The sequence below is a fragment of the Aristolochia californica genome, unplaced genomic scaffold (genome assembly GCF_029961685.1).
Source record: "Aristolochia californica isolate CCGP_79_NKW_82.1479 unplaced genomic scaffold, dmAriCali1.0.hap1 SCAF_11, whole genome shotgun sequence".
Classification (NCBI taxonomy): Eukaryota; Viridiplantae; Streptophyta; class Magnoliopsida; order Piperales; family Aristolochiaceae; genus Aristolochia; species Aristolochia californica.
In genome coordinates, this window is record NW_027181782.1 from 26,700,930 (window position 1) to 26,773,018 (window position 72,089).

Consider the following 72,089-nt stretch of genomic DNA (forward strand, 5'->3'; position numbering starts at 1 on the left):
ACCTCTTTGCAACTCCTGACCTCTTCTAGTATTTTTCAATCCAATGGTGTTGAGGGACCTTTGTTGATCAAATAGGAAGCTAATAGCATCACACCAAAACATCTTTGGTAGTCCCACATGTAATCTCATGCTTCTAGCACACTGGTTCAAGGTCATGTTCATCCTCTTAGCTACACCATTTTGTTGAGGTCCAGGAATGGTTTTCTACATCTTGATTCCATTATCATCACAATACCGGTTGAAATGATCATCTATGTATTCTCCCCCATTATTTGAATACAAACACTTCACCTTCAAAATTTTCTCATTCTTAATCATTTCTCTCCATCTCTTGAAGGTGTCAAAGACATCATATGTCTTTTTCAAGAAATAAACCCATAACTTTCTAATTGCATCATCAATAAATGTCACATAGTAATTTGAACCACCAAGGGAGGTAACAGTAGAAGGCCCCCACACATCAGTGTGAACCAATTCCAATTTTACTATCTTTTGCTCCTTTCCAGCCTTAGAAAATTTAACCCTTTTCTACTGGCCAAAAATACAGCCTTCACACAAATTGTTGTTTACATTTTTCAACCCCGGTAGCTTCCCTTTCGACTAAAGCACTTTCATTCCCTTCTCACTCATGTGACCGAGCCTATAATGCCACAAATTAGAATCATTAACAACATCAGCAACTGCAATGATGTCTCTTCAATTGGAAGTGATGTACAAAGTTCCAATTTTAACTCCATGTGCAAAAACCATGACCCCCTTTGTGACTTTCCAGGAAGCACCATTAAAAGTCACATTATGACTTTCATCATCAAGCTGCCTTACTGAGAACAGATTACGCATTGGTTTTGGTACATGTCTCACTTTGTAAAATTTTCACATTGACCTGTTTAACATCCTCAAATTGACATTACCAATAACAACAATATCCAAAGGTTCTTCATTAGCAAGATCCACCTTCCCATGATCTCCAACAACATAATTGTCCATGATCTCACAATGTGCAGTGGTGTGAAAAGAAGCTCCTAAATCTAACACCCAAGAGTCAATTGGGCTATCAATCGACAAGAGTAAAACATCTTGTACCTCGCATTTACAACATCACTTTTCTTTTCATCCTTCTTCGATGCTTTGCAGTTCTTCTTTATATGACCAGACTTGCCGCAATTCCAACATTCCACATTCCTTCCTAATTTGCACTTGGTTCTACCTTTCCTTGACTTCTCTGTACCATTGCCCTTGTTTGAATTCTTCTTGAAGTTCCTGCCCCTAGTATCAACACTTAGGGCAGAATTAGATGTGGATGATTCTCCAGAGTCCTTCATATGAACTTCCTCCACAAGAATGGTAACCCAAACATCATTAAAAATCAACTTCCCATTGCCTACAGAATTGCTGACCGCAACCGTCATAGGCTTACAAAATTCCACAGATTCACCAAAAGAATTAAAGCACAAACCTCATCATCAAATTTTTTGAAGAGAAGATAAGAAAGCCCCTTACATGACTTTCACAGTAAGCAGTCTCACTTAGCTAGAATTAATATGGTGAAGTCCAATAAGAGTCTCACAATAGGTGGTCACACAGAAGAGTCTCAATTTAAAGATGTTTTAGTTAAACTAGTCTTCTATTTATATTGAGTTATTTAACTATGCTATGACTTATCTTTAAGTGTTAGATTTTGGGTATAATTGGGACAAGGGTAGTTTAATTGTAATTGGACTCTACTACTTTCCTCGATTATAAATAGGGGTTCATGTACTCTGATTACATCAAGTCAATGAAGTTTTTCACTTTTTCATAAATTCAGCTTAGTATCAGAGCAAATTTTTTTAGTTGACTAGGTCAACTCACAATGATAATGTGATCCATTTTTGATCTATTATCTCTAGCAATTTAGCTTTGTATCTATCTTTTTTTTTCTCTTTTTAGTCCCTATACTTGTTGTTTGCGTTACGTTTTCACCTCTATACTGAGCTTTTAATATTGCATATTATATATTGAAGGAGTTTTAATCTGAGAATCATCTTCTTCCCTATATTATTCTTTATTCCTATATTGTACATGTTGTTGTTTTTCGAGAATAACAATTCGGCGATGGCGCAAGAGGAGAAATGTGCTTCTCCTCTTTTGAGAAAATTGTTGTAGCTATTCTATTTCCATGAAGACTCCCGTTGTTGTTGCCGAAGAAGATGACTCTGCTATTTAATCTTGGTAATCTTTGGTATGTTTTCTCCTTCGTTGCTTGACTGCTAGAAATATTACGGCTATTAATTATAGAAATTTCCAATTTTAGTATGGAAAGGCCTCGAGTTTATTTCTAGAACCAACATCCCCGAGCTGGCCCATTAATCTCGAATCTTCATCGAACTAGAAAATTTCCATTATCATTGTATCATGACAAAAGGAGGCTACGAGTAGAACAAATGATCCTTCGTTGACATTTTTTCCTTATCTGGCATGTATCTTTGCTGGATATGGATCAAATGGATTTTCATGGTGATTCTGTTATACACGCAATAACACTGCTAAGTTATTTAGAATCTAATTCATTGTTTTTCTTTACCTTACTTTATTTTATTTCAGTTAAAGAATTAATAGGCCATAGGGGAATTTTTGTAATATTTTATCTTGAACCTTGTGAGGGTGAACCCTATTTAAGAGGTGAAAGAAATGAGAAAGGCAAGTATGATTTAGAGTAAACAAGGGTTTTGAGTTCTCCTCAACGAGCTCAGGGGTGAGCGTTCTCCTTAACGAACCTAGGTTTTCAAGCTTCCCTTCGGCTTAATTCTTTTCTACTCTTCTTCTTCTCTACGAATCACCGTGTGTGATCCAGGACCATAACAACTGGTATCAGAGCGAACACCACGTTACAAGTTTGAATCCCGGAGGGGGCGACCTAGAAGCCTGACATGGTTAGAGCGACAAAGTGGGCCGGAGTTGCTAGAGTGGGCCACCGTGGACGTCGGCTCATAACGGTGGGAGTATTGTTGTGGTCCTGGGTTAAGTTTTTGGCTTTCTGCTACCTAACAAATTGGTTTTTTGGGTAGTATTGGCTAGGCACTTAACATTTGGTATCAGAGCTATGTAACTTGGGGGATTCCAACAATGGTGAGTTAAGAGAGTTGATGATTAGAGGGCTGAACAGGCAGAAAACGAGAGAAGGTTTGCTCAAATTATGTAGCAGTTGGAAAAAATCCCAATTCTTAACCAGAAACTGGATAGACGAAAGGGAAATACGAACAACAATGATGCATGATGGAATTTTTAAGGAAGGGGACAAGCATGGAAATCCGAAATTGGGGACCATGAAAATCTCTAAGCAGGGATGTCCAGAGCAAAAATCCCGAGCAAGGAAATCCAACATCGGGGACCCATGAAATCCGAAATAAAAAAACCCCTGCACATGGCAATGTTGAGTTTAGGACCCCATGAATAATAAATCAAGCAAGGGGAGAGAGAAGAGAAAAAAAGAAGGAAAAAGAGCTCTTGCGTAGAGAGATGAGAATAAGAAAAAACAAAAGAGAAGAGAAGAGAGGAGCTTTACGTGAATGAGAAAAGAGGAGAGAACTCCTTGCTTTTTTATTGATTTTTCTTGAATACAAGCTCATCTATTTAAAGTGGAGGAGTGATATAATTTATGTACACTTTCCAACTGTAATTCAACTCAATTTAGAACTTACTCAATTTCTAACTTACCCAAATTCTAACTTACCCAAAAACTAACTTTCCCAATTCCTTCTTCATGAGCTGGCTAGGCTGAGGATACCAACTCATGCTTTATTCTTGTGGGTCCCATTAGATCTTCCAGCTCATGGGACAAAGATGTCAGTTCGTGGTATCTTTGTGGGTCCCACTAAATCTTCAATTCTGCCAACTTATTCCAGCTCATCATCCAACTCATGCCAGGTTGTGTGTTGACTCATCTTGGTTTCTCATCCTCATGATGGGTCCCACCAGCTCATGCAACCATGGTGGGTCCCACATTGTAACTCTCCCCCTCAAGCTGGGGGTGAGAAAACATCGTAAATGCCTAGTTTGCAGCAAATGGTGGACAAAATTTTCTGAGTGATAGGTTTGGTGAGAATGTCTGCTATAGAGACATACTTGAGAGATAATATACCAGATTGGAAATTTTCTCGTATGAAGTGGCAATCTACTTCAATATGCTTTGTCCTCTCATGGAAGACTGGATTGGATGTGTTAGGTATGGCTGCCTAATTATAGCAATATAGATCCATAGGAGCTTCGTTGTAGAATCCCAATTCAGTAAGAAGAGATCTGATCCATAGAAGTTCACTGACCGTGTATGCCATGACTCTTTATTTTGCTTCTGCACTAGACCGTGCAACTACATTCTATTTCTTGCTTCTTCATGTAACCAAGTTGCCTACAACCATTGTGCAATATCCTGAAGTAGATTTTTTGTCATCCAGGGATCTAGGGATCCGGCCCAATCCGCATCTGAGAATCCTTCGATGTTGAAGTGACCATGATTTTTATAGAGGAGCCCTCTTCCTGGTGCTCCTTTTAGATATCGCAATATCCTTTCTAGTGTTTGAAAATAACTCAATTGTGGGGTGTGCATATATTTACTTACCACGCTGACTGCATATAAAATATCTGGCCTCGTTACGTAGAGGTAAATAAGTTTTCCCACCAAACTTTGATATTTTCCGACATCTACCTCTTCTCCAGTACTAGCACATAATTTTGTATTTGAGTCCCTAGGAGTTTTTGTTGGTCTACATCCCATCATTCCGGTCTCCTCCAGTAGATCAAGGACATACTTCCATTGAGATAATATAATTCCATGCCTGGATTGTAGTAGTTCAACGCCCATAAAATATTTGAGCAGTTTGAGATCCTTTGTCTTGAATTCAGTACATATCCTTTCTTTTGTTCTCTGGATGCCCTCGGGATCACTATCGGTTATAATGATATCATCAACATACACTGCCAAAATCACCTTGCCTTTCGGTTTGTCTTTAATAAATACGGAGTGATCTCCAGAGCATCAGTGAAATTCGACACGTATGAGTACTTGGCTAAAATTTTCAAACCACGCATGAGGAGACTGTTTCAGACCATAAAGAGATTTTTTGAGTCGACATACGAAATGCCCCTCAACCACATACCCAGGTGGTTGCTGCATATAAATTTCCTCTTTGATATCCCCATTCAGAAAGGCATTCTTGACATCAAGTTGATGTACCTGCTAGGAAGAGTTAGCTGCTAAAGATAATAACACACGTACATAGTTCATTTTTTACACTGGAGAAAAGGTTTCTTCATAATTATTGTCATAACATTGTGTATAGCCTTTAGCAATGAGGCGAGCCTTCAGCCGATCCACGGACCCATCCAGATTGTGTTTCATAGTAAATACCCATATGCAACCGACGAGTTTCTTCTCTAATGGAAGTGGAACTAGAGCCCATCTCTGATTTTCATAAAGTGTCTACATTTCTTCATCCATTGCCACCTTCTGCCCTAGATGTTTGAGAGCCTCCTGATAGAACTGTGGTATAGACATGGACTAAATAGCCGAGAGAAATTGATAGCATACAACATACAGGGGATAGGCGGTGATGAGACACAAAATTTGTAATAGGAGGAGAAGTAGAGGGTATGGTGCATGATCGGGGTTATTTTCGGAGGGCAATAGGACGAGAATCATATTGTGGGCCAAAAAAAACTGGAGAAGATGGACTTACCTTGGGGGGATCTACAAACTTAGCAGGTGAGATGTCAGCCAGTGTTTCTGGGGGCTGAGTCCTTTTTGTAGCACAGGGCACAACCAGTCGAGAGAAACCTGGTACTGAAGATAGACCTGAAGGAGCATTTTCAGAATAATACGGAGAGTCTTTAAAAAATGTAACATCCTGGGACACAAGTAAATATTGAGAGTGTGATTGTAGCAAACATAACCCTTTTGGGTGCGAGAGTATCTGAGAAAGATACACTTGATAGCTTTTGGATCAAGTTTACTGTGCATTGGGGAGGAAACATGAACAAAACATTGACACCCAAATACTTTCAATGGCAGTGAAAAAGGATCATCATGAGGTAATAATAGAGAGTAAGGGGATTTGTTACCAAGAGAAGAAGATGGTAATCGGTTTATAAGAAAGCATGCAGTAAGAATTACATGCGGCCAATAAAAGTATGGAACTTTCATGGCATATAGTAAATTGCGAGCTACCTCAAGAATATGACGATTCTTCCGTTCGGCTACACCATTTTGTTGAGGGATGTAGTCACATGAGGTTTGATGAATAGTGCCATTTTCTTGACAAAAAGATTCAAAGTCTTTGGAGATGTATTTTTGGCATTATCCGACCTAAGTATTTGAGTTTTTTTACCAAACTGAGTGAGTACTATAGCATGAAATGATTTAAAAATCAATGGTATTTTTGAACACTCTTTAAATAGAAATAACCTAGTGGTACGAGTGAAATCATCAGGAAACGTTATAAAATACTTGACTTGAGAAATGTTTGAGAAGCTAAAGGGTCCCCATGCATCAGTATGAATTAAGGCAAATGGAGTGACACTTTTAACATCTGAGCAAGGTGAGTATGTAGACCTCTGATGTTTACTCATTTGACAAACTTCGCATTGAAACTCTAACCTCGCTTTAAAAGTAGGAAAGATATGACGAAGAGATTGTGCAGACAGATGTCCCTACTGGTTGTGCCATAACTTGGTGTTAGATTCACTTGTGGAAATGGTATATATTTTTGGCACATCTAGGTAGTAGAGCCCCCCTTGTTCACTGCATTTACCAATCACTTGCTTCGTTATGAGATCCTGAAAAACACATGAGTGGGTGAGAAGGTGATAGAGCAATTAAAATGTTTAGTGAGCTGGCTAACTGATAAAAGATTTAAAGGGAACGTAGGAACAAAAAGAATATCAGTGATCGGAAGTGATTGTGTAACAAAATTGGAACCTTTCCCTAAAACTATAGTTTGCAAACCTTCAGCTATGGTAACAAATTTTTGTGACAGACAAGGAGACAATGAGTGTAGTAAATTTTTGTTACCTGTGAGATGCTCGGAGGCCCCTGAGTCAATTATCCAGGATGAAGAGGAGGCAGATAGCATACCTGAAGCGGTTGTAGTAGCAGCAGTGGACGATAAGCTTGGAACAGAACCCAGTAGTGTTTTCATTTTCTTAAATAGCTCATACTCATCATTATTAAGGGTTTTCTATTTTGTTGATGTGATAGTTTGTTCCTCCTTTGTAGCACTTAAAAAGGCATGATTAGCCTTTTTATGACATATCTCTGCAATGTGGCCATATCTTCCACAGAAGCTGCATTTCTTGTTTGAGAAGCACCTATCAATAGTGTGGCCAGGTTTCCCACACTTAGTGCATTCTTTCCAATCTGTTCTTCCATACCTATTCCTTTCATCTCTTCCTCCTCCAAAATAGCTGCCACGACCTCGGCCACGGTCAGATGATGGTCCCCTATGCTCAGAGTACATACCGGATGGTATTGTAGGAGTAGATGAAGAAGTGTCTAGAAGACGAAGTAATGTGTCACATACATCATCAAATGTGGGGATTACGGAAAAGCGAAGAAGTTGACTCTTAGCAACTTCAAGATACGGTTTGATGTTGGCAAGACATATGGCCGTGCCTAAGGCTTCTTTTTGTTTGTTTTGGATAGAGATATCCATGGAAGTGGGCGGGCCATTTTCCATTCTTGAAGAAGCCCTCTAAACCAAGACAAATATTCATGGATATTATCACCTTGCTTAGTGGTAAGCATTCTTTAGAGAATATTTTATGGCATGTGTAAGTTATCGGAGCTAGAATACAACTTAGTACATCTCTCCCAAATTTGTTTAGCCATATCAAGATGAATAAAATTATTGGAGACATGTTATTCCATGATATTTATAAGCCAACTAATCACCAAAGTTTCATTCTTCAACCACTTGTTGTAAAAAATATCATCTTCATCAATAGGTGGTCCACGGGTGGTGAGATGACCATGGAGGTTTTTTGTTATAAGAAATCGGCAAACCGATGTGGACCAGCTCATAAAATTTGATACCCCTCATAAGGGTAAATTAGTAATCTTGAGTGTATCACTCTTGTGACCCATGTATTCTTCAGCCATAATAGGCAAAAAAAAAAAAAAAAATTCAATCAACTACTAGTTAAAAACCAAGTATACGTCTTTAACCAAAACAACTAATAGAGGAGCTTTAGCATAAAGGCTATATAATCATATTTCTGAAAATTTCCAAAATAATCACTCATAAAAGGTTCAATATCATTCTTTTTTATCTAGGAATCTCATTCCCACATAGTTATAAAAAAATTCAACCTAAACTGGTCTCAGTCAACAAAATTTTCAAGCTGACAAAAAACTGTCTTGATGACTTCTTCTAATCTGAGATGAAAAATAATTCCACCACTTCATGAGATGAAGAAATGAATAAAAATATCTCTAAACCATCCTTTTAATATCCAAAAACCAGTAGCTTAAATAAAAAATACCATAAACAAAAAAAACTTATCTCATGAGCTTCAATTTTGCTTCATGAAGAGCCTTCTATGATCATATCTTCTTAGAGCATTCCTTTGACATGGGGATCATAAATTGGTTACTCTGATACCAGTTTGAGTTTAGGACCCCATGAATAATAATTCAAGCAAGGGGAGAGAAAAGAGAAAAAGAGAAGAGGGAAAAATAACTCTTGGGTAGAGAGAGGAGAAGAAGAAAAAACTAAAGAGAAGAGAGGAGCTTCACATGAATGAGAAAAGAAGAGAGAAATCCTTGCTTTTTATTGATTTTTCTTGAATAAAAGCCCCTCTATTTATAGTGGAGGAGCGATATAATTTATGTACACTTTCCAATTATAATTCAACTCAATTTCTAACTTACCCAAAAACTAACTTTCCCAATTCCTTCTTCACGAGCTGGCTAGGCTGAGGATGCCAGCTCATGCTATATTCTTGATGGTCCATTAGATCTTCCAGCTCATGGGACAAAGATGCCAGCTCGTGGTATCTTTGTGGGTCCCTCTAAATCTTCAATTCTGCCAACTTATTCCAGTTCATCATTGAACTCATGCCAGCTTGTGTGTTGAGTCATCTTGGCTTCTCACATCCTTACAATGGGTCCCACTAGCTCATGCAACCATGGTGGGTCCCACATTGTAACAGGCCAGCAAAACCTCTTCCCGAGCAGGAGACGAAAAAACTTTCCAGTGACTCTTTTGAGTAGGAAAAGTTTCTGATGTACCTCTGTATCAAAAACATTTTGACCTAACTTCTCCCAGCTTCACCGAGTAGAGAAGCCCCGTATTGGTGTTGCTCGTCGTCAGGAACAGGTCAGTCTCTCGCTCTCACTCTCGACCTCTGAATGGGAATCCAACTTGGGCACAAGCTCTCTTATTCTGACAAACTGCAGTGACTTGGGAACGAGCTCTTTGATTCTAGCAGTCTACAAAGAGGATCAAATATTGAAGATTGTCGTTGAATTATCAGGAGGATAGGCTCCTATTGGCCTCAATGTTCATTCAGGCACTTATGATTACTTTTAGGATCATGCCAAGGATAGCAACCCTTATGGATTCAAGGGAGGTACCGCCGAAGTGAAGAACTGCAAATCCAGAGAGTTATCATCTGAATTGACCTACCCTTACAGAAATCAGGGTGTGTTTGGAAGGGACGAGATTGACACTCCAGCTCAGTTTATCAATTCCACAGAGAAGGTGTTTGAGAGAATGATGGGTAGAAGTATTCTCTAAGGGAACTCTCACTTCTCTATTTTTATGATGAAATGGTATGCAAAATTACATGAGTTCAAATCCACAGACCTGTTTCTACCAGGAGCAAGCACTTCAAGTCTTGGTTTTGAATCTGCAGCTTTTGTGTCCAACGCATTGATTCATGGGTATGCAAACTTGGGTTGGACAAGAAAGACAATTAAAGATCTTGTGGGGACTAAGCTTTTAGAATCTGAATTTAGGCAACTGATGGAAGCAATTTCAGTCCCCTCAGCTTCTGGCTAGTGGAAGGTGTACATATAAGTTAATTATTTCCAAGAGGCTTTATTACTGTTTCCAACACTACTAGCCTTGGGTTTAAAGCTTGATCAAATTACTGTAGTGGCTGGACTCTTGACCAGGAAGACATGGCCAGCACTTGACCTTCCAAGGGTAAGAAATTACAAATTTACTGAGACTCTTCCAATTACTATTGGTTGTTTAGGCTCTTGCAATTATTGCAAGACAAAGCATGCTCTTTCCTTGATATATTATCAGTCACTTTGAAGGAATTCAAATTTTGTTCCCTACATAGACCCTTTCTTGGAATTTTAGGAGGAATTATGAACACGGACTGTTTGTAACTTTAAAAGCCATTCCCTCCACCATTTCCTTTCTTCTTTTCTTTTTCTCTTCACCTTTTTTTTGTACTAACAATGGAACTCATTAATTTAGGATGAAAACATGTTCCATTTCACCAGTCATAACCATACCAAAAATCCAGACACCCCCACACTTATTTCTTGCACACGAACCATAATGATGAACAATGCTCCACTAGCTCTACGGCTTGGGTAAATTTTTTTTTTTAGGTTTAAAGCTTGTAACGTGGGTTAAAAAAAAAACAATAAAGCTCAAAGGGGTTCAATAAAAGGAAAAAAATAATTACAAGGTAGGCTATTTGGCTTATGTAGCTTAAAACAAAGGGGGCCTTAATTATGTTCATGCATGCATGTGTCAATGTGACCTCAAAGAGAATCCAGGCAAGTTCTAGAGAAACAAATCCATGGACGATTATCTCTCATGAAAGAAAATAGTGAGACTGATATGGATGTGTCAGTCTTATGGCTTAAAATCTCACCGGCATTTGTCGACCAAATTTAGTCACTGCTTTCCTCAAAGAAAATAACTAGACTAATTCATTCTCAGTTGGAAGATTACTTATTCAATCATGTTATGAATCTTTCAAGAGGCTAATTTAATCTTGCTCATGACATACACAACCAAAAATCATTAAAACCCATAAAAAATAATTTTTTTTTTCATAATTGTTTTTTAAAACAGAATTGAAACACAACCTAAATCCCCTCCCCCAGACTTGAAACTTACATTGTCCCCAATGTAAGGTGAAATGTAAAGAGAAGGCACAAAAAACCAAAATATAAATGTGAAAATAAAGAGAAAAAGGAACGAACTCCCCTTGGGTTGCCTCCCAAGCAGCACTTTGTTTATTGTCATTGGCAACTCAATGCTTCCATAATTATGGGTCATCCCACACATAGTATTTGGCCTTATCTCTTTCTTTGAACCCTAGATAAACCAGAAGGTAACATATTAGTAACCAAATAATTTACAATATTTGCAAACCAAGGTAATGCCATACTCGCGGTGAGCAATTGCTCATCAGGGAACATTTCCTACAAATGAAGTTCATCCTGCACATTCTTTTCTTTTTGTCGTGCACTAAGTTTATTGAAGATGATCACCGGTAACATTCCTTCATTTCTAAGGAACATGTAAATGAGGTGATTGGGGAGAGGCTTCAAATCTAGAGTGGGAGCCTACAAAATAGAGGGTAAAGGCCTCTCATTAGAAACTGGCAATGCAATATAAAGAACGTTACCTGATTGCTGTAAGTGTGGAATATCATTCAATGCTGCAATAGTTTCCTGCAAATCAGAACTCAAGGCTAACTCTTCATTCTCTTTCTAAAGATGCTTACTAATGGCAACTTCCAATTCATCTTTTCCATCAAGTTCAAAAACTTCTTGTGCAAAAGAATCAATCACATCAATAAAATAAATAGGATTATCATCACTAGAATATTTTACAACATCATAAATGTTAAAATTAAGATTTTTTACCATCGAATTCCATGGTAAGTGTGCCACTATGAACATCTATCTTAGTCTTGGATGCCTTTAACAATGGTCTTCCTAGAAAAATAGGAGTAGTTTGGTCACCATTTTCCATATCAAGCACATAGAAATCAGGAGGGAAAATCAAATCATTAACTTGCACAAGAACATCCTCAACTACACGCTTAGGACAGGCATTAGATCTATCAGCTAATTGAATCACAACACCAGTTTTATTCAAAGGTCCAACTTTCAAAGAAGCATATACAGAATATGGCATGGCATTAATCGAAGCTCCTAAATCTATCACGACCTTCTAAAATCTGGTGTTACGTAATGTACAAGGGATAATAAACATACATGGATCTTTGCACTTCACAGGGAGTTTTCTTTGAATAATTGTATAAATATTCTCCCCTACTCTCACCTTCTCACATCCTTTAAGTTTTTGTTTTCTTTTAATTGTGCACAGTTCTTTCAGGAATTTAGCATAACGAGGCACTTGTTTAATAGCATCTAAAAATGGAATATTTAAGTCACATCTACGAAAAGTCTCATATAAATCTTTATTTTGCTCATATTTTCTAGAATCTGCCAAAGCCTAAGGAAAAGGAGGAATTGGTTTATAATTAGAAAGAGGTGGAAACATATGCTTAGGTACATCATCATCATTGGGAACGTTTCTGTTTGCAATGACATTTTTCTCCTTTTCTTGCTTCGACTATGCAGGGGTTGCATTTACCGGAATCTCAACCTCTTTACCACTTCTCAAAAAGATTGCACTTGCATTTTCTCTTGGATTTACTAGCGTTTGGGAGGGTAATTTCCCTGAACTTTGTGCCTCTAGCTGACTAATTGTGGTTGCCATCTGACCCATCTGATTGTCCAAACTTTGAATACTAGCCCTTGTCTCCTGTTGAAATTTCAAATTACCAGTGGCAAGAGATTAAACAATATTTTCTAAAGACATACCAGAATTGGAAGTTAGGCCCAATTGTTGTCTAGGGAATATGGCTGTCTATATTGCTGGTAACTTGGGTGATTTTGAGTCGCATGCTGATTAACTTGTGGATTCTCATAGGTAAGGTTGGGATGATCCCTCCATCCCATGTTATACAGCCATGTTATACGTGTATGAATAGGGCTCATACTTCCTTTAAGATTGTCTAAGAAAACCACCCACCGCATTCACTTGCTTAGTGGGCTCCTCTTGAAGAGTTGGTTACATATTGGTCGGATGCCCTACTATTGAAAAAATCTCACAAGTCTTCGCTCTTTGCGTATTAACTACAAGCATTTGATGAACAAGAGAATTTAGACTCGCAATTTGTTGTTCAAGGGAGGAAATATTTACCTCATTAACTGTTATGGACTCCATAGCATCATGAGTTATCCATAGGCATAGGAATTAAATTATGTCAATTTACTTTTCATGTAATTTCAATTCAGTTTGGTTTAATTTATTTTGTTTGGTTTACTTTGGGTTGGTTCAGTGTAATGTGGTGTGAACCACTTGACCTATGGGTCGTCTTTGTATTTTCCTCCTCAACCCTATTTAGGGGGACGTGAAGGAGAAGAGAGGCAAGTTTTGAGAAAATTATATTCTACAGGTCAGATTCTCCCTCAGAGGTCTAGGTCGGATTTCTCCCTTTGAGGTCCAAGGTTGAGCTTCCTCCAAAGCTCCTTCATTCTAATTGAGTTCCACCATTACTCGTTCAAGAAACAAGAATTCTCTTCCAACGTCAAGATCATCCATGGAGAGAAGAGAAGAAAGAAGGGTGACTCGATCCATGGCAAGGGAACAACCTAACATTAACATTCTTAGATGGAAGGTCAAGCCTAGTGCAAAATTTTTGAGAATTGGCAGCCATATTTGCAATCAAGTTTCTCACAGCCTAGGGAGTTTTATCCACCAAAGCTCCTCCACTAGCAGCATCAATCAAAGGGTGACTGGATCCATGGCAAGGGAAGAACCTAACATTTTGGTAATAGACAGGTCCACCTTGGGAATTCCTCTTCCCCTGACGATTTGAGACTGTTAGTGGAAGATACTAGGCAGAGGACAGATAATCAGGCTCAAGCCCTGGAAGAGGTGTGTCAAACAACCTCTGATTTGTGTGAGGCAATAAAATCAATGGATGCTGCCATCCAAGCTCTCCTCCGGCGACAAGAGGACCATGATACATGAGCCCAACCACCAGCTGCCTACTCTCCACTGGCCGACCATCATCAATTCGACCCACCACCTCCCCCACAACCACCAATGCGTCAACACCATCCCCATCTGGGGCCTGCTGTTCAAGGACCAAACACTGTGCCCAGTTATTTAAAACTTGACTTTCCTACGTATGATGAGTCCAAGGACCCTTTGATTTGGTTAGCCAAGTGTGATCAATTCTTTTATCATCAAAAAACACCTGCGGATGAGAAAGTGTTTTTGGCCTCCTACCACATGCTCGATGAAGCGCTTCTATGGTACCACCAATTCTGAAATGACCAAGTGGTTCAGGATTGGACAACTTTTAGACAATCTTGCATGATGGGATTTGGTCCTCCAGCTAGTAGAAATCCATTAGGAGAATTAATCAATTACAAACAAACTGGAACACTAGAGGTGTACCAAAGAACCTTCCAGGAAATGTTAGCCCGAGCAAACCAGTTTGTTAGCCACACACAGTATGTTCATATTTTTACTGCTGGTTTGACAGAAGCTCTACGATTAAAAGTTGAATTACATGCTCCTACAGATTTAGACCACACTATGAATTTAGCCAGGGCAATTGAGTACAAGCAGCGTGTTCTAAAGGAGTCACTGGTCAGAAAACCAACTTGGCCAGGGAGGCACTCAGCGCCAAACCCTTCCTATGGACCTCCAAGATTTAGAGACAGTGCAGCCCCACACCCAAACATCTCTAATTCGGCTCCACCTACTCCTTACTTCAAAAAACTTACTAGACAGGAAATGAACCAGAGAAAGGCCAAGGGCCTTTGTTTTAACTGTGATGAACAGTATGTCATTGGACATCACTGCAAATGATTATTCAGTATATGTCTGTGGGAGGATGGAGAAGAAATTCCACCAGAGGAGAAAATTGTGGAAACTGACCAAGAAGGTCCAGAGATTTCCCTTCATGCTATGACCGGTTTACGCAGTGCAAGCACAATGTAGGTTAAAGCCCAATTACATCATTTACAGTTACTGGCTTTAGTTGACTCGGGTAGTACACATAATTTCATCTGTCAACAGGTGGCAGAACAACTTGGGTTAGTAGTACAACAATAGACTGGTCTCTCTGTATCAGTAGCCAATGGGGCTAAAATTACTAGTGTAGGCATATCACCATCCACACACTTTGATATTGAGGGATATGCATTTATTGCAGATTTTTTGGTGATTCCACTATCAGGATTCGATTTGGTGCTAGGAATTAAATGGCTACAATTGTTGGGACCAATACTATGGGATTTCCAAGCTCTGACCATGTCTTTTATAGAGGACTAACATCAGATTATATTGCATGGCACAAAAGTACCACTCACCTGCGCACTACAGGTTGCCCAGGTCCAGTCCACAAACACATGTAAGTTATCTCACTTACATATAGAATTTGAAGATATCTTTCAAGACCCTACTACCTTACTGCCACTTAGGCACTGAGATCACCGTATCCGTTTGAAAATGGGTACCGAGCCGGTAGTGGTGCGTCCCTATCATTACCCTCACTTACAGAAGGATGAGATTGAAAGGCAGTGCTAGCAGATGTTAGCACAGGGTATTATTCAGCCCGACAGGTCTCCTTTTTCTTCACCGGTATTACTAGTCCGCAAGCATGATAAGTCAAAGATAAAATTCCTATTCCAGTGGTGGATGAGCTGTTAGACGAGCAACATGGAGCTACTATTTTTACTAAAATCGATTTGAAATCTGCTATCATCAAATTCGAGTTCATCCATCAGATGTGGAGAAAACAACGTTCTGTATGCATCACGGCCATTTTGAATTCCTTGTAATGCCATTTGGTCTGTCAAATGCGCCTTCCACCTTCTAGACCCTCATGAATGAGGTATTTTCCTCTCTCTTGAGAAATTATGTATTGGTATTTTTCGATGATATTTTGGTCTATAGAAACAGCTGAGAAGAACATCTTCAGCACCTTCACCTGGTATTTTCTCTTATACGTTCACATCATTTGGTTTTAAATCGGTCAAAATGTTCTATGGGCACATCAGAAGTGGCATATTGCGGCCACGTTATTTCAGTAGCAGGGGTGAAGGTAGACCAGAGTAAGATATAGGCGGTCACAGATCGGCCTATTCCTACATCTATTATAGCCTTAAGAGGATTTTTGGGCCTAGCTGGATATTACAAAAAATTTATTCGTAGCTATGGCCAGCTTGCAGCTCCGCTCAACAATCTCCTCAAGAAAAATGCTTTTACCTGGTCAGAGATAGCAGCTCATTCCTTTCAGCAATTGAAAGATGCCTTATCATCAGCCCCAGTTTTGTAGCTCCCCAACTTTGAGGAGTTGTTTGTAGTGGAATGTGATGCTTCAGGGGGTGGTATTGGCGCAGTGTTGCACCAACAGGGCCACCTGATTACTTATTTTAGCCGTCAACTGGGCCAACACCATCACAAGTTGGCAGCTTATGAGAGGGAATTGATCAGATTAGTGAAAGCTATACAACATTGGCGCCCTTATCTATGGGGACGTTCTTTTTTTATTCGGACTGATTATTGCAGCCTCAAGTATCTTCTTGAGTAGCGTCTCACTACTTCACCACAATAGCATTGGTTAAGTAAGCTTATGGGGTTTGACTTTTCTATCGAGTATAAACCGGGAAGTTTGAATGTAGGGGCTGATGCCTTATCTTGCCGGGACGTTCCAGAGCCGCAATTAAATGCCATCAGTTAGCCTAGAGCTCTCCTGTTGGATTCTATACGGGAAGAGGCACAACAGTACCCGGATATTATCTCCTTATGCCAGGACATCTAGTAGGGGACAGCGGCACCACATTGGAGGGTTCAGGACAATCTTGTCCTCTAAGAAAACAAAATTTTTCTACACCACACATCCCCTCTGATTAACAGCATTTTAGCCTCCTTCCATGACAGTACACATGAGGGCCGACAAAAAATATACTTCCGGATCAGTAGGGAATTTTATTGGAGGGGCATGAAACGCAGTATAGTTGATTATGTAGCAGCTTGTCAGACTTGTCAACGGAATAAAGCTAAAACATTAAATCTAGCTGGGTTGCTCCAACCACTTCAGCTTCCGTCACAGGTCTGGTCTGATATTTCTATGGACTTCCCTCTTCGTCGAGTAAATCTGTTATCCTTGTAGTGGTGGATCGTTTCTCTAAGTATGGGCATTTCATTCCTCTGGCGCATCCTTACACTGCAACTCAGGTCGCTCAACTTTTTATGGATAACATTGTCTGCTTACATGGGATGCCTAATTCAATTACCAGTGGTAGGGATACAATCTATACAAGTACCTTCTAGAAAAAAACTCTTCAAGTTACAGGGCACAACGTTAGCCTTTTCTTCAGCCTACCATCCGCAGACTGATGGTCAGACAGAGGTCGTCAACAGAACCATTGAAATTTATCTTCGCTATTTCGTGGGGGACTCACCTAAGAGGTGGGTTAAGTGGCTCACCTAGGCTGAGTTCTGTTACAACACCTCCTTCCACAACGCACTTGGCACAACCCCATTCAAGGTGGTATATGGTAGAGAACCTCTCCGTCTTTTAGCCCATGAACTAGGGGCCTCTAAAGTCGCCACTTTGGACCAAGCATTAGCTTAAAGAGACACATTCATCACTGAGGTGTGCACTCATCTACAGGAGGCACAACATTCTATGAAAAATATTATGACAAGAAGCACCGGGAAGTCTTCTTTTCTCTTAGAGATTATGTTTGGTTGCGTCTCCAACACTACAGGCAGTTGTCGTTGACAGCCTCCAAACGTCACAAGCACTCTCCTAAATATTATGGTCCCTTTCAGGTGATGGACCGCATTGGGATAGTGGCCTACAGATTGCAGCTTCCGCCAGAGGCCAAAATTTACAACGTCTTTCATGTCTCACAATTAAAGGCCTTCCAAGGTGATTCGCCTTTGTTGTACACCCCGCTGCCCCGAGGGACGTGTACTTTCTACCCTGGCACAGGTTTTACAAACTCGTCGTATTCAGGGTGATTGGAAGATCTTAGTGTAATGGGCAGATGCTGACCCAGTGACACGACATTGGAGCCATTAGCGGCGTTTCGCACCCTCTACCCATACTTTGAGCTTGAGGACAAGCTCTTTCTCCGGGGGGGGGGGGGGGGGGGGGGGGGGGAGGGGGGGGGGGGGGGTGATGTTATGGACTCCATAGCATCATGAGTTATCCATAGGCATAGGAATTAAATTATGTCAATTTACTTTCATGTAATTTCAATTCGGTTTGGTTTACTTTGGGTTGTTCAGTGTAATGTGGCATGAACCATTTGACCTATGGGTCATCTTTGTATTTTCCACCTCAACCCTATTTAGGGGGACGTGAAGGAGAAGAGAGGCAAGTATTGAGAAAATTATATTTTACAGGTCAGATTCTTCCTCAGAGGTCTAGGTCGGATTTCTCCCTTTGAGGTCCAAGGTTGAGCTTCCTCCAAAGCTCCTTCATTCTAATTGAGTTCCACCATTACTCGTTCAAGAAACAAGAATTCTCTTCCAACGTCAAGATCATCCATGGAGGGAAGAGAGGAAAGAAGGGTGACTCGATCCATGGCAAGGGAACAACCTAACATTAACATTCTTAGATGGAAGGTCAAGCCTAGTGCAAAATTTTTGAGAATTGGCAGCCATATTTGCAATCAAGTTTCTCACGGCCTAGGGAGTTTTATCCACCAAAGCTCCACCACTAGCAGCATCAATCATGTTCTTATCTGTGGGTAGAAGGTCAGCATAGAAATTCTGGATAGGAAGTTGCTCGCTAATCTGATGACGAGGGCAACTTGCACATAATTTCTTGAAACGTTCCCAATATTCGTGTAGGGACTCTCCATTATGCTGCCTTGCACCACAGATTTCTTTCTGAATGTTGGCCGCCCTTTAACCTGGGAAATATTTCTCCAAAAAAAATCTCTTCAACTCGTCCCATGTGGTAATACTCCCGGAAGGTTGATAATAGAGCCAATCCTTAGCCGAATCCTTAGAAGAAAATGGAAAGACTCATAATTTAATTTGCTCTTTAGTCACCCCCATGGGTTTCATACTATTGCATACCACACGAAACTCCTTTAGATGCTTTTGAGGATCTTTGTTAGGTTCTTCCCTTGCCATGGATCGAGTCACCCTTCTTTCCTCTCTTCCCTCCATGGTTGATCTTGACGTTGGAAGAGAAACCTTGTTTCTTGAACGAGTAATGGCGCAACTCAATTTAGAATGAAGGAGCTTTGGAGGAAGCTCAACCTTGGACCTCAAAGGGAGAATCCGACCTTGACCTCTGAGGGAGAATCAGACCTGTAAAATATAATTTTCTCAATACTTGCCTCTCTTTTCCTTCACGTCCCCCTAAATAGGGTTGAGGACGAAAATACAAAGATGACCCATTAGGTCAAGTGGTTCACTCCACATTACACTGAACCAACCCAAATTAAATCAAACCAAATTGAAATTACATGAAAAGTAAATTAACATAATTTAATTCCTATGCCTATGGATAACTCGTGATGCTATGGAGTCCATAACATCACCCCCCCCACCCCCCCCGGAGAAAGAGCTTGTCCTCAAGCTCAAAGTATGGGTAGAGGGTGCGAAACGCCGCTAATGGCTCCCAAGTCGTGTCACTGGGATCAACATCAGCCCATTTCACTAAGATCTCCCAATCACCCTGAATACGACGAGTTTGTAATACCTGTGCCGGGGAAGAAAGTACATGTCCCTCATGGAGTGGTGGCAGCGGGGTGTGCAGCAAGGGCGGATCACTGTGGAAGGCCTTTAATTGTGAGACAAGAAAGACGTTGTGAATTCTGGCCTCTGGCGGAAGCTGCAATCTGTAGGCCACTGTCCCAATGTGGTCCATCACCTGAAAGGGACTATAATATTTTGGAGAGAGCTTGTGTCGTTTGGAGGCTGCCAACGACAGCTGCCTGTAGTGTTGGAGACACAACCAAACATAATCTCCAGGAGAAAAGAAGACTTCCCGGTGCTTCTTGTCATAATATTGTTTCAAAGAATTTTGTGCCTTCTGTAGATGAGTGTGCACCTCTGTGATGAATGTGTCTCTTTCAGCCAATGCTTGGCCCAAAGTTGCGACTTTAGAGGCCCCTGGTTCATAAGCTAAAAGACGGGGAGGTTCTCTACCATATACCACCTTGAATGGGGTTGTGTCGAGAGCACTGTGGTAGGAGGTGTTGTTACAGAACTCAGCCCAAGCGAGCCACTTAACCCACCTCTTAGGTGAGTCCCCCACGAAACGGCGGAGATACATTTCAATGGTTTTGTTGATGACCTCTGTCTGACCATCAGTCTGTGGATGGTATGCTGAAGAAAAGGCTAACGTTGTGCCTTGCAACTTGAAGAGTTCTTTCCAGAAAGTACTTGTAAAGATTGCATCCCTATCACTGGTAATTGAATTAGGAATCCCATGTAATCGTACAATGTTATCCATAAAAAATTGAGCAACCTGCATTGCAGTGTAAGGATGTGCCAGAGGAATGAAATGCCCATATTTAGATAAACGATCCACCACTACCAGGATAACAGATTTACCTGACGAAGAGGGAAGTCCATCTATGAAGTCCATAGAAATATCAGACCAGACCTGTGACGGAAGCTGAAGTGGTTGGAGCAACCCTGCTGGACTTAATGTTTCAGCTTTATTCCATTGACAAATCTTGACAAGCCGCCACATAATCAGCTATACTGCGCTTCATGCCCCTCCAATAAAATTCCCTACTGATTCGAAAATATGTTTTCTGTTGGCCCTCATGTGTACTGTCATGGAAGGAGGCCAAAATGTTGTTAATTAGAGGGGATGTGTGGTGTAGAAAAAATCTGTTTTTGTAGAGGACGAGATTGTCCTGAACCGTCCAATGTGGTGCCATTGTGCCCTGCTGGATATCCTTGCATAAGGAGATAATATCTGGGTACTGTTGTGCCTCTTCCTGTATAGAATCCAACAAGAGAGCTCTAGGCTGACTGATGGCGTTTAATTGCGGCTCTGGAACGTCCCTGCGTGATAAGGCATCAACCCCTACATTCAAACTTCTCGGTTTATACTCGACAAAAAAGTCAAACCTCATAAGCTTACTTAACCAATGCTGTTGTGGTGAAGTAGTGAGACACTACTCAAGAAGATACTTGAGGCTGCAATGATCAGTGCTAATAAAAAAAGAACGTCCCCAAAGATAAGGGCGCCAATGCTGTATAGCTTTCGCCAATCCAATCAATTCCCTCTTATAAGCTGCCAACTTGTGGTGGTGTTGGCCCAGTTGACGACTAAAATAAGCAATCGGGTGGCTCTGTTGGTGCAACACTGCGCCAATACCGCCCCCTGAAGCATCACATTCCACTACAAAGGACTCCTCAAAGTCGGGGAGCTGCAAAACTGGGGCTGATGATACGGCGTCTTTCAATTGCTGAAAGGAATGAGCTCCTATCTCTGACCAGGTAAAAACATTTTTCTTGAGGAGATTGTTGAGCGGAGCTGCAAGCTAGCCATAGCTACGAATAAATTTTCTATAATATCCAGCTGGACCCAAAAATCCTCTTAAGGCTGTAATAGATGTAGGAATAGGCCAATCTGTGACCGCTTGTATCTTACTTTGGTCTACCTACACCCCTGATGCTGAAATAACGTGGCCCAAATATGCCACTTCCGATGTACCCATAGAACATTTTGAGCGATTTAAAACCAAATGATGTGAGCGTATAAGAGAAAATACCTGGTGAAGGTGCTGAAGATGTTCTTCCCAGCTGTTGCTATAGACCAAAATATCGTCGAAAAAGACCAATACATATTTTCGCAAGAGGGGAAAATACCTCATTCATGAGGGCCTGGAAGGTGGAAGGCGCATTTGACAGACCAAATTGAGTTACGAGGAATTCAAAATGGCCGTGATATGTGCGGAATGCTGTTTTCTCCACATCTGATGGATGAACTCGGATTTGATGATAGCCAGATTTCAAATCGAGTTTAGTAAATATAGTAGCGCCATGTAGCTCATCTAACAGCTCGTCCACCACTGGAATAGGAAATTTATCTTTATTTGTATGGGCATTGAGTTGTCGGTAATCCACACAGAACCTCCATGACTTATCATGCTTGCGGACTAGTAATACCGGTGAAGAAAAAGGAGACCTGCTGGGCTGAATAATACCCTGTGCTAACATCTGCTGGCACTGCCTTTCAATCTCATCCTTCTGTAAGTGAGGGTAATGATACAGACGTACCACTACTGGTTCGGTCCCCATTTTCAAATGGATACGGTGATCAGAGTGCCTAAGTGGCGGTAAGGCAGTAGGGTCTTGAAAGATATCCTCAAATTCTGTAAGTAAGTAAGATAACTGGCATGTATTTGTGGACTGGACCTGGGCAACCTGTAGTGCGCAGGTGAGTGGTGTTTGTGTGCCATTCAATATAATCTGATGTTGGTCCTCTATAAAAGACATGGTCAGAGCTTGGAAATCCCATAGTATTGGTCCCAACAATTGTAGCCATTTAATTCCTAGCACCAAATCGAATCCTGATAGTGGAATCACCAGAAAATCTGCAACAAATTTATATCCCTCAATATCAAAGGGTGCGGCTGGTGGTATGCCTACACTAGTAATTTTAGCCGCATTGGCTACTGATACAGAAAGACCAGTCTGTTGCTGTACTACTAACCCAAGTATTTCTGCCGCCTGCTGACTGATGAAATTATGTGTACTACCCAAGTCAACTAAAGCCAGTAACTGTAAATGATGTAATTGGGCTTTAACCTGTATTGTGCTTGCACTGCGTAGACCAGTCATAGCATGAAGGGAAATCTCTGTATCTTCTTGGTCAGTTTCCAGAATTTCTTCCTCTTGTGGTATTTCGTCTCCATCCTCCCATAGACATGTACTGAATAATAGTTTGCAGTGGTGACCAAAAACATACTGTTCATCACAGTTAAAACAAAGGCCCTTGGCCTTTCTCTGCTCCATTTCCTGTCTAGTAAGTTTTTTGAAGTAAGGAGCAGGTGGAGCTGAATTAGGGATGTCTGGGCGTGGGGTTGCACTGTCTCTAAATGTTGAAGGTCCCTAGGAATGGTTTGGCGCAGAGGCATTGCGCCTTCCTGGCCAAGCTGGTTTTCTGTCCAGTGACTCCTTTAGAACACGCTGCTTGTGCTCAATTGCTCTGGCTAAATTCATAGCGTGGTCTAAATCTGTAGGAGCATGTAATTCAACTTCTAAACGCAGAGCTTCTGTCAAACCAGCAGTAAAAATATGAACATACTGTGTGTGGCTAACAAACTGGTTTGCTCGGGCTAACCTTTCCTGGAAGGTCTTTTGGTACACCTATAGTGTTCCAGTTTGTTTGTAATTGATTAATTCATCCAATGGATTGCTATTAGCAGGAGGACCAAATCTCATCATGCAAGACTGTCTAAAAGTTGCCCAATCCTGAACCACTTGGTCATTTCAGAATTGGTGGTACCATAGAATCTCTTCATCGAGCATGTGGTAGGCGGCCAAATACACTTTCTCATCTGTGGGTGTTTTTTGATGGTAAAAGAACTGATCACACTTGGCTAACCAAATCAAAGGATCCTTAGACCCATCATACATAGGAAAGTCAAGTTTTAAATACCTAGGCACAATGTTTGGTCCTTGAACGACAGGCCCCAGATGGGAATGGTGTTAACGCATTGGTGGTTGTGGGGGAGGTGGTGGGTGGAATGGATGGTGTTCGGCCGGTGGAGAGTAGGCAGCTAGAGGTTGGGCTCGTGTATCATAGTCCTCTTGTCGCCGGAGGAGAGTTTGGATGGCAGCATCCATTGATTTTATTGCCTCACGTAAATCAGAGGTTGTTTGACGCACCTCTTCCAGGGCATGAGCTTGGTTATCTGTCCTTTGCCTATTATCTTCCACTAATTGTCTCAAATCGTCAGGGGAAGAGGAATCCCCAAGGGTGGACCTGTCTGATACCAAGATGTTAGGTTCTTCCCTTGCCATGGATCGAGTCACCCTTCTTTCCTCTCTTCCCTCCATGGTTGATCTTGACGTTGGAAGAGAAACCTTGTTTCTTGAACGAGTAATGGTGGAACTCAATTTAGAATGAAGGTGCTTTGGAGGAAGCTCAACCTTGGACCTCAAAGGGAGAATCCGACATTGAGGGAGAATCAGACCTGTGAAATATAATTTTCTCAATACTTGCCTCTCTTTTCCTTCACGTCCCCCTAAATAGGGTTGAGGACGAAAATACAAAGATGACCCATTAGGTCAAGTGGTTCACGCCACATTACACTGAACCAACCCAAATTAAACCAAACCAATTAAAGTAAACCAAATCGAATTGAAATTACATGAAAATTAAATTGACATAATTTAATTCCTATGCCTATGGATAACTCGTGATGCTATGGAGTCCATAACAATCTTCACCTACAAGACCATGAAAAGTGGGCAAGAGATGTATTAGTCCAGATTTTAATTCAAATATAGTAGTAGCATCTAATGTAGGGAGCGTTGTGCGTAAGGATTGTTGATTCAAATAAGGGGATTCAAGCTCTTTCAAAGTTTGATTTCCAGCCATGACCTCCTCCTCCTCTAAATCAGGTTCGCTATCAAATGGGGAATCAAGATCTAGATTGTTTTCTTCAGAATTCCTCCGAGTTTCTCTCCTTAACTTTTGCAAAGTTCTCTTTATTTCTGGATCGCACTGCAAATCACCTTGATTAGAAGATCGAGATACAGTCATAAACAATCAAGGGAAGTCCAATAAAACATGAAAAACAGATAAGGAAAAATCTAGAATAACGAAAAAAAAAATTCTAAAAACCCTAGAAAACGATGGAATTTGGCTTTGGTGTTAGAATTATGCCAAAACCATAACATGGAAAAACTAACAATTTTTTTTCAAAAATTTCAAGAACGAAATAATGATCACAAGAAGCACTCCTCGACAACGGTGCCAAAATTGGGTGTGCTATCGCAGGCAACAAAAAATAAAACCTACACTCCTAAAAATATATGTAGTAGTGCGAGTAAGGATCGATCCCACGAAAAGTGATTAGTCTACTTTTATGCTCCATGAACAAGGACGATGGGAGGGGGGGTTGAGTATAATGAAAACACTTTTAAGAAAAACAACTTAGAAACAATTCAAATTAAAAGAATCAAAATCAATCAAAAAAGAACAAAACTTGGTCTAAGTCAACATCCACTATCGGAATTTCACAACTGATCATCGAAGCAAGCATATATCAATTTACACTTGAATATTCACTGTTAGAACTATCTCCCTATCTCTCTTTTTGTAGTTAATTAGAAAACAAACAATCCAATTAACCCTAACTACTACACAATCCAAGACAAGCACTAAAGGTTTAATCTAGCAGCAGCCTTAAGAATTAGAGAGATCGATGAAGCTAAACAACACAAGCACAGGTGGCTGCATTTAATTTAGTCCAGCGATCTTCGCAAGATCTAATAATTTCTGACACAGCAAATCATCAAATCTCAATTGCTTCAGAGGTTAGAGAGATCAAACAATTACAGATTTGACATCTAACCTAGTAATAGATTGCGATGAGTAATAAATCATTTTAACACCACTTGCTGATTTATTGAGAAACTGTTACATGGAATTGTTAAACTAGTGGCAATGACCCTTTTGGTGAGTGAGTCTCTTTGGACCAGTAGCCCTGCAGCCTCAGATATTCTAGTCGGTATAACACGAGACTCAATCTATCAGTGTTACAACACTAGATACTCTCCTAAACACATATTAGTCTCTAATAGGCCCAACATGACTTCTGTTGTTACTCAGTACTATTCGGGGTGTGACCCTATTCCTACCAGCTTAACACCACGTGGGCTAAATTGTTATACAACCTCACGATTTTCAAAGGTCCCCAAGCCGTACATGTCAACCGATGTAGCTCCATGGTTACTTCAACAGGGTAGAGCGTAGCTCCATTTTGTTTTCTACCTAAGAGCGTAGCCGACTTTTACAAAGTACCTAGCTTGGATCCTATTAGGCACAATTTCGATCCTATTACTATTACGAGTGAACAGTAAACATGAACAGTAAATTTTGAACAATAATTTTGAATAGTAAAAACATTTACTGTGGATATATATATATATATGCGGAAAATCAATAGTAAGAAACAAACACTACAAAAATTTAAATATTACATACATGTGGAAAATTGAAATATTGTTTCAAAAGATAAATACATACTACATAACTCCCGAAGTTACCGACCGTGCTACTGGTCGGCTCCCTCTTTACTACTCAACCATTATGGTTGTTTTTCACATACCGTGCTTTAAGAACTATGTTGGAGGATGCTCGTTGGAAATCGCCTTCTATCTCAGACCGCCTTCTTCTTCTCAGAAAACTCAGAGTGATTTTTTGAATGCCTTCAACTTTGTTGGAACTTTGAATTTATAGTTGAGAGATTCTTCTTTTCTTCCTCTTTTACCCTTAATCGAAGGGTTTGTGTTTAAAGACAAAGTGTATCTTTTGTCCTTTTGTTTTTTCATTTCCACCCTTGCATTATTACCTTTATGAGTCGAGAGTAGGGGTTGCAATGACTTTTGCTTCGTGTGATGTCACCTTGCTGAGGTAACTGAATCTTGTCTTTTTGGGTGGTCAGAGTTCTTCTGACATCTTCCTTTTTGTGCACAGTTGACAGCTGTGTTATTTTGGAAACAATTTCTGAACCATCTTGTATAAACCTTCTTTTGTAGTTTTGCTTAAGGGAATATTTCCGTTGTGTAGTTTCTTTAGCGTTTCTTCGAGACTTTTTTGAATAGGTGCAGGAGTCTCCTTATAGCTCTTTGCAACAATAGTTAGTTGGATGGATCTCTTATAAATAAAGCTTTTCCTTTTCTGAACCAATTGTTGTATGAACTATGTCAAAAACTTGAGCCCTTGTATATGTCTGTTTGGCCAGATTGCTTCAGGGCATGGTTTTGCCTTTGAAATATGTTTGGGATCATATTCATGTGCTGCTTCACCTTCTTTGATAGCTTCAAGAGTCATGACAGAAATGCTTGGAAACATCTTGATATTATCAATAATTTCAGTAATGTAGGAAACGAAATTAATTCGAATTCCTTTACTTTTTGTTATGCAGATAAAACTTTTGCAAGCCTCCATAATTTCTTTTGGCAACTTCTCCAAAACCAATAAATTGGTGGAGTGAAGCATAATCTCCTTTATGAATCCATAAGAATAAAGTATGGACACATATTTTTTCTATTTCTTGACTTCGTTTCACTTGATTCCAATTATATCTGCATTCGGTTGTGAGGAAGGGAGTGTTCATCCCTTATCCGATTTGTTCATTCCATCTTTTGAATTGAATGATTTGATTAGATTCAATTTTTGAACAAACGTTGTCCACATTTTGAGGGCGTAGTGAGGGTTCCTCAGACATGATGTCCGAAAGTTTCAAAGGTTGAATTTTCTTCAAAAAATCAAACTCATTAAAACTTGCTTTGTCTGGCTTATTGAGGCTTTGCAACCTTGTAAACTCAGATGGGGTAACTAATTTTGTCTTAAATGAAAATTCATTTTTGGACAAATCCATTTTATGGTCCCAAATCCGAGACAAGGATTCGTAGGGAGGAAGAAAAGGAAGGCGAAGATCAAGCCATAGGGAAGCTTGAAAACCGTAGAACTCGTAAGGAGAGCTCCAAGCCTATTAAACCTAAAATTAACCTAAAATCAATGCTTTTTTTTCTCATTACTCTTACCCCTTAAATAGGGTTCACCCTGTTAGGGTTTAAGATAAAATATTCCAAAAATACCCCTATAAATAAAATATTCCAAAAATACCCCTATTGGCTAAAACTGAAATAAATAAAGTAAATTAAAGAAAAAATTAAAATAATAACGTTATTGTGTCCATTACATTACACCCCCTGGAAGAACGAGCTTGTCCTCAAGCTTGAAGGTAGGTCTACTTGCTTGTGTCGATGTCTCCATCGATTCACAAGTGTCAACCTGTTAGGTTCTTCCCTTGCCATGGATCGAGTCACCCTTCTTTCCTCTCTTCCCTCCATGGATGATTTTGACGTTGGAAGAGAAACCTTGTTTCTTGAACGAGTAATGGTGGAACTCAATTTAGAATGAAGGAGCTTTGGAGGAAGCTCAACCTTGGACCTCAAAGGGAGAATCCGACCTTGACCTTTGAGGGAGAATCAGACCTGTAAAATATAATTTTCTCAATACTTGCCTCTCTTTTCCTTCACGTCCCCCTAAATGGGGTTGAGGACGAAAATACAAAGATGACCCATTAGGTCAAGTGGTTCACGCCACATTACAATGAACCAACCCAAATTAAACCAAACCAAATAAAGTAAACCAAACCGAATTGAAATTACATGAAAAGTAAATTGACATAATTTAATTCCTATGCCTATGGATAACTCGTGATGCTATGGAGTCCATAACATCACCCCCCCCCCCCCCCCTCCCTTGGAGAAAGAGCTTGTCCTCAAGCTCAAAGTATGGGTAGAGGGTGCGAAACGCCGCTAATGGCTCCCATGTCGTGTCACTGGGGTCGGCATCTGCCCATTGCACTAAGATCTCCCAATCACCCTGTATACGGCGAGTTTGTAATACCTGTGCCGGGGTAGAAAGTACACGTCCCTCATGGAGTGGTGGCAGCGGGGTGTGCAGCAAGGGCGAATCACCGTGGAAGGCCTTTAATTGTGAGACATGAAAGACGTTGTGAATTCTGGCCTCTGGCGGGAGCTGCAATCTGTAGGCCACTGTCCCAATGCAGTCCATCACCTGAAAGGGACCATAATATTTTGGAGAGAGCTTGTGACGTTTGGAGGCTGTCAACGATTTGTGCTTTCTGTAGATGAGTGCGCACCTCAGTGATGAATGAGTCTCTTTCAGCCAATGCTTGGTCTAAAGTTGCGACTTTAGAGGACCCTGGTTCATAGGCTAAAAGACGGGGAGGTTCTCTACCATATACCACCTTGAATGGGGTTGTGCCGAGTGCGCTGTGGTAGGAGGTGTTGTAACAGAACTCAGCCCAGGCGAGCCACTTAACCCACCTCTTAGGTGAGTCCCCCACGAAACAGCGGAGATACATTTCAATGGTTCTATTGACGACCTCTGTCTGACCATCAGTCTGTGGATGGTAGGCTGAAGAAAAGGCTAACGTTGTGCCTTGTAACTTGAAGAGTTCTTTCCAGAAGGAACTTGTAAAGATTGCATCCCTATCACTGGTAATTGAATTAGGCATCCCATGTAATCGTACAATGTTATCCATAAAAAGTTGAGCGACCCGCGGTGCAGTGTAGGATGTGCTAGAGGAATGAAATGCCCATATTTAGAGAAACGATCCACCACTACAAGGATAATAGATTTACCTGACGAAGAGGGAAGTCCATCTATGAAGTCCATAGAAATATCAGACCAGACCTGTGACGGAAGCTGAAGTGGTTGGAGCAACCCCGCTGGACTTAATGTTTCAGCTTTATTCCGTTGACAAGTCTGACAAGCCGCCACATAATCAGCTATACTGCGCTTCATGCCCCTCCATTAAAATTCCCTACTAATTCGAAAATATGTTTTCTGTCGGCCTTCATGTGTACTGTCATGGAAGGAGGCCAAAATGCTGTTAATCAGAGGGGATGTGTGGTGGAGAAAAATTCTGTTTTTGTAGAGGACGAGATTGTCCTGAACTGTCCAATGGGGTGCCGCTGTGCCCTGCTGGATATCCTGGCATAAGGAGATAATATCTGGGTGTTGTTGTGCCTCTTCCTGTATAGAATCCAACAAGAGAGCTCTGGGCTGACTGATGGCGTTTAATTGCGGCTCTGGAACGTCCCGGCGAGATAAGGCATCAGCCCCTACATTCAAACTTCCCGGTTTATACTCGACAGAAAAGTGAAACCCCATAAGCTTACTTAACCAATGCTGTTGTGGTGAAGTAGTGAGACGCTGCTCAAGAAGATACTTGAGGCTGCAATGATCAGTGCGAATCAAAAAAGAACGTCCCCAAAGATAAGGGCGCCAATGTTGTATAGCTTTCGCCAATCCAATCAATTCCCTCTCATAAGCTGCCAACTTGTGGTGGTGTTGGCCCAGTTGACGGCTAAAATAAGCAATCGGGTGGCCCTGTTGGTGCAACACTGCGCCAATACCGCCCCCTGAAGCATCACATTCCACTACAAAGGACTCCTCAAAGTCGGGAAGCTTCAAAACTGGGGCTGATGATAAGGCGTCTTTCAATTGCTGAAAGGAATGAGCTGCTGTCTCTGACCAGGTAAAAGCATTTTTCTTGAGGAGATTGTTGAGCGGAGCTGCAAGCTGGCCATAGCTACGAATAAATTTTCTATAATATCCAGCTAGGCCCAAAAATCCTCTTAAGGCTGTAATAGATGTAGGAATTGGCCAATCTGTGACCGCTTGTATCTTACTCTGGTCTACCTTCACCCCTGATGCTGAAATAACGTGGCCCAAATATGCCACTTCGGATGTGCCCATAGAACATTTTGACCGATTTAAAACCAAATGATGGGAGTGTATAAGAGAAAATACCTGGTGAAGGTGCTGAAGATGTTCTTCCCAGCTGTTGCTATAGACCAAAATATCGTCGAAAAAGACCAATACATATTTGCGCAAGAGAGGGGAAAATACCTCATTCATGAGGGCCTGGAAGGTGGAAGGCGCATTTGACAGACCAAATGGCATTACGAGGAATTCAAAATGGCCGTGATGCGTGCAGAACGCTGTTTTCTCCACATCGGATGGATGAACTCGGATTTGATGATAGCCAGATTTCAAATCGAGTTTAGTAAATATAGTAGCTCCATGTAGCTCATCTAATAGCTCATCCACCACTGGAATAGGAAATTTATCTTTAATTGTATGGGCATTGAGTTGTCGGTAATCCACACAGAACCTCCAGGACTTATCATGCTTGCGGACTAGTAATACTGGTGAAGAAAAAGGAGACCTGCTGGGCTGAATAATACCCTGAGCTAACATCTGCTGGCACTGCCTTTCAATCTCATCCTTCTGTAAGTGAGGGTAACGATACGGACGTACCACTACCGGCTCGGTCCCCGTTTTCAAACGGATACGGTGATCACAGTGCCTAAGTGGCGGTAAGGCAGTAGGGTCTTGAAAGATATCCTCAAATTCTGTAAGTAAGTGAGATAACTTACATGTATTTGTGGACTGGACCTGGGCAACCTGTAGTGCGCAGGTGAGTGGTGCTTGTGTGCCATGCAATATAATCTGATGTTGGTCCTCTATAAAAGACATGGTGAGAGCTTGGAAATCCCATAGTATTGGTCCCAACACTTGTAGCCATTTAATTCCTAGCACCAAATCGAATCCTGATAGTGGAATCACCAAAAAATCTGCAACAAATTTATATCCCTCAATATCAAAGTGTGTGGCTGGTGATATGCCTACACTAGTAATTTTAGCTCCATTGGCTACTGATACAGAAAGACCATTCTGTTGCTGTACTACTAACCCAAGTTGTTCTGCCGCCTGCTGACTGATGAAATTATGTGTACTACCCGAGTCAACTAAAGCTAGCAACTGTAAATGATGTAATTGGGCTTTAACCTGCATTGTGCTTGCACTGCGTAGACTAGTCATAGCATGAAGGGAAATCTCTGGACCTTCTTGGTCAGTTTCCACAATTTCTTCCTCTTGTGGTATTTCTTCTCCCTCCTCCCACAGATATATACTGAATAATTGTTTGCAGTGGTGACCAAAAACATACTATTCATCACAGTTAAAACAGAGGCCCTTGGCCTTTCTCTGCTCCATTTCCTGTCTAGTAAGTTTTTTGAAATAAGGAGCAGGTGGAGCTGAATTAGAAATGTCTGGGCGTGGGGCTGCACTGTCTCTAAATCTTGGAGGTCCATAGGAATGGTTTGGCGCAGAGGCATTGTGCCTTCCTGGCCAAGCTGGTTTTTTGACCAGTGACTCTTTTAGAACACGCTGCTTGTGCTCAATTGCTCTGGCTAAGTTCATAGCGTGGTCTAAATCTGTAGGAGCATGTAATTCAACTTCTAAACGCAGAGCTTCTGTCAAACCAGCAGTAAAAATATGAACATACTGTGTGTGGCTAACAAACTGGTTTGCTCGGGCTAACCTTTCCTGGAAGGTCTTTTGGTACACCTCTAGTGTGCCAGTTTGTTTGTAATTGATTAACTCGCCCAATGGATTGCTACTAGCAGGAGGACCAAATCTCATCATGCAAGACTGTTTAAAAGTTGCCCAATCCTGAACCACTTGGTCATTTCGGAATTGGTGGTACCATAGAAGCGCTTCATCGAGCATGTGGTAGGCGGCCAAATACACTTTCTCATCCGCAAGTATTTTTTGATGGTAAAAGAACTGATCACACTTGGCTAACCAAATCAAAGGGTCCTTAGACCCATCATACATAGGAAAGTCAAGTTTTAAATACCTAGGCACAATGTTTGGTCCTTGAACGGTAGGCCCCAGATGGGAATGGTGTTAACGCATTGGTGGTTGTGGGGGAGGTGGTGGGTGGAATGGATGGTGTTCGGCCGGTGGAGAGTAGGCAGCTAGAGGTTGGGCTCGTGTATCATAGTCCTCTTGTCGCCGGAGGAGAGCTTGGATGGCAGCATCCATTGATTTTATTGCTTCACGCAAATCAGAGGTTGTTTGACGCACCTCTTCCAGGGCATGAGCCTGGTTATCTGTCCTTTGCCTATTTTCTTCCACTCGCTGTCTCAAATCGTCAGGGGAAGAGGAATCCCCAAGGGTGGACCTGTCTGATACCAAGTTGTTAGGTTCTTCCCTTGCCATGGATCGAGTCACCCTTCTTTCCTCTCTTCCCTCCATGGATGATCTTGACATTGGAAGAGAAACCTTGTTTCTTGAACGAGTAATGGTGGAACTCAATTTAGAATGAAGGAACTTTGGAGGAAGCTCAACCTTGGACCTCAAAGGGAGAATCCGACCTTGACCTCTGAGGGAGAATCAGACCTGTAAAATATAATTTTCTCAATACTTGCCTCTCTTTTCCTTCACGTCCCCCTAAATAGGGTTGAGGACGAAAATACAAAGATGACCCATTAGGTCAAGTGGTTCACGCCACATTACAATGAACCAACCCAAATTAAACCAAACCAAATAAAGTAAACCAAACCGAATTGAAATTACATGAAAAGTAAATTGACATAATTTAATTCCTATGCCTATGGATAACTCGTGATGCTATGGAGTCCATAACACAACCGCGGTTTTGTGTCAGCCCTCTGGGCTACAAAACTAGAGTATCCACCCAGATAAACAATTTTTTTTTAAACGATGTAACCAACTCTTGTCAAAATTTTGGATCTCCCACTTGTAGTTTAATGTTTCCCTTCTAGACCTCCTTGGTTGTGGGGCTGAAGCATCTTCCTTCTCAATTTCATCTTGAACTTATATGCTACGAGGAAAGGAATATTTACAATCCGGTGGAGCACATCAAAGACCTTCGTAGGAACACTAGAATGTCCACCAGATGCTGCAACTTCCTCTTCCAGCTGCATTTCCTTCTCCAATTCAAACTTAGGTTTCCATGCAGTCACCCTGACAGATTACGCAGTCACCTCATCCCTAGCTATCAAAATAATGGCAAAAATTACCTCATCCTCCATCGTCCATATCTCAATTCCAATAGCTGCAATGGGTCCAAAGTCAGTTCTATCAAGCTCGAAGTATTCATGGTTAGGAATCTGCCTTGGCTGCCAGATACCTTTATTGTGAGGGTTAGCAATCAATTGTGCATGCCATTTACCCTTGTAAACTGGGTTTATCTTCATAGGTCTTTTCCACTTACCATAGCCAGGATCAAACTCACACTTGGGATTATCAATCATTGATTCCTCCCATTCACCATCCTCATCAGCCTCTGAATCTTCGGCCTTCTTAGCTTTAGGGTCATCAATCTTTTCTGGTTCACCATCCACAAATCCGTCTGGTTGCTCTGCCTCCTCATCTTCAATTTCAATTGGGGCCTCTTTATCCCACTCGTCAGGCTTTATAGCTTTAGAATCTGGAATCTTAGCTCTCTCATCCCATCCTCAGGTATCTTATCATCTAGATCTTGTATTGTCTTAGGTGGGATAAGTAGAGGCTCAAAATCAGCAGCTGATAGAAAATTGATTGTTTTCTATCCCTCCCCTTCTACAAGAATCCACAATCCATTGTCAGGTTTCAGTATTGTAGTGTAAACATGGGTTAGCTTATCAGATGGAACAGCAGGGGGAAATCTAAGGTGATGTGCAACAAACTCTCCCATCGTTGGATTCATATGCTTGAGGATGAAATGCACCTTGTTATTGGGCCCACATTTATATGGTCCCAACATGATGTTGTAGGAAGATTCATTGTCAAACTCATTGGGCATCATATACACAGCCAATAGAACCTGAGGAGGGTGCTGGTCTTGACCATCCCCAACAATAATAATAGGAAAACCTGCTGTTTATGCAGCTCTTCTGACGGCACCACTGTCAAAGTGCATCATGACAATTATATCAGCGTATTCTTCGGCATATCGTATGGTAGCTTCCAGCGGTTCTCCTTTTGGTGCTGTAGAAAATTGCCGAGTCTGATCTGTTGTCAAAACTTCAACACTTGATTTCACCTCAATAATAGAACAAACTTGCAAACCTTCACAATATGCAACATCATCTTTGCATTCTAACTCAACAAAAAAATTGCCAAATTCAATTTCAGGTTCTACTGCAGGTTTGACATCTTCAACAAAAGTAGACTTTATTTCTGCTGTCTCAACTGAGGCACTTCTAATAGCAGAAACATGTAGCACTGATTCCTCTTTCTCCACATACCCAACAATAGGTTGAGCTCGAATAGCATCATCATTTAACACGCATGCATTCTTATCATTATATACAACACTACTGCATACTTCTGCATTCTCAAAGGTAACAAATCAAAAACATTTGGATTTCACATCCCCTTCTCTCATTAGTACAGCGCATGTAATGTTTCCATACCCACCAAATAGTTTCTTCAAATTTTCATCACCAAAAGGCACACCAGGTTGAAGAATTATGACAAACAATGGTCGAGCACCATACAATTTATCCAAAAAAATTAACACAACTGTTTTAAATGGACTCTTACTGCTGTAAAAAGTACCTGAAACCGCCAGCTGTTGTAGTATGTTATGGACTCTATAGCATCACGAGTTACCAGCAGGCGTAGGAATTAATTAATGTGATTTTCAATTTTCATGTAATTGAATTTGGTTTGGTTTGTTTTAGCATTTATTAGTTTGAACCATCGACCCAAGGGGTCTGAATTTTTTTGGGCGTCCTCAACCCTATTTAAGGGAACGGCTAGGGTAATGAAAGTTAGCAATTGAGTCTACTTTAGCCTAGAGTAAATTAGTAAACAGGTCGAGAGCTCCTTCAAGCTCTCTCCTTTTTTCCCCAATTCCTTTCCAAAATTCCCTTTTCCGAAATTCAGTCTTCATCATTCTGTCATTCTATCTCAACGTCAAGCAAGGCAATGGAAGGAAGAGAAGAGAGGAGGGTGACAAGATCCATGGCTCGTGTGGATCCTAACAACGTAGTATCAGAAAGGTCCACCCTCGGTGACTCCTCTTCTCTAGAGGACATATGTCAAGTACTTTCAGAACTTCAACAACGATCCACTATTCAAGGTACCAATTTCTAACATCCATAATACATTGCACATGCTGGAATCATCTCTACAAACAGTCATCCGACAACTTGCTGCAATTCAATCACCAAAGCCACCACTAGCCACCAACTTTCAACCACAACCAGTACATCATCCACAGTTCACTCCACCACCAAACCCACCACTGCACCAACAACCTGTTCCCATGGCTACTCACGCACAAGGACCAACCGCGGTTCCCAGGTACTTTAAACTCAACTTTCCTATATATGATGGCTCTAAAGATCCTTTACTTTTGTTCATGAAATGTGAATAATTTTTCCATCATCAACAAACGGTGGATATGGACAAGGTTACATTGGCCACCTACCACCTGCTCGATGAAGCGCTCATGTGGTTCCATCACTACCGAAATGTCCATTCCACTTAGGATTGGCTACACTTTAAACATGCTTTCCAGATGAGGTTTGGACCTTTAGCTAGCAGCAATCCAGTGGGGGAATTAATTAACCTTAAACAGACTGACACCTTAGAAGTTTACCAAAAAACGTTGCAAGAAAGGCTGGCCCAAGCCAGTGAATTTGTTCCTCCTCACCTACATGTTCAGATTTTTAAAGCTGGAATGACTGAGGCGGTTAGATTGGAAGTGGAATTACTTGGTCCGACAGACTTGGACTCAGCCATGAATTAGGCCAGAGCTGTGGAACACAAACAAAGAGTTCTAAAAGAATCCTTAGGCCGAAAACCACTGTGGAACAATAGAACACAGGGTACTGCATCTAGTCCATGTTTTGGCTCCTCTGCCCCTAACCGAGTAGACCAGTTTACAAGTGTGCCTCCCCACAATCTTCCACGTAAAGTTTTGACTAAATTGGAAATGGAGGCTAGAAAGGCCAAGGGCCTATGTTTTAATTGTGATGAACAATTCCATCCAGGACATACCTGTAAACGTTTATTCAGTATTGAACTTTGGGAAGAAGGTTCAGAAGAGCTTCCTGAAAATGAATTTATTGAAGAGGAATAGCAAGAACCAGAGCTCTCCCTCCATGCCATGCATGGCCTGCGTAGTTCTAATACCATGGAAGTAAAGGCCAAGTTACACCACCTCATGCTACTTGCTTTAGTTGATTTGGGCAGCACACATATTTTATCAGTGAACCAGCAATGCAACAATTGGGATTGGAAATTCAACAACAAATGGGTCTCTCGGTTTTAGTGGCCAATGGGGCTAGAATTGCAAGTGTTCACCATTGAGGGACATTCATTTCAGGTGGCCTTACTAGTTATTCCTTTGGCCGGATTTGATTTGGTGCTTGGGGTCAAATGGCTTCAATTGTTAGGCCCGATATTATGGGACTTCCAGGTTTGGACTATGACATTTACAGCACCACAGGGCCAAATTACATTACAAGGTATTGTGGCTTCAGGTCCCTAACGCACTTCACACTTTACAACTTCAGAACACTGGTGATGGTCAGTTAGCTCCTTTACTTACAACATTTGTGAATTTATTTAATGACCCTACGGGTCTACCACTTGTGCGTCACTGTGATCACTGCATTCGTTTAAAGTTGGGAACTGATCTAGTAGTGGTGCACCCTTATTGTTACCCACATATTCAGAAAGATGAAATAGAAAGACAATGCTTGAATATGCTCGCTCAAGGAGTGATCCAGCCCAATTGGTCTCCCTTCTCCTCAGTGGTGTTATTGGTACGCAAAAAGGATAAATCATGGAGTTTTTGTGTCAACTATAGGCAACTCAATTTGAAGACAATTAAAGATAAGTTCCCCATTCTGGTGGTGGACGAGTTGTTTGATGGGTTACATGATGAGTTACATGGTGCTACGATTTTTACCAAGTTAGATTTGAAATCGGACTATCATCAAATTAGAGTTCACCCGGCAGATGTAGAGAAGACTGCGTTCCGCACGCATCACGATCATTTCGAGTTCCTTGTCATGCCTTTCGGTCTCTCCAATGCACCCTCCACCTTTCAGGCCCTCACGAATGAGGTATTTTCCTCGCTTCTGCGCAACTATGTGTTAGTAGTTTTTGAAGACATTCTGGTCTACAGCAAAAATTGGGCTGAACATCTCCAACACCTCCAACAGGTATTTACCATTCTACGCTCTCATCATTTGGTTTTGAATAAATCCAAATGTTCTATGGGTACCTCTGAGGTGGCATATTTGGGCCACATCATATCATCTGTGGGCGTGAAAGTTGACTAGAGCAAGATACAAGCAATAACAAATTGGCTACTTCCCACCTCCATCACACCATTAAGGGGATTTTTGGGCCTAGCGGGATATTATAAAAAATTTATCCAATCTTATGGCCAGATAGCAGCACCACTCAACAATCTTCTCAAAAAACATGCCTTCAACTGGTCTTCTTCAGCAGGTTAGGCCTTTCAACTTTTAAAGAAGGCCTTAGCCTCAGTGCCAGTACTACAATTACCAGATTTTGATGAGGACTTTGTGGTGGAATGTGATGTATCTGGGGAAGGTATAAGGGCAGTGTTACAACAATTGGGACACCCCATTGCTTATTTCAGCCGTCAGTTGGGACAACACCACCATAAATTAGCTGCATATGAGAGGGAATTGATTGGGTTAGCCAAGGCTGTCCAACATTGGCGACCTTATCTATGGGGACGACCATTTATCATTCATACAGATCATTGCAGCCTCAAGTATCTTCTTGAACACCACCTCACCACATCCCCACAGCAGCATTGGTTAACTAAACTCATGGGATTCGATTTTACTATTCACTATAAGCCAGGTAGTTCAAATTTGGGGGTTGATGCTTTGTCACGTCGGGATATTTCAGCAACACAAGTTTATGCTATCAGTAACCCACGTTCACTTTTGCTGGATTCTATTCGTGAGGAAATACATCAATATCCGGAACTCATGTCATTATATCAGGATATTCAACAGGGGACAACAATTCCTCATTGGACGATTCAAGATCATCTTCTACTCTACAAAAAATAGGATTTTTATGCATCATACCTCCCCACTTCTTCACACCATCCTGTCTTCTATCCATGATAGCACACATGAGGGTCGACAGAAAACATATTTCCGAATCAGTCGGGAATTTTATTCGAAGGGCATGAAGAGCACAATTGCTGATTATGTAGCTGCTAGTCAGATTTGTCAACAAAACAAGGCCAGCTCTTTAAGTCATGCCGGCCTACTGCAACCTCTGCAACTACCATCTCAAATGTGGTCTGACATTTCAATGGACTTCATTGCTGGCCTTCCCATTTCATCTGGTAAATCAGTGATATTCGTCGTGGTTGATCAGTTTTCAAAATATGGTCACTTCATTGCTTTGGCGCATCCATATACTGCTGCTCAGGTCGCTCAGTTATTTATGGACAACATTGTCCGATTACACAGAATTCCCACATCCATTATCAGTGGCAGGGAAGGAATTATTCAAATTACAGGGCACCCAATTGGCATTTTCGTCTGCATATCATCCACAAATGGACAGAAAACAGAGGTCATCAATTGCATGATTGAAATGTATCTTCATTGTTTTGTGGGGGAGACACATAGATGGTGGGTGAAATGGTTTTCATGGGCAGAATTTTGCTATAACACCTCTTATCACATAGCACTGGGAACTACTCCTTTCAGGGCAGTTTATGGCAGAGATCCACCTCATCTGTTACCATATGAACCTGGTGCATCCAAAGTCATCACCTTGGACCAAGCATTAGCTGAAAGAGACGCTATGATCACTGAGGTACGTACTCATCTCCAGAAGGCCCAACACTCTCTGAAGCTTTATTATGATAAGAAGCACCGTGAGGTATCTTATTCCCCCGACGACTATGTGTGGTTAAAGCTTCAACACTACCACCAGCTATCCCTAACTGCCTCCAAGCGCCATAAGTTGTCTCCAAAATATTATGGTCCATTTCAGGTGTTGGACAAAATTGGCCCTGTGGCCTACCGCTTGCAGCTACCAACCAAGGGAAAGATACATAATGTATTTCACGTCTCCCAACTGAAGCCATTCCAGGGTGACTTGCCCCTATTGCACACTCCACTACTGCCACTCCATGAGGGCAGAGTCCTTTCGACTCCAGTTCAGGTTTTGAAAGCACGCCACATTCAAGGCAATTGGGAAATTCTCGTCCAGTGGGCAGATGCAGACCCCAATGACACAACATGGGAGCCGTTATCAGCATTTCGACTCCTATATCCTTCCTTCAAGCTTGAGGACAAGCTCTTTCTCCAGGAGAGGGATAATGTTATGGACTCTGTAGCATCACGAGTTACCAGTAGGCATAGGAATTAATTAATGTGATTTTCAATTTCCATGTAATTGAATTTGGTTTGGTTTGGTTTAGCATTTATTGGTTTGAACCATCGACCCAAGGGGTCTGAATTGTTTTGGGCGTCCTCAACCCTATTTAAGGGGATGACTAGGGTAAAGAAAGTTAGCAATTGAGTCTACTTTAGCCTAGAGTAAATTAGATAAACAGGTCGAGAGCTCCTTCAAGCTCTCTCCCATTTTCCCCAATTCCTTTCCAAAATTCAGTTTTCATCATTCCATCATCCATGGCTCGTGAGGATCCTAACATATTCATTCACCACAATAGAATACATCCCATGCAGGATGAACAGGACCTGAGCAGTAGTTCACATATTATCCAAAAAAATAGATACAACGAATTCAACTTGACGATGAACAGATGCATCGGTGCTGTTTTCATTAACCGAAAAATCAATCAGCACCCATAGAAATTTTGTGTTTTCCATTTTCGGAATCCCCAAGAAATTTCCCACTTGTGTCTCAGCCCCAAAATTTTCACAGAACAATTTCAACGCCATTGGAGAGAAATTATGTAAAACATAGAGGCAATTGAGAAAAGAGCAGACGGAATTTTGAGAAATTTGTCACAAGAGTTTACCCCAATTTTTTTGGAATTTTGTTTTCCGTTGTGCTGCCGAGACCGAGAGTGCGGTTGAGAGGGAGCGTGAGAGGTGGTGGCCGAAAGTCAAATCCCACCAGATTTGTTTCAGACGGTGCTGACGGAGCCTCCTCCTCAGTTTTCGATGGCGAACAGCAGCCCTAGGAGGCTTCGCTGCTTGGAGATTTTTCGAGATAGAGGGCTTTTGGAAATACATCCCGGATAGAAGAAGTGCCAAAAATATTACCTTCTTCTATTCGGCAAGGAGTTTTGCTTGTCGTGAGCCTCGTTGGTGTGATTTCGGAATTCCTGGGTCCCCTTGCACTGCTCGGGATTGTTGCGCATGGCGTCCCTATTCAGAGATTGCCATTGTCCCCAATTTTGGATTTGAGGTCTTCAACACCGAGGAGGTTTTAGCATCATACCTCTCCAATTTTTTATTTCTCGGGTCCTTCTCAGAGATTTGCAAGGTCTACGGAGTCGGATTTTGGGTCACACCAATATTGTCCACTACCGACGACATTTTGGCAAAAAACTCTGCTGATTTCCCCAAATCGTGGTCCCCGTTGTTCGGCTTTGGATCTCCCTATGCGGAAATATTGAAATTTTCTAAAGCATGGCCTTTCAGTCCATCTGGATTTGAGGTCATACCCAAATCTTCTGCATAGACTTCGGCCGGTAAACAAGATGAAATTTTTAATTTTTCTTTCTCGTGACTTGTTTTGTCATCCGAGACAGCGTCCGCTGCTTCTCGTTCAGTCCTTAATTCATGCTTGGAGGCAGTGAAATTTTTTGTGGTGGCCAGTTGCCTCCTTGCATAAAACTTTTTTATGTACACTGCACGACATTCAAGTATTATTTCCGCTTCATCTCTCTGCATCGCCACCCATTATTTTAGGGATAATTCTTTGCACACGACATTCTTCTGGGGAATGGCTCATTGTGTTCCTGCTCTGATACCAGTTGTTATGGTCTCAGATCTGACACAAGGATTTGTAGAGAGGAAGAAGAGGAAGGCGAAGATCAAGCCAAAGGGAAGCTTGAGAAGCCTAGAACTCGTAAGGCTCCAAGCTTGTTTAACCTAAAATTAACCTAAAATCAATGCTTGTCTTTCTCATTACTCTTACCCCTTAAATAGGGTTCACCCTGTTAGGGTTTAAGATAAAATATTACAAAAATTCTCCTATAAATAAAATATTTCAAAAATACCCCTATGGCCTAAAACTGAAATAAATAAAGTAAATTAAATAAAAAATTAAAATAATAATTTAATTGTGTGCATAACATTACACCCCCTGGACCCTAACATATTCTCTCAGAATTATTGGTTTTACATTTTAGTACTGCTGCCCATGTATGATCTGAGCCATCTATTTCTAAAATTAATTTTGCATCTAGATCTGGTAGATTAAACGTCAGGAGGTGTTTCATCATTTGTTTGATCCTGATTAATTTGGAACTATCATTGGGAGTCCATTCCCATTTGACATCTTTCTTTAGCTTCTGTTGAAAGGATTTTCTAATTTCTATTAAATTCTTTATGAATTTTTCAGTATACATTAGGCATCCTAAGAAATGTAGAAGTTGTTTTACATTTGGAAAAGTTGCTAGTTTTTCCAGAATATGATTTTGAAGAATGATTTCTCCTTTTGAGATGTTTAGTCCTAAGAAATCTATCCTAGCTTTAAAAAATTATTATTTTTTTTGTTGAGTGTTATCCCAGCATTTTTAAGCCATTTAATACCTTAAGTAATTGTTCTTTATGTTGATCTTTATTTTCAGAGAAAACTAGGACGTCGTCCACATAAACTAAGCAAAATTTAAATAATGGTTTGAGGATATCGTCCATTCTCCTTTGGAATATATTTGGTGCTTGTTTAAACCGAAGGGCATGCCAAGCCACTCATAATGTCCTGAAGGACAGCTGAATGCAGTAAGGGGAATAGCTCTTTCGGTTAGACGAATTTGCCAAAACCCTGATTTGTAGTCAAACTTGAAAACCATTGTTTTCCTCTTATTGCAACTATTAACCTTTCTTTGTTAGGAAGATAGTAGCCATCCATCTTTGAGGCTTCATTAACCTTTTTATAGTTAATGACCATTCTAGCTTTTCCACATTTTATCTCTGCATTATTTCTAACTAGGAAAGCAGAAGATGTATGTGGAGAATAACTTGCACGGATTAATGCTTGGTTTAGCAAGTCATTGATCTATGTAAAAAATTCTGCAATATCAGAAGGAATATATACCATATTTTTTTCTCGAATTTCCTTCAAGGACTTCGAGGTCCGCATATGGTCGTTATTTATTCCACCATTCTAAGGGTTTCTCGGAACAAGTGGAATCTAGAAGCTGCTGAACTTCTGATTCACAGGATTCTGCAAAGAGGAGAGATTCCAGGGGGGAACCTCATCACCACACTTGTTGCATTTTTTGAAGACTTAAAGGAGGAAGTCTCCATTGCCAGAAATGGCAAAGGCTTCAGGGAGTTTTATTGCGTAGACACATACGGCAGAATTATCTATTTCATGTTTGGTACGATAACGAAGTTTATATTAGGTTGTCGTTTGTTCTACAGGGGCATGGAATATGAGCCATGCATTTCCTAGGACTAAATCTGGTCCTGAGTTTATTTTAGGTCATAAACTAATAAGTTTTTGGATCATAAACTTTTCACCTCCAATGTTGAGATGAATATTGTGGGCTTCTGTAGGAACAAAAATATTCTGTTTGGAGCCAACTGTTACTTGAAGGGGTACTACAAGTGTTTTCCATAAAATTTGTGGGAAGTAAATTTTGTCTGGCTAGGTAATATGAACTTCCTGTATCTACTAGAGCGTGGATATGGAATTTTATATATCCAAGTAGCTTAAGCAAGACCATGATATAAGAATTTCCAGAGGCTACATGCTCTGCATTTATGCGGACACTCATTTAGAGAAGGTGCCTGAAGAGTCTGACATATTTTCTGAGTTTTCCGAGGTGGAAGACTCAGTTTCATGATGTCATACACTTCATCGTCTGATTGGATTTCATCATGATGGATGATTTCCAATCCTTTTTCTTCGGCTAGTATGATGTAAGTATTATACTGCCATTTTTTCTTATCATTTGAACAATAAAAAATGAAATGTCCTTCTATCTGGCATATCCAGCATTTATATTTGCTTGGGGGTTTTCCCTCTAGGCAATATGCATTTGACCCTTTACTGGATGTGGTGAGTGTTATGCACGCAATAACATTATTATTTTAGTTTTTTATTTAATTTACTTTATTTTATTTCAGCTTTAGGCTATAGGGGTATTTTTGGAATATTTTATTTATAGGGGTATTTTTACAATATTTTATTGTAAACCCTAACAGGGTGAACCCTATTTAAGGGGTAAGAGTAATGAGAAAAGGAAGCATTGAAGTATTAAGAATTAGGTTAATTTTAGCGTAAAGAGGCTTAGAGTTCTCCTCAAAGAGCTCTAGGGTTTTCAAGCTTCCCTTAGGCTTGATCTTCATTTTTGTCTTCCCCATGTCTTCTTACTACCCCTACGGTAATGCTTGGAATACCCGTAACCCGTGGCAGACCCCATATCCTCCCAAAGAATCCTTATGTCAAATCCGGGATCGTAACAACTGATATCAGAGCGGGAACACAATGGGTTATTCTATATCCCAAGAAAGATGGAATGCTATGGGTAAGAAACTGAAGGAAATACGAGCACGATTAGATGCTTCCATTAAACGTTATGGAAGGGAGAAACTCGTTGCTGCAGCTAAACAAGTCATGCTACCTCAAATCTCTATCTTGGATGGGCAGAACGGCCCATGGCCGGAAAAATAAAAAATTTCGTCCCAAGAGGAGGATGCAGGAAAACAACAGAAATCAGTCCTCCCCTGCTCACGGCAAGCCAATGTTATGCACGCCATAGTCCGTTTGGCACGGGAGGGGAAAAATTTCCTGGCCATTCCGACCGGGAAATATTTTTGAGAGTCTGTCTCGGTAGAATTCCAACCGGTAAAGCCTCCAAGGGCTGCTAGTCACCGTAGGAGCAGCACGAGACTCCGTCGGCGACAATTCCGCCCTATTCGACGACATTCCAACAGAAGAACCGTTGACATTCCAACAGAAGAACCGTTGACATTCCAGCAGAAGATCGTTGGCGACATTTCTGAAGAAGACCGTCGGCAACAATTCAGTAGAAGACCCGTCGGCGACATTCCAGCAGAACCGTCGGCGATATTCCGAGAGTCCTCTGTCTCGGCAACTCTTCCAGCGGCGAAGCGAAGCCCCAACGGGCTGCTCTTCATCACCGGAGAAGCAAGAGATTCCGTCAGCGACATTTTCGTAGAAGACTGTTAGGTTCTTCCCTTGCCATGGATCGAGTCACCCTTCTTTCCTCTCTTCCCTCCATGGATGATCTTGACGTTGGAAGAGGACCCTTGTTTCTTGAACGAGTAATGGTGGAACTCAATTTAGAATGAAGGAGCTTTGGAGGAAGCTCAACCTTGGACCTCAAAGGGAGAATCCGACCTTGACCTCTGAGGGAGAATCAGACCTATAAAATATAATTTTCTCAATACTTGCCTCTCTTTTCCTTCATGTCCCCCTAAATAGGGTTGAGGACGAAAATACAAAGATGACCCATTAGGTCAAGTGGTTCACGCCACATTACACTGAACCAACCCAAAGTAAACCAAACCAATTAAAGTAAACCAAACCGAATTGAAATTACATGAAAAGTAAATTGACATAATTTAATTCCTGTGCCTATGGATAACTCGTGATGCTATGGAGTCCATAACATCACCCCCCCTTGGAGAAAGAGCTTGTCCTCAAGCTCAAAGTATGGGTAGAGGGGGCGAAACGCCGCTAATGGCTCCCATGTAGTGTCATTGGGTTTAGCATCTGCCCATTGCACTAATATCTCCTAATCACCCTGAATACGGTGAGTTTGTAATACCTGTGCCGGGGTAGAAAGTACACGTCCCTCATGTAGTGGTGGCAGCGGGGTGTGCAACAAAGGTGAATCACCGTGGAAGGCCTTTAATTGTGAGACATGAAAGACGTTGTGAATTCTGGCCTCTGGCAGTAGCTGCAATCTGTAGGCCACTATCCCAATGCGGTCCATCACCTGAAAGGAACCATAATATTTTGGAGAGAGCTTGTGACGTTTGGAGGCTATCAACGACAGCTGCCTGTAGTGTTGGAAACGCAACCAAGCATAATCTCTAGGAGAAAAGAAGACTTCCCGGTGCTTCTTGTCATAATATTGTTTCATAGAATGTTGTGCTTTTGTAGATGAGTGCGCACCTCAGTGATGAATGTGTCTCTTTCAGCTAATACTTGGTCAAAAGTGGCAACTTTAGAGGCCCCTGGTTCATAGGCTAAAAGACGGGGAGGTTCTCTCCCATATACCACCTTGAATGGGATTGTGCCGAGTGCGCTGTGGTAGGAGGTGTTGTAACATAACTCAGCCCAGGCGAGCCACTTAACCCACTTCTTAGGTGAGTCCCCCACGAAACAGCGGAGATACATTCATTGGTTTTGTTGACGACCTCTGTCTGACCATCAGTGTGTGGAAGGTAGGCTGAAGAAAAGGCTAATGTGGTGCCTTGTAACTTGAAGAGTTCTTTCCAGAAGGTACTTGTAAAGATTGCATCCCTATCACTGGTAATTGAATTGCCTAGGCAGCCCATGTAATCGTACAATGTTATCCATAAAAAGTTGAGCCACCTGAGAAGCAGTGTAAGGATGTGCCAGAGGAATGAAATGCCCATATTTAGAAAAATGATCCATCACTACAAGGATAACAGATTTACCCGACGAAGAGGGAAGTCCATCTATGAAGTCCATAGAAATATCATACAAGACCTGTGACAGAAGCTAAAGTGGTTGGAGCAACCCTGCTGGACTTAATTTTTCAGCGTTATTTCGTTGACAAGTCTGACAAGCCGCCACATAATCAGCTATACTGCGCTTCATGCCCCTCCAATAAAACTCCCTACTGATCCGGAAATATGTTTTCTGCCGGCCCTCATGTGTACTGTCTTGGAAGGAGGCCAAAATGCTGTTAATCAGAGGGAATGTATGGTGTAGAAAAATTCTATTTTTGTAGAGGACGAGATTGTCCTGAATCATCCAATGTGGTGCCGCTGTGCCCTGCTGGATATCCAGGCATAAGGAGATAATATCCGGGTACTGTTGTGCCTCTTCCTGTATAGAATCCAACAAGAGTGCTCTGGGCTGACTGATGGCATGTAATTGCAGCTCTGGAACGTCCCGACGAGATAAGGCATCAGCCCTTAGCATCACGAGTTATCCATAGGCATAAGAATTAAATTATGTCAATTTACTTTTCATGTAATTTTCAATTCGGTTTGGTTTACTTTATTTGGTTTGGTTTAATTTGGGTTGGTTCAGTGTAATGTGGCGTGAACCACTTGACCTAATGGGTCATCTTTGTATTTTCGTCCTCAACCCTATTTAGGGGGACGTGAAGGAAAAGAGAGGCAAGTATTGAGAAAATTATATTTTACAGGTCTGATTCTCCCTCAAAGGTCAAGGTCGGATTCTCCCTTTGAGGTCCAAGGTTGAGCTTCCTCCAAAGCTCCTTCCTTCTAAATTGAGTTCCACCATTACTCGTTCAAGAAAGAAGGTTTCTCTTCCAACGTCAAGATCAACCATGGAGGGAAGAGAGGAAAGAAGGGTGACTTGATCCATGGCAAGGGAAGAACCTAACAGGTTTGTACTCGACAGAAAAGTCAAACCCCATAAGCTTACTTAACCAATGCTGTTGTGGTGAAGTAGTAAGACACTGCTCAAGAAGATACTTGAGGCTGCAATGATCAGTGCGAATAAAAAAAGAACGTCCCCAAAGATAAGGGCGCCAATGCTGTATAGCTTTCACCAATCCAATTAATTCCCTCTCATAAGCTGCCAACTTGTGGTGGTGTTGGCCCAGTTGACGGCTAAAATAACCACTCGGGTGGCCCTGTTGGTGCAACACTACACCAATACCGCCCCCCCGAAGCATCACGTTCCACTACAAAAGACTCCTCAAAGTCGAGGAGCTGTAAAACTGGGGCTGATGATGAGGCGTCTTTCAATTGCTGAAAGGAATGAGCTGCTGTCTCTGACCAGGTAAAAGCATTTTTATTGAGGAGATTGTTGAGCGGAGCTGGAAGCTGGCCATAGCTACGAATAAATTTTCTATAATATCCAGCTAGGCCCAAAAATCCTCTTAAGGTTGTAATAGATGTAGGAATAGGCCAATCTGTAATCGCTTGTATCTTACTCTGGTCTACCTTCACCCCTGATGGTGAAATAATGTGGCCCAAATATGCCACTTCTGATGTGCCCATAGAACATTTTGACCGATTTAAAACCAAATGATGTGAACGTATAAGAGAAAATACCTGGTGAAGGTGCTGAAGATGTTCTTCCCAGCTGTTGCTATAGACCAAAATAACCTCGAAAAAGACCAGTACATATTTTCTCCAGAGAGGGGAAAATACCTCATTCATGAGGGCCTGAAAGGTGGAAGGTGCATTTGACAGACCAAATGCCATTACGAGGAATTCAAAATGGCCGTGATGCATGCGGAATGCTGTTTCCTCCACATCGGATGGATGAACTCGGATTTCATGATAGCTAGATTTCAAATCGAGTTTAGTAAAAATAGTAGCTCCATGTAGCTCATCTAAAAACTCGTCCACCACTGGAATAGGAAATTTATCTTTAATTGTATGGGCATTGAGTTGTCGGTAATCCACACAGAACCTCCATGACTTATCATGCTTGCGGACTAGTAATACCGGTGAAGAAAAAGGAGACCTACTGGGCTGAATAATACCCTGTGCTAACATCTGCTGGCATTGCCTTTCAATCTCATCCTTTTGTAAGTGAGGGTAACGATACAGACGTACCACTACCGGCTCGGTCCCCGTTTTCAAACGGATACGGTGATCACAGTGCCTAAGTGGCGGTAAGGCAGTAGGGTCTTGAAAGATATCCTCAAATTCTGTAAGTAAGTGAGATAACTTACATGTGTTTGTGGACTGGACTTGGGCAACCTGTAGTGCGCAGGGGAGAGGTGCTTGTGTGCCATGCAATATAATCTGATGGTGGTCCTCTATAAAAGACATGGTCAGAGCTTGGAAATCCCATAGTATTGGTCCCAACGATTGTAGCCATTTAATTCCTAGCACCAAATCGAATCCTGATAGTGGAATCACCAGAAAATCTGCAACAAATTCATATCCCTCAATATCAAAGTGTGTGGCTGGTGATATGCCTACACTAGTAATTTTAGCCCCATTGGCTACTGATACAGAAAGACCATTCTGTTGCTGTACTACTAACCCAAGTTGTTCTGCCGCTTGCTGACTGATGAAATTATGTGTACTACCCGAGTCAACTAAAGCCAGTAACTGTAAATGATGTAATTGGGCTTTAACCTGCATTGTGCTTGCATTGCATAGACTAGTCATAGCATGAAGGGAAATCTCTGGACCTTCTTGGTCAGTTTCCACAATTTCTTCCTCAGGTGGTATTTATTTTCCATCCTCCCACAGACATATACTGAATAATCGTTTGTAGTGGTGCCCAAAGACATACAGTTCATCACAGTTAAAATAGAGGCCCTTGGCCTTTCTCTGGTCCATTTCCTGTCTAGTAAGTTTTTTGAAGTAAGGAGCAGGTGGAGCCGAATTAGAGATGTCTGGGCGTGGGGTTGCATTGTCTCTAAATCTTGGAGGTCCATAGGAAGGGTTTGGCGCAGAGGCATTGTGCCTCCCTGGCCAAGCTGGTTTTCTTACCAGTGACTCCTTTAGAACACGCTACTTGTGCTCAATTGCCCTGGCTAAATTCATAGCGTGGTCTAAATCTGTAGAAGCATGTAATTCAACTTCTAAACGCAGAGCTTCTGTCAAACCAGCCGTAAAAATATGAACATACTGTGTGTGGTTAACAAACTGGTTTGGTCTGGCTAACCTTTCTTGGAAGGTCTTTTGGTACACATCTAGTGGTCCAGTTCGTTTGTAATTGATTAATTCGTCCAATGGATTGCTACTAGCAGGAGGACCAAATCTCATCATGCAAGACTATTTAAAAGTTGCCCAATCCTGAACCACTTGGTCATTTCGGAATTGGTGGTACCATAGAAGCGCTTCATCGAGCATGTGGTAGGCGGCCAAATACACTTTCTCATCCGTAGGTGTTTTTTGTTGGTAAAAGAACTTATCACACTTGGTTAACCAAATCAAAGGGTCCTTAAACCCATCATACGTAGGAAAGTTAAGTTTTAAATATCTGGGCACAGTGTTTGGTCCTTGAACGGCAGTCCCCATATTGGAATGGTGTTGACGCATTGGTGGTTGTGGGGGAGGTGGTGGGTGGAATGGATGGTGTTCGGCCGGTGGAGAGTAGGCAGCTGGAGGATGGGCTCGTATATCATGGTCCTCTTGTCGCCAGAGGAGAGCTTGGATGGCAGCATCCATTGATTTTATTGCCTCACGCAAATCAGAGGTTGTTTGATGCACCTCTTCCAGGGCATGAGCCTGGTTATCTGTCCTTTGCCTATTATCTTCCACTAACTGTCTCAAATCGTCAGGGGAAGAGGAATCCCCAAGGGTGGACCTGTCTGATACCAAGATGTTAGGTTCTTCCCTTGCCATGGATTGAGTCACCCTTCTTTCCTCTCTTCCCTCCATGGATGATCTTGACGTTGGAAGAGGACCCTTGTTTCTTGAACGAGTAATGGTGGAACTCAATTTAGAATGAAGGAGGTTTGGAGGAAGCTCAACCTTGGACCTCAAAGGGAGAATCCGACCTTGATCTCTGAGGAAGAATCAGACCTGTAAAATATAATTTTCTCAATACTTGCCTCTCTTTTCCTTCACGTCCCTCTAAATAGGGTTGAGGATGAAAATACAAAGATGACCCATTAGGTCAAGTGGTTCACGCCACATTACACTGAACCAACCCAAAGTAAACCAAACCAATTAAAGTAAACCAAACCGAATTGAAATTACATGAAAAGTAAATTGACATAATTTAATTCCTATGCCTATGGATAACTCGTGATGCTATGGAGTCCATAACAAAGACCGTCGGCGATAATTCAGCAGAAGACCCGTCAGTGACAATTCAGTAGAAGACCCGTCGGTGACTGTTATGTTCCTCACGAGCCATGGATCTTGTCACCCTCCTCTCTTCTCTTCCTTCCATTACCTTGCTTGACGTTGAGATGGAATGAGGGGTTGAAGGGAATTGATTTTCGAAAAGGAGAATTGGGGGAAAAATGGAAGAGAGCTTGAAGGAGCTCTTGACCTGTTTATCTAAATTACGTTAACTAAAGTGAACTCAATTGATAATCTTCATTACCCTAGCCATCCCCTTAAATAGGTCGGAAGACGTCCAAAACCCTAAAGACCTCTTGGGTCAATAGTTCAAACCAATAAATGCTAAACCAACCCAAACCAAAGACAAAACCAAACCAAGAAACAATTACATGGAAATTGAAAAACACATTCATTAATTCCTACGCCTGTTGGTAACTCGTGATGCTATAGAGTCCATAACATCACTCCCCTCCTGGAGAAAAAGCTTGTCCTCAAGCTCGAAGGAAGGTTATAAAGTCAAAATGCTGATAACGACTCCCATGTGGTGTCACTGGAAGGGCTTCAATTGGGAGACGTGAAATACATTGTGGATCTTTGCTTCCGGTGGTAGCTGCAAGCGGTATGTGTTATGGACTCCATAGCATCAAGAGTGGCTAACCGGAGAATAGAATAGATGGAGTAAACTTGTATTTCAGTACCTTAGGGGTTTAATTGTAATTTGAAGTTCCATAAGGGTCTAATTGTAATTATAGAACCTTTGATGTTTTCCTTGACCTATTTAGGGCGTCAAGTGAAGGAATGAAGACAAGCATTGATCATTAGTCTAAATGAGATCAGGTTCTCTCTCAAAAGAGGCCTAACGTGGGAGCTCCTTTCAAGGCTCCCTTCCTTCACCATTGGGCATTCCAAGAACCCCAAATCCGTCCCTTCCTCATCATTCAATCTGGAAGCTAGAGGAGATCGCCGGGTGACTCGATCCATGGCTAGAGAGCCTAACAACGTGGTATCAGACAGGACCACCCTTGGTGATTCCTCTTCACTTGCAGAAATTCGAAATTTTGTGGAAGAAAACCATGCTGGTCTTCAATCTCAAATCAATGGCTTGGAGGGAAAATTCCAGATGTTGCTGTCACGCATGGAAGAAGGATTCACCCAGCTTTCAGTCCAGATGGCATCCTCATCACGTCCAGCAGATCCTCTCAACCCTCTGCCAACGCCTCCACCTCCTCCCCTGCGCCAAACACCTCAACCTCGTGGGGGCCTCAATCCAGCCCCTCCTACCGTGCCAAGGTACACAAAGCTTGATTTTCCAACGTATGATGGGTCCTCCGACCCTTTAATGTGGTTGCACAAGTGTGATCATTTCTTTTCCAATCAAGGAACTCTGCCCGAAGGCAAGGTTCAATTAGCCGCCTTCCACATGCTCGATGAAGCGCTTATGTGGTTTCATCAATTCAAAAACGAATTTGTGGTCTATGATTGGGAATTTTTCAAAGAAAATTGTATGCTACGGTTTGGTCCTCCGCTTCGCAGCAACCCAGTTGGGGATTTGGTCAATCTAAAACAGCTTGGCACTATAGCACAATATCAGAAATTGTTCCAAGAAAAACTTGCTCGTGCAAGTCATTTGGTCCGACCTGAACTTTATGTCAATTTGTTCACGGCTGGCCTGGTAGAACCCCTTCGCCTAGAAGTGGAATTGGAAGCCCCCACCTCCCTAGCCCACGCCATGAATTTGGCAAGAGCATTGGACACCAAACAGCGCCTCTTCCGTGAGTCCTTAAACAAACGTCCTCCTTGGCAACCTCGCCCACAGCCCTATGGCCCTTATCCCACTCCCCCCCGGCCTCCTCCCTACCAACCATCACCACCACCACCAGCCTTTACACCCCCACCAGGATTTATCAAACGTCTGACAAAAGCAGAAATTGATCAGAGGAGGGCTCAGGGCATATGTTTCAATTGTGATGAGAAATTCGTCAAGGGCCATCTATGCAAAAGACTATTTTGGGTTGAAATAGAAGACCCCTTAGCGGATTACTTTCAAGAGGATATGGACCAAACCGAGGAGGACACACCAGAGATCTCCCTCCATGCCATGACCAGACTGCATAGCACAAATACCATGCAGGTCCATGCCACCATGAACCATCATATTCTGCTAGCACTCGTGGACTCAGGCAGCACACATAATTTTATAAGCAGCCAGGCAGCACAACAGTTGGGGTTATCACTACAGCAGAAATCAGGAATATCAGTCTCAATGGCTAACGGTGACAAGGTCACCACAGTGGGGTTCGGTTCAGCAGTGCCCTTTACTATTGACGGTCACTCCTTTGTAGCAGATTTTTTGGTCATACCGCTGGCTGGGTTTGACCTTGTCTTGGGAATTAAATGGCTACAGCACTTGGGTCCGATCTTATGGGATTTCCAATCCCTGACCATGAGTTTTAACCAGGACACACATCCGATCACCCTCCATGGCAATAGCGCCCAGAGGCCATGCAGCCTCCACACACTTTCAGTGGATCCTTCAATAGGGGATAACTTAGCTTCATTGTTGGCCGAATATGCTGATTTATTTCAGGCACCTGCCGACCTTCCTCCTATAAGAGAGTGTGATCACAGAATTCGTTTGAAGATGGGCACCGAACCAGTGGTAGTGCGTCCCTACCGCTATCCCCATGTGCAAAAAGATGAGATAGAACGACAATGTCAACAAATGCTACAACAAGGTATTATTCAGCCTAGTCGTTCTCCTTTTTCATCCCCGGTATTACTCGTAAAGAAATCAGATAAATCTTGGCGCTTTTGTGTGGATTACCGTGACCTCAATGCTCGCACCATCAAAGATAAATTTCCAATTCCAGTGGTCGATGAATTATTGGATGAGCTACACGGCTCTCAACTATTTACAAAGTTGGACTTAAAATCTGGCTACCATCAAATTCGGGTTTATTCAGAGGATATCGAAAAAACTGCCTTCCGCACCCACCATGGTCACTACGAGTTCTTGGTGATGCCATTTGGGCTATCCAATGCCCCGTCCACCTTTCAAGCGCTTATGAACCAGGTATTTCGCCCTTTCTTACGGAAGCATGTCTTAGTTTTTTTTGACGATATCCTGGTCTATAGCAAAACTTGGGCAGCACACTTGCATCAATTGAGACAGGTTTTCACCATTCTCCGAGCACACCATTTATTTCTCAATCGTGCCAAATGTGACTTTGCCACATCCGAAGTAGCTTATTTGGGGCATGTGATCTCAGCATCCGGGGTGAAACCAGATTTCAGCAAGATACAATCGGTGATGGATTGGCCCACACCTCACACCGTTACAGCTTTGAAAGGGTTCCTTGGTCTCGCAGGGTATTATAGAAAATTTATCAAAGAATACGGTCACCTGGCAGCACCATTGCATAATTTACTGAAGAAGCATGCCTTTCAGTGGTCTCAGTTGGCAGACTCCTCTTTTAACAACTTAAAACAGGCATTAGCGTCAGCACCAGTTCTCCAATTGCCCAACTTTGCCAAAAATTTCATCATAGAATGCGATGCATCCGGGGGAGGGATTGGTGCCGTCTTGCAGCAACAGGGTCACCCCATTGCCTATTTCAGCCGCCATCTCGCTCCTCACCATCACAAGTTAGCCATGTATGAAAGGGAACTTATCGGTTTGGCCAAAGCTGTGCAGCATTGGCGGCCGTATCTGTGGGGCAGACCTTTTGTGATCAAGACAGACCACTGTAGCCTCAAATATTTATTGGAGCAGCGCCTTACTACATCCCCACAACAACATTGGCTCAGCAAATTAATGGGATTCGATTTTCAAGTGGAATACAAACCGGGTTATCTCAACAGGGCAGCAGACGCTTTGTCACGCCGGGAACTAGAGGATTCACATTTGCACGCATTGAGCCACCCCAAGTCACCCTTGCTGGACGCAATCCGTCAGGATACTAGCCATCATCCAGATCTCCTTGAGTTACAAGCTCAAATCGAAAACCATTCCAAGGACAAGAACTGGACACTACAGGACGGTCTCATTCTGTATAAAGGACGCATATATCTTCCTCCTTCGTCGGTACTCATTCCTGCCATTATTGCCACCTTTCATGATAGTACACATGAGGGCCAGCAGAAAACATACTTCCGCCTCAGTCGGGAATTTTATTGGAGCGGTATGAAGCGGGTCATTGCTGAGTATGTTGCTGCGTGCCAGATCTGTCAGAGGAATAAGTCAGAATCCTTACAACCCGCCGGCTTGCTCCAGCCACTTCCACTTCCTTCACAGGTATGGGCAGATCTATCAATGGATTTTATCGATGGTCTTCCTCCTTCTGCAAGGAAATCTGTTATTTTTGTTGTGGTAGACCGGTTCTCGAAATATGCCCACTTTATGGCCCTCAGCCATCCGTATACAGCCACACAGGTCGCTCAGCTCTTCATGGATAATATTGTCCGTCTCCATGGCCTTCCGGAGACCATCACCAGCGACCGTGTGCGATCTTCACCAGTAAATTCTGGGGGGAACTATTTAAGCTCCATGGTTCTAAGTTAGCTTTTTCGTCAGCATACCACCCCCAAACAGACAGACAGCCAGACAGAAGTGGTTAACCGCACATTGGCGATGTATTTGCGGTGCTTTGTGGGGGACACGCCCCGACTGTGGGTTCGTTGGTTAGCATGGGCGGAGTATTGTTATAATACCTCATACCACACCGCCTTGGGTACTACCCCTTTTCAAGTTGTTTATGGACGCGAACCTCCGCGACTACTTTCTTATGAACCAGGGTCTTCTCGGGTAGCAGCATTGGACCAAGCATTAGCCGACAGAGATGCCATGCTTGCTCAAGTCCGCCTTCAGTTACAACGTTCACAAGCAACTATGAAGCATACTTATGACAAAGGACACCGTCCCCTTTCCTTTGCACCTGGAGAATTTGTTTGGCTCAAACTTCAGCCATACCGCCAACTATCTCTTGCAGCCATCAAACGCCATAAGCTCTCTCCAAAATTTTATGGGCCATTCTAGATCATGCAACGTATTGGCACTGTGGCGTATCGTTTGAAACTACCACCCGACGCCAAGCTCCATGACGTATTCCACGTCTCCCTTCTCAAACCGTTCAAGGGAGACTCACCACTGCTGCATACCCCTCTGCCTCCTCTCAAAGATGGCAGGTCCATGCCCACGCCCGCTCAGATCCTGCAAGCCGGGCGAGTTAACAACGCTTGGGAAGTGTTGGTTCGGTGGACTGACAAGGAATTGATAGAAGCCTCTTGGGAGACACTCGAGTCCTTCCAGACTCTATTTCCCACTTTCGAGCTTGAGGACAAGCTCTTTCTTCAGGAGGGGGGTGATGTTATGGACTCCATAGCATCAAGAGTGGCTAACCGGAGAAGAGAATAGATGGAGTAAACTTGTATTTCAGTACCTTAGGGGTTTAATTGTAATTTGAAGTTCCATAAGGGTCTAATTGTAATTATAGAACCTTTGATGTTTTCCTTGACCTATTTAGGGCGTCAAGTGAAGGAATGAAGACAAGCATTGATCATTAGACTAAATGAGATCAGGTTCTCTCTCAAAAGAGGCCTAACGTGGGAGCTCCTTTCAAGGCTCCCTTCCTTCACCATTGGGCGTTCCAAGAACCCCAAATCCGTCCCTTCCTCATCATTCAATCTGGAAGCTAGAGGAGATCGCTGGGTGACTCGATCCATGGCTAGAGAGCCTAACAGTATGCCACGGGCCCAATTTGGTCCAATATCGAAAATGGACCATAATATTTTGGAGACAGCTTATGGCGCTTGGCTGCAGTCAGGGACAACTGGCGGTAGTGTTGAAGCTTTAACCACACATAGTCTCCAGGGCAATAAGATGCCTCCCGGTGCTTCTTATCATAAAAGCGTTTCATAGAGTGTTGGGCTGCCTGCAGACGTGTACGTACCTCAGTGAGCATAGCGTCTCGTTCAGCAAATGCTTGGTCCAAGTGACGACTTTGGATGCCCCCGGTTCATATGGTAACAAACGAGGTGGATCTCTGCCATAAACTACCCTGAAAGGAGTAGTACCCAGTGCTGTGTGGTAAGATGTGTTATAGCAAAATTCTGCCCATGAAAGCCATTTCACCCATCTTCTAGGTGCGTCTCCCACAAAACAACGAAGATACATTTCAATCGTGCGATTGACAACCTCTGTTTGGCCGTCCGTTTGTGGATGATGGGCAGACGAAAATGCCAATTGGGTGCCCTGTAATTTGAATAATTCCTTCCAAAAGAGACTGGTGAAAATGGCATCCCTGTCACTGATAATGGATGAGGGAATTCCATGTAATCGGACAATGTTGTCCATAAATAATTGAGCGACCTGAGAAGCAGTATGTGGATGCGCCAAAGCAAGGAAGTGCCCATATTTTGAAAACCAATCAACGACGACGAATATCACCGATTTACCTGATGAAATGGGAAGACCAGCAATGAAGTCCATGGAAATATCATACCAGATTTGAGATGGTAGTTGCAGAGGTTGCAGTAGGCCGGTTGGACTTAAAGATTCGGCCTTGTTTCTTTGACAAATCTGACAAACAGCTACATAATCAGCAATTGTACTGTTCATGCCCTTCCAGTAAAAGTCCCGACTGATTTGGAAATATGTTTTCTGTCAACCCTCATGTGTGCTATCATGGATAGAGGACAGGATGGTATGAAGAAGTGGGGATGTATTATGCAAAAAGATCCTGTTTTTGTAGAGAATGAGACGATCCTGATTCGTCCAATGAGGAACAACTGTCCCCTGTTGAATATCCTGATATAATGACATGAGATCCGGATATTGATTTACTTCCTCACGAATGGAATCTAATAGTAGTGCACGTGGGTGACTGATAGCATAAATTTGAGTGGCGGAAATATCCCGACGTGATAAGGCATCAGCCCCCAAATTCGAACTACCTGGCTTATAATGAACCATAAAATCGAAGCCCATGAGTTTAGTTAACCAATGCTGCTATGGGGATGTGGTGAGGCACTGTTCAAGAAGATACTTGAGGCTGCAATGATCTGTACGAATGAGAAACGGTCTTCCCCAAAGATAAAGTCGCCAATGTTGGACAGCCTTGGCTAACCCAATTAATTCCCTCTCATATGCAGCTAACTTATGGTGGTGTTGTCCCAATTGACGACTGAAATAAGCAATGGGGTGTCCCAATTGTTGTAACACTGCCCCTATACCTCCCCCGAAGGCATCACATTCCACCACAAATTCTGCCTCAAAATCTGGTAATTGTAGGACTGGCGCTGAGGCTAAGGCCTCCTTTAACAGGTTAAAGGCCTGTTCTGCTGAAGAAGACCAGTGGAAGGCATTTTTTTTTAGCAGGTTGTTGAGTGGTGTTGCTATCTGGCCATAAGATTGGATAAATTCTCTATAATATCCCGCTAAGCCCAAAAATCCCTTTAATGCTGTAGTGGAGGTGGGAAGCGGCCAATCTATAACTGCCTGTATCTTGCTCTGGTCAACTTTCACGCCCACAACTGATATGACGTGGCCCAAATATGCCACCTCAGATGTACCCATAGAACATTTCTATTTATTCAAAACCAAATGATGAGAGCATAGAATGGTAAATACCTGGTGGAGGTGGAGGAGATATTCTTCCCAATTTTTTGCTGTAGACCAGAATGTCATAAAAAAAGACTAACACATAGTGGCGCAGAAGTGATGAAAAGACCTCATTCATGAGGGCCTGAAAGGTGGATGGTGCATTGGAGAGACCGAAGGGCATGACGAGGAACTCGAAATGACTGTGATGTGTGCGGAAGGCAGTCTTCTCCACATCCGCCTGGTGAACTCGTATTTGATGATAGCCCGATTTCAAATCTAATTTGGTAAAAATTGTAGCACCATGTAACTCATCCAACAACTCGTCCACGACTGGAATGGGGAACTTGTCCTTAACTGTGTGCAAGTTGAGTTACCTATAGTCGACACAAAATCTCCAAGATTTATCTTTTTTGCGTACAAGTAACACTGGTGAGGAGAAAGGAGATCGACTGGGCAGGATCACACCCTGAGCGTGCATATGCATGCACTATCATTCTATTTCATCTTTCTGGATATGCGGGTAACGTTAAGGCCGCACCACTACTGGATCAGTTCCCAAATTTAAACGAATGCAGTGATTGCAATGACGCACTGGTGGTAGACCTGTAGGGTCATTAAATAAATCCTCAAATGCTGTAAGTAAAGTAGCGAACTGATCATCACCCGTGTGTTGAATATGCAAAGTGTGAAGTGCGTTAGGGACCTGTGACACAATGCCTTGTAATGTAATCTTGCCCTGTGGTGCTGAAAATGTCATAGTCCGAGCCTGAAAGTCCCACAATATCGGTCCTAATAACTGGAGCCATTTGACCCCGAGCACCAAATCAAATCCAGCCAATGGAATGACTAGTAAATCTGCTTGATAGGAATGCCCCTCAACGGTGAAAGGTGTGTTAGAACATAACCCCACGCTAGCAATTTTGGCCCCATTGGCCACTGAAACTGAGAGTCCCCTTTGTTGTTGAATTTCCAATCCCAATTGTTGCGCGGCTGGTTCACTGATAAAATTATGTGTGCTACCCGAATCAACTAAAGCAAGTAGCATGAGATGATGTAACCTGGCCTTTACCTGCATGGTATTAGAACTACGCAGGCCATGCATGGCATGGAGGGAGAGCTTTGCTTCCTGTTGTACCTCTTCAACAATTTCATTTTCAAGAATCTCTTCTGAATCTTCTTCCAACAATTCAATACTGAATAAACGTTTACAGGTATGTCTGGGCAGGAATTGTTCGTCACAATTAAAACATAGGCCCTTTGCCTTTCGAGCGTCCATTTCCTGTTTAGTCAAAAATTTACATGGCATAGAGTGTGGAGGCACACTAGTAGCCTGATCTGCTCGGTTAGGGGCAGAGGACCCAAAACGTGGACCAGATGCAGTGCCCTGTATTCTGTTTTGCCAAAATGGTTTTCTTCGTAAAGACTCTTTTAGAACTCTCTGTTTGTGCTCCACAGCCCTGGCATAATTCATTGCTGAGTCCAAATTTGTCGGACCCAGTAATTCCACTTCCAATCTGACTGCCTCTGTCAGTCCAGCATTAAAAATCTGAACATGTAGGTGAGGAGGAACAAATTCACTAGCTCTGACCAACCTTTCTTGGAACGTTTTTTGGTAAACTTCTAAGGTGCTGGTCTGTTTGTAGTTGATCAATTCCCCCACTAGGTTGCTGCTAGCTGGAGGTCCGAACCTCAACTTGCAAGCATGTTTAAAGTGCAGCCAATCCTGAATGGAATGGACATTTCGGGAGTGATGGAACCACATGAGCGCTTCATCGAGCATGTGGTAGGCGGCCAAAGTAACCTTGTCCATTTCCACCATTTGTTGATGATAAAAGAATTGTTCACATTTCGTGAACCACAGTAAAGGATCTTTAGAGCCATCATATGTAGGAAAGTTAAGTTTAAAGTACCTGGGAACCGTTGATGGTGCTTGTGCGTTAGTGGTCGTTGAACCCATTGGTTGGCGCAGGGGTGGATTTGGTGGTGGCGTTGGTGCTTGAAGTTCAGCAAGTTGTCGGAGGATGGATTGTAGAGATGATTCCAGAGTTTGTAAGGTAGTATTGATGTGAGAAATTTCAGTACCTTGAAAAGTGGATCGTTGTTGAAGTTCTGAAAGGACTTGACGTATGTCCTCTGGAGAAGAGGAATCATCGAGGGTGGACCTGTCTGATACCACGTTTTTAGGTTCCTCACGAGCCATGGATCTTGTCACCTCCTCTCTTCTCTTCCTTCCATTACCTTGCTTGACGTTGAGATAGAATGAGGGGTTTAAGGGAATTGATTTTCGGAAAGGAGAATTGGGGGAAAAACGGAAGAGAGCTTGAAGGAGCTCTTGACTTGTTTATCTAAATTACGTTAACTAAAGTGAACTCAATTGATAATCTTCATTACCCTAGCCGTCCCCTTAAATAGGGTGGAGGACGTCCAAAACCCTAAAGACCTCTTGGGTCAATGGTTCAAACCAATAAATGCTAAACCAAACTAAACCAAAGACAAAACCAAACCAAGAAACAATTACATGGAATTTGAAAAACACATTCATTAATTCCTATGCCTGTTGGTAACTCATGATGCTATAGAGTTCATAACAGCGACATTCCAGCAGAAGATCGTCGGCGACATTTCTGTAGAAGACCGTCAGCAAAATTTCCACAGAAGACCGTCAGCGACATTCGAGCGAAGAAGACCCATCGGTGCCATTCCAGCAGACGACCAATTGGCGAGGCTTCCGCAATTACTGGCTCCCACCCTATTCGGGATTTGTTGTCGGAGGAAGAAGGAGTCCGATTAAATTTTCCTAACTTAGGAAAATTTAATCGGCGCGGGCCTCTGAGTCGCACGCCGATTAACAGACGACTAATCGGCGACTCTTCCTCCATTACTGGCTCCCGCCCTATTCGGGATTTGTTGCAGGAGGAAGAAGGAGTCCGATTAAATTTTCCTAACTTAGGAAAATTTAATCAGTGTGGTCCGCTTAGTCGCACGCCGGACCGGGGTTCCTAAATCGAGTCAACCCAGGTTAACTCAGACCGGCCCAAAAAAAAAAAAAACATCATCAGTGCACGCAGCTCAGTCGTGCGCCGGACCGGGGTTCTGAACCGAGTCTACCCAGGTTAACTCGGACCGGGCCAAAAAAAAAAAAAAATTATGGCGGCCAGTATAGGGGTCCTATCTATCGCGGATGCTATACATACACTACTTCCGAGCTTGAGGACAAGCTCATCTTCCAAGGGGGGTGTAATGTTATGCACACAATAACATTATTATTTTAGTTGTTTTATTTATTTTGCTTTATTTTATTTCAGTTTTAGGCAATAGGGGTATTTTTGGATTATTTTATTTATAGGGGTATTTTTGGAATATTGTATTGTAAACCCTAACAGGGTGAACCCTATTTAAGGGGTAAGAGTAATGAGAAAAGGAAGCATTGAAGTATTAAGAATTAGGTTAATTTTAGCGTAAAGAGGCTTAGAGTTCTCCTCAACGAGCTCTAGGGTTTTCAAGCTTCCCTTAGGCTTGATCTTCATTTTCGTCTTCCCCATGTCTTCCTACTACCCCTACGGTAATGCTTGGAATACCCGTAACCCGTGGCAGACCCCAGATTCTCCCAAGGAATCCTTGTGTCAGATCTGGGACCGTAACAGTGAAGCCCGAGTTTGTTCTTTTTCTAAAGTATCTCTTTCGGGGAGTATGCCTAGTTTTTGAGCTTTTTTGTATCCTAAATTTTTTCTTATGAAATTTCTTAGGATATTTTCTGTGCTCATGGGAGTTGGTTTTACAACCATAATCCCCTACATTTTTGTTTTGGTTGGAACAACATAATGTTTTCTTATATGCCTTACTACTTTTCTTTTGTAGACTTTGGGCTTCACAAAGGTTTGCCAACATGTCTTGTACAAACCTGTGTCTTCTTCCTAGAGTATCAACATTTAGGAAATTGTCCACGGTTAAAGCTTGAAACTTTGGGTTATTTTGCCAATATTTTTTAATGTAATCTTTTTTTACAACAGTCGCAAAAGGTTCTGGCAATTTTGAATAAAAGATGGGCAGGTAAGGCTTCTGATCATCCTTTTGAAGTTTATAGAAGTAACTTGCAAATTCACAATAATACTTATCATAAAAATAGATGTTACATAAAAATAGATGTCACAATAATATTTAATTTTTGAACAATTTTTAAACATTTTCGTTGCTTAGTACTTTCATTGTGAGCTTCTAGGGTTGGATGTAGTCCTAGAAATTCTTTTGATATCTTAGCTACTAATCCTTTTAAGATTGAGGCTATAGATGTAGATGTAGTTGTTTTTTGGTTTTCGGGAAGGTTGTCCCACCAATGTGCTATGTTACCCTGGAAAGCATGGGTAAAGAAATTAAATGCTGAATCTTTGTAGAATTTAGGATCATATGAGAAGAACTTTAGATCAACGATGAAGAAGAAGAAGAAGAGAGAAAGGAGAAGAAGAAGAACTTGGAAGGAGAAAGTTTGGATTAAGGGAAGAAGGGTTTGTGTCAAATTGTTATGGACTCCATAGCATCACGAGTTATCCATAGGCATAGGAATTAAATTATGTCAATTTACTTTTCATGTAATTTCAATTCAGTTTGGTTTACTTTATTTGGTTTGGTTTAATTTGGGTTGGTTCAGTGTAATGTGGCGTGAACCACTTGACCGAATGGGTCATCTTTTTCTTTTCGTCCTCAACCCTATTTAGGGGGACGTGAAGGAAAAGAGAGGCAAGTATTGAGAAAATTATATTTTACAGGTCTGATTCTCCCTCAGAGGTCAAGGTCGGATTCTCCCTTTGAGGTCCAAGGTTGAGCTTCCTCCAACGCTCCTTCATTCTAAATTGAGTTCCACCATTACTTGTTCAAGAAACAAGGTTTCTCTTCCAACGTCAAGATCAACCATGAAGGGAAGAGAGGAAAGAAGGGTGACTCGATCCATGGCAAGGGAAGAACCTAACATCTTGGTATCAGACAAATATTAAGCACCTAGCCAATACTACCCAAAAGACTGGCCTTTTAGAAGCGGAAGACATAGGTACTTAACCCAGGACCATAACAGCACACCCCACCTTCACGAGCCGACGACCACGATGGCGCAACGACACTGGCCCAACCTGGTTGCCTACTCTAGCGGCGGCCTACTCCTAGTGCCCCTTCGCAAATCTCCAGGTCGCCCCCTCCGCTAGGTCACCCCTTCCGAACCTACCAGTAATTTTAATCCAGCCTTTGCGTGCCCCGGGACTCAAACTCGCGACGTGGGAGCCCGCTCTGATACCAAATGTTAAGCACCTAGCTAATATTACCCAAAAGACCGGCCTATTAGGAGCGGAAGATATAGGTACTTAACCCAGGACCATAACATTACACCCCACCTTCGCGAGCCGACGACCACGGTGGCGTAACGACACTGGCCCAACCCGGTGGCCTACTCTAGCGGCGGCCTACTCCTAGTGCCCCTTTGTAGTTCTCCAGGTCGCCCCCTCCGCTAGGTCGCCCCTGCCAAACCTACCAGTAATTTTAATCCAGCCTTTGCGCGCCCCGAGACTCAAACTTGCTACGTGGGAGCCCGCTCTGATACCAATTGTTAAGCACCTAGCCAATACTACCCAAAAGACTGGCCTGTTAGGAGCGGAAGACATAGGTACTTAACCCAGGACCATAATATTAACCAGGCTCATGCTCTGGAAGAGGTGCGTCAAACAACCTCTGATTTGCGTGAGGCAATAAAATCAATGGATGCTGCCATCCAAGCTCTCCTCCGGCGACAAGAGGACCATGATACACGAGCCCAACCTCCAGTTGCCTACTATCCACCGGCCGAACACCATCCATTCCACCCACCACCTCCCCACAACATCCAATGCGTCAACACCATTCCCATCTGGGGCCTGCCGTTCATGGACCAAACACTGTGCCCAGGTATTTAAAACTTGACTTTCCTACGTATGATGGGTCTAAGGACCCTTTGATTTGGTTAGCCAAGTATGATCAGTTTTTTTACCATCAAAAAACACCTGCAGATGAGAAAGTGTATTTGGCCACCTACCACATGCTCGATGAAGCGCTTCTATGGTACCACCAATTCCGAAATGACCAAGTAGTTCAGGATTGGGCAACTTTTAGACAGTCTTGCATGATGAGATTTGGTCCTCCTGCTAGTAGCAATCCATTGGGCGAATTAATCAATTACAAACAAATTGGAACACTAGAGGTGTACCAAAAGACCTTCCAGGAAAGGTTAGCCCGAGCAAACCAGTTTGTTAGCCACACACAGTATGTTCATATTTTTACAGCTGGTTTGACAGAAGCTTTGCGTTTAGAAGTTGAATTACATGCTCCTACAGATTTAGACCACGCTATGAATTTAGCCAGAGCAATTGAGCACAAACAGTGTGTTCTAAAGGAGTCACTGGTCAGAAAACCAGCTTGGCCAGGAAGGCACAATGCCTCTGTGCCAAACCATTCCTATGGACCTCCAAGATTTAGAGACAGTGCAGCCCCATGCCCAGACATCTCTAATTCAGCTCCTGCTCCTTACTTCAAAAAAACTTACTAGACAGTAAATGAAGCAGAGAAAGGCCAAGGGCCTCTGTTTTAACTGTGATGAACAGTATGTTTTTGGTCACCACTACAAACGATTATTCAGTATATGTCTGTGGGAGGATGGAGACAAAATACCACAAGAGGAAGAAATTATGGAAACTGACCAAGAAGAACCAGAGATTTCCCTTCATGCTATGACTGGTCTACGCAGTGCAAGCACAATGCAGGTTAAAGCCCAATTACATCATTTACAGTTACTGGCTTTAGTTGACTCGGGTAGTTCACATAATTTCATCAGTCAGCGGTGACAGAACAATTTGGGTTAGTAGTACAGCAACAGAATGGTCTTTCTAATGGTCAGTAGCCAATGGGGCTAAAATTACTAGTGTAGGCATATCACCAGCCACACACTTTGATATTGAGGGATATAAATTTGTTGCAGATTTTCTGGTGATTCCACTATCAGGATTCGATTTGGTGCTAGGAATTAAATGGCTACAATTGTTGGGACCAATACTATGGGATTTCCAAGCTCTGACCATGTCTTTTATAGAGGACCAACATCAGATTATATTGCATGGCACACAAGCACCACTCACCTGCGCACTACAGGTTACCCAGGTCCAGTCCACAAATACATGCCAGTTATCTCACTTACTTACAAAATTTGAGGATATTTTTCTAGACCCTACTGCCTTACCGCCACTTAGGCACTATGACCACTGTATCCGTTTGAAAATGGGGACCGAGCTGGTAGTGGTACGTCTATATCGTTACCCTCACTTATAGAAGGATGAGATTGAAAGGCAGTGCCAGCAGATGTTAGCACAGGGTATTATTCAGCCCAGCTGGTCTCCTTTTTCTTCACCGGTACTACTAGTCCGCAAGCATGATAAGTCATGGAGGTTCTGTGTGGGTTACCGACAACTCAATACCCATACAATTAAAGATAAATTTCCTATTCCAGTGGTGGATGAACTGTTAGATGAGCTACATGGAGCTACTATATTTACTAAACTCGATTTGAAATCTGGCTATCATCAAATCCGAGTTCATCCATCAGATGTGGAGAAAACAACGTTTCGCACGCATCACGGCCATTTTGAATTCCTCGAATGCCATTTGGTCTATCAAATGCGCCTTCCACCTTCCAGGCCCTCATGAATGAGGTAGTTTCCCCTCTCTTGTGAAAATACGTATTGGTCTTTTTCGACAATATTTTGGTCTATAGAAACCGTTGGGAAGAACATCTTCAGCACCTTTACCAGGTATTTTCTCTTATACGTTCACATCATTTGGTTTTAAATTGGTCAAAATGTTCTATGGCACATCAGAAGTGGCATATTTGGGTCACGTTATTTCAGCATCAGGGGTGAAGGTAGACCTGAGTAAGATACAAGTGGTCACAGATTGGCCTATTCCTACATCTATTACAACTTTAAGAGGATTTTTGGGCCTAGCTAGATATTATAGAAAATTTATTTGTAGCTATGGCCAGCTTGCAGCTCCGCTCAACAATCTCCTCAAGAAAAATGCTTTTACCTGGTCAGAGACAGCAGCTCATTCCTTTCAGCAATTGAAAGACACCTTATCATCAGCCCCAGTTTTGTAGCTCCCAGACTTTGAGGAGTCCTTTGTAGTGGAATGTGATGCTTCAGGGGGCGGTATTGGCGCAGTGTTGCACCAACAGGGCCACCCGATTGTTTATTTTAGCCGTCAACTGGGCCAACACCACCACAAGTTGGCAGCTTATGAGAGTTAATTAATTGGATTGGCGAAAGCTATACAGCATTGGCGCCCTTATCTTTGGGGACGTTGTTTTTTGATTCGTACTGTTCATTGCAGCCTCAAGTATCTTCTTGAGCAGCGTCTCACTACTTCACCACAACAACATTGGTTAAGTAAGCTTATGGGGTTTGACTTTTCTATCGAGAATAAACCGGGGAGTTTGAATGTAGGGGCTGATGCCATATCTCGCCAGGACGTTCCAGAGCCGCAATTAAACGCCATCAGTCAGCCCAGAGCTCTCATGTTGGATTCTATACAGGAAGAGGCACAACAGTACCCAGATATTATCTCCTTATGCAAGGATATCCAGCAGGGCACAACGGCACCACATTGGACAGTTCAGGACAATCTCGTCCTCTATAAAAACAGAATTTTTCTACACCACACATCCCCTCTGATTAACAACATTTTGGCCTCCTTCCATGACAGTACACATGAGGGCCGACAGAAAACATATTTTCGAATCAGTAGGGAATTTTATTGGAGGGGCATGAAGCGCAATATAGCTAATTATGTGGCGGCTTGTCAGACTTGTGAACGGAATAAAGCTGAAACATTAAGTCCAACGGGGTTGCTCTAACCACTTCTGCTCCCGTCACAGGTCTGGTCTGATATTTCTATGGACTTCATAGATGGACTTCCCTCTTCGTCAGGTAAATCTATTATCCTGGTAGTGGTAGATCGTTTCTCTAAATATGGGCATTTCATTCCTCTGGTACATCCTTACACTGTAACGCAGGTAGCTCAACTTTTTATGGGTAACATTGTATGATTACATGGGATGCCTAATTCAATTACCAGTGATAGGGATGCAATCTTTACAAGTACCTTCTGGAAAGAACTCTTCAAGTTACAAGGCACAACGTTAGCCTTTTCTTCAGCCTACCTTCCACAGACTGATGGTCAGACAGAGGTCGTCAACAGAACCAATGAAATGTATCTCCGTTGTTTCATGGGGGACTCACCTAAGAGGTGGGTTAAGTGGCTCTCCTGGGCTGAGTTCTGTTACAACACCTCCTACCACAGTGCTCTCGGCACAACCCCATTAAAGGTGGTATATGGTAGAGAACCTCCCCGTCTTTTAGCCTATGAATCAGGGGCCTCTAAAGTTGCAACTTTGGACCAAGCATTGGCTTAAAGAGACACATTCATCACAAAGGTGCGCACCCATCTAAAGAAGGCACAAAATTCTATGAAACAATATTATGACAAGAAGCACCGGGAAGTCTTCTTTTCCCCTGGAGATTATGTTTGGTTGCGTCTCCAACACTACAGGCAGCAGTCGTTGACAGCCTCAAAACGTCACAAGCTCTCTCCAAAATATTATGGTCCCTTTTAAGTGATGGACCGCATTGGGACAGTGGCCTACAGATTGCAGCTTCTGCCAGAGGCCAGAATTCACAACGTCTTTCATGTCTCACAATTAAAGGCCTTCCACGGTGATTCGCCCATGCTGCACACCCTGCTGCCACCACTCCATGAGGGACGTGTACTTTCTACCCCGACACAGTTATTACAAACTCGTCGTATTCACGGTGATTGGGATATCTTAGTGCAATTGGCTGATGCTGACCCCAGTGACACGACATGGGAGCCATTAGTGGCGTTTCGCACCCTCTACCCATACTTTGAGCTTGAGGACAAGCTCTTTCTCCAAGGGGTGGGGTGGGGGGGGTGATGTTATGGACTCCATAGCATCACGAGTTATCCATAGGCATAGGAATTAAATTATGTCAATTTACTTTTCATGTAATTTCAATTCGGTTTGGTTTACTTTATTTGGTTTGGTTTAATTTGGGTTGGTTCAGTGTAATGTGGCGTGAACCACTTGACCTAATGGGTCATCTTTTTATTTTCGTCCTCAACCCTATTTAGGGGGACGTGAAGGAAAAGAGAGGCAAGTATTGAGAAAATTATATTTTACAGGTCTATTTCTCCCTCAGAGGTCAAGGTCGGATTCTCCCTTTGAGGTCCAAGGTTGAGCTTCCTCCAAAGCTCCTTCATTCTAAATTGAGTTCCACCATTACTCGTTCAAGAAACAAGGTTTCTCTTCCAACATCAAGATCAACCATGGAGGGAAGAGAAGAAAGAAGGGTGACTCGATCCATGGCAAGGGAAGAACCTAACATCTTGGGGGTACCGTTATGGTCCTGGGTTAAGTACCTATGCCTTCCGCTCCTAACAGGCCGGTCTTTTGGGTAGTATTGGCTAGGTGCTTAACATTTGGTATCAGAGCTAGCGCTGTGTCCCGACTTCGAATCCTGGTGCCCCCAAGGCAAATGCGGGTGGTCACGCGCCTGGATTGACCCGGGTTCGACCTAGCTCTTTTTGTGGTAGCCTCCGCGGTCGTCAGCTCGGGGAAGGGCGGGGTACCGTTATGGTCCTGGGTTAAGTACTTATGCCTTCCGCTCCTAACAGGCCGGTCTTTTGGGTAGTATTGGCTAGGTGCTTAACACAAATAAGGAGGGCTGAAACATTTTTTGAAAGGGGAGGAGAGGGCTTCAATGCTCTACCTCTTAGCCAATGCCTTTATTTATAGTTTTACAATGCCCTTAAGGCTACAACTTGATAAAACAAAAGACATAAAAGGAACACATATCTACACCTCTATGCCCTCTTTATGGAAAGTACCAAATTTTCCACATATGCCACTCTTTCAACGTGTGGGCTTCTTATCTTGAGCTTGTGGGCTTGAGCCCATCTTTCAACACTCCTCCTCAAGCTGGAGGAGAAAAGACATCATAAATACCCAGCTTGCCACATATAAAGATAGGATTTTAGATGTAACGGGTTTAGTGAGAATATCAACTACTTGCTCTTGAGATGAAACATGTTTGAGGGAGATTATTCCTACTTGAAACTTCTCCTATATAAAGTGACAATCCACCTCAATATGTTTAGTTCTTTCACGAAAGACTGGATTTGAAATAATATGAATGGCTGCTTGCTTATCACAATGCAAACCCATGGAACCTCTTTTTTAAAATCCTAATTCGGTAAGAAGAGTCCTAATCCATAAGAATTCACTAACTGTATGGGCCGTAGCTCTATATTCTACTTCGGTGTTAGATCTTGCAACCACATTTGCTTCTTAATTTTCCATGTAACCAATTTCCCTCCAACAAGAGTACAATATCCCGATGTAGATTTCCTACCATCAGGTGATCCAGCCCAATCTGTATCTGAGAAGCCTTCTATGATGAAGTGCCAAGTTTTTTTATACAGCAATCCTCTTCCTGGAGCTCCTTTTAGGTATCGTAATATTCTCTCTACGGCCTGCTAGTGGGTAATTTGTGGTTTATGCATGAATTAACTCACCACACTTACAACATATGATATGTCTGACCTAGTTACACTGAGATATATCAGATTTCCCAAGAGTCTTTGATATTTTTCAATATCAATATCTTCTCCATTTGTGACACACAATTTTACATTTGTATCCATATGTGTGTGAACTAGTCGACAACCCTTCATTCCTGTTTCTTCAAGGTGATCCAATACATATTTCCACTGAGGCAATATTATCCCATGATTGGATTGGAGAACTTCTATGCCCCAAAAATATTTAAGCATACCCAGATCTTTAGTCTTGAAGTCCTCACATATCATATTCTTCACTTCTTGTATGCTCTAAGCATCATCACCGGTTAAGATAATATCATCAACATATATAGCCAATAATATTTCCATTTGATAGTATCTTTACAATATACTGAATGATCAACCGAGCACCAATGAAAACCAACCGTAGAAGTGATTGACTAAATTTATCAAACCAAGCCCGAGGGAACTGGTTAAGCTCATATAAATATTTTTTTAATCGGCATACCGACTCCCCCTCAACCACATAATTAGGTGGTTGAACCATATAAATTTCCCCTCGTATATCACCATTTAAAGAGGCATTTTTTACATCCAATTGATATACGGTCCATGATGAGTTAGCAGCAATAGATAAGATGATACAGACCGAATTCAATTTGGCAACAGGAGAGAAGGTCTCCTCATAATCTATCCCATAGAACTGAGTATAACCTTTAGCAACGAGTCGAGGTTTAAGACGAGCAATTGATTCATTCAGGTTATGTTTCATCAAAAACACCCATCTACAACCAAACGGTCTTTTACCTTTCGAGAGTGATGCTAAGGACCAGGTTTGATTTTCATATAAGGCGTGCATTTCTTCATCTATAGCGGCCTTCCATCCTGGATGCTTTAGAGCCTCCTGATACGACTGTGGAATGGAAGTAGAAGAAAGAGAACCAAGGAGTTGAAAATACTCAAAAGACAAGTGATGGTGAGACATAAAATAATAGATAGGATGTGAAGTAGTAAAGGAACGACGTTCCTTTCTTAAAGCAATAGGCCTAGTATCAAATTCAGGCCCAAACATAGGAGGAAAAGGACTTACCTCTGGTGGATCCGACAACTCCATAGGTGAATTTACGGCCGGTGCATCAGGGGGTGGATTAATATCAATATTGAAAGGCACAAGCGGACATGGAGTAGTATAAGGAAATGTCCATCCTGGAGGAGCATCATGGGTGGAGTAGAAGGAGATGTTCTCAAAGAAAGTCACATCCCGAGAAACAAGCATCCTCCGAAGGGTAGGATTGTAACAGACATAACCTTTCTGGGTGCGAGAGTACCCCAAAAATATGCACCTCATAGACCGAGGATCAAGTTTATTTTTTGTGGGGAAGTAACATGAACAAAACATGTACATCCAAACACTTTAAGAGGAAGAGAAAATGGATGTTCACCATGAAATAAAATAGAGTAAGGAGTTTTATTATGAAGAACTGATGACGGTAACCTATTACTATGACACCATGTTGTAGGTATAGCATGAGACCAATAAAAATAGGGTACCTTCATGGAGTAGAGGAGGCCCTAAGCAACTTCAAGAAGGTGATGATTCTTCCTTTCAGAAACACCATTTTGTTGAGGGGTATAGGCACATGATGTTTGATGGATAAACCATTACCCTCACAAAATGATTTGAATTCATTAGACAAATATTCCTTAGCCTTATCAGATCTAAGGATTTTAATTTTCTTCCCAAATTTTTTCAATACCATAGCATAAAAATTTTTAAACAAAGGAAGACTTTCTGAACGCTCTTTAAATAAATATAACCAAGTCACTCGAGTAAAATCATCAACAAAAATGACAAAATATTTTACTTGGGAAATATTTGAGACACATAAAGGCCCCCATACATCAGAATGTATTAACTCAAAAGGAGCAGTACTTGTAGTTGTAAGATGAGGAGAATATGTACTCCTAATGTGTTTACTTAATTGAAAAACCTCACAACTGAAATTAGAAAGTACTTTTAAAGACGGAAGCAAAGAACGAAT

At 42.2% G+C, this 72,089-nt stretch overlaps 1 pseudogene; it reads right to left on the reverse strand.

Moving 5' to 3' along the window:
* Positions 1–13,917: 13,917 nt before the first annotated feature.
* Positions 13,918–34,465, reverse strand: LOC137943697 (calnexin homolog; annotated as a pseudogene).
* Between the last annotated feature and the right edge of the window lie 37,624 nt (positions 34,466–72,089).